We start from the raw sequence: 72089 nt of genomic DNA, 5'->3' as shown, positions 1-72089 counted from the left end.
CCATTGGCGGAGGATCGAGAACCAGAGGACACAGATTTAAGGTGATTGGCAAAAGAATCAAAGGCGACGTAAGAAAAAACTTTTTACACAGCGAGTGGTTAAGATCTGGAATGCACTGCCTGAAAGGGTGGTGGAGGCAGACTCAATTTTATCTTTCAAAAGGGAGTTGGATAAGTATCTGAAGGAAAAAAAATTGCAGGGCTATTGCAAAAGGGCGGGGGAGTGGGACTAGCTGAGAGCCGGCACGGGCTCAACGGGCCAAATGGCCTTCTTCTGTGCTGTAGCCATTCTATGATTCTATGAAACTGGATTCCCTTCAAGTACTTATGATTAGCTCAGTGATTGTAATTAAACTCTGATGTTCTAAAACATTCTGATCTACAACTGTATGCTTATTTTGCTTGCAGCTACCAAATATTTATTCAAACTGGAGGTCAAATCCAGCAGTTATGACTAGGGCTAATAAACATCAATACTGTTACATAGAAGTCCAGCAACTCCTCTCTAAGTGTTGTCTGAAGGCTGCAGTGGTTAAGAAAAGCTAGACATTTTCTTTGGTGAAGGAATCAATGTAGTATACATATTTTAAGGCTTTTGTACACACTTGACAGTTCAATTTAATAATTGGGAACTGGTGAGTTAATTCACTTCACACATGACCTGAGCCTATTGACTGCTGAGCAAGAATCCAACTATCAATATTACTACTTCCTTATAGACAGCAAAATGAAGAATTTTATTTAGCTCCATATTAATAGACAAAGGAATATAAAATGGAGCCATTTGATAAGCTTATCAAAGCCCAAAAAGCAAGGAAATACCATCTTGGATTGGCATGATTTGATTATATTTATACTTGCTCCTGATCTGGACGTGTTGAGGTCTGTGCTCTGATTTTCCGTGGCCCTGCGACTGATTTAAAGCCTCGTTGGAGGTGGGCAAAGGTTGCACAATTGGCTCCTGACCTCATGCGTCTCATTCTGCTGTGCGGTCTGGCATTCTTTTCATTTAGTGGGCTTATTTATTTTATTATTTTTGGTTGCTGCTGCCATTTAAATAGCACCATACAAAATAATGAGGGTGGAAATTCCTTTGGAGCTTCCCAAAGCACTTTATGATTTACATTAGGAATTAGTTCATGAGGGGCCAAACAATACAGGTGTAATGACACATGAGTTAGTTTTGTATACCCTGGAACTCATGTTAAAAAGAAAGACTTGCATTTATATGGCGCCTTTCACGACCTCAGGACATCCAAAGTGCTTTACAGCCAATGAAGTACTTTTGAAGTGTTGTATTGTAGGAAATGCAACAACCAATTGCACACAGCAAGCTCCCACAAACAGCAATATAATAATGACCAGATAACCTGATTTTGGTATGTTGATTGCAGGATAAATATTGGCCTGGGCACCAGGGATAACTCCCCTTCACTTAAATAGTGCCATGGGATCTTTTACATCCACCTGAGAGAACAGGGCCTCATCTGAGAGGAGGCACCTCTGACAGTGCCACACTCCCTCAAGCTCTGCACTAGAATATCAGTCTAGATTTTTGTGCTCAAGTTTCAGGAGTGGGACTTGAACACACACAACCTTCAGAGTCAGAGGCAAGAGTGCTACCCACTGAGCCATGGCTGACACACATGTTAGAGGATACCTGTTTTCACTGCCTCACTTTCACAAGACAGGCTATCACAAAGTTGTACCAGGGATGTGGAATATGTGGTGGGGGCTAGGGATGATGGTTTCAGTCATCCCAATGTTGAACGGGAGGAAATTGACGTTCATTTAAGACTGAATGTTGGACAAGCAGTCTGACAGCACACAGGGAGTGAACGGGTCAAGAGGGGTGGAGAGGTAAAATTGGTTGTCTTCAGCGTATATATGGAAGTTGATCCCTATGTCTACGAAAGATGTCCCCAAGAGGCAGCATGTAGATAAGGAAGAGGAGAGAGCCAAGGATAAATCTTTGGGGGTCTCCAGAGATAACAGCGCAGAGGCAGGAAGAGAATACATTACTGGAGCAGCTCTTATAATGATTGGATAGGTAAGAGTGGCACCAAGCAATGGCAATTCCATTGAGCTGGACAACAGAGGAGAGGCTTTGGAGGATGGTGTGGTCAACTGTGGCAAAGGGTGAGGAGGGTGATGAGGAAAAATGCACCAGAGTCAACGTCAGTCACAGAGGATGTCATTTGTGACTTTGATTAGGGCCACTTCAGTGCTGCGGCAGGGGAAGAAACCTGATTGGAGAGACTCAAACATCAGGCAGTTTACTGTGCGAATGCTATCATTACAAGGGACATCTTCATTATTTTCCTGTGGAAGAAGGTATCAGCTGGACAGAGTGCAGAGCTTTCGTTGGGTGGCATGGTTCCCGCCAGTGCAATGTGGCAAAAATGACCCAGTGGGTGACCATCCTAAATGCAGCGTTCACTTGTGATTTTAGTGGAGTGTGGCCATTTATGGCCAATTTCCTGCAGCAGGACCACCAACTCTTCGACATCAAAGGGAGTAATGTTGCTCACATGTCTTTGCTGCGCCAATGTGAACAATCCCTCCACTCTTCTGTCCCCACTACAACTTTCCTTGTAATGGCAATCTGCAGCCCTTTCGGAGTTGCTGCCTTTCCTGAATCTTTGCTACGGCCAAGCTCTATAGGCAAGCTTGCCATGCACCACTAGGCTATTCAAATTAGGGGAAGAAGTATTGGAAGATTTAGTGCAACCTGCCCTCTTAGTTGTCACAGTCACTGGCTAGCTTCGTTCTATTTCTGCCATTTTCAGAAAAGTCGGGTTGTCCAATAATTTTAGGATTTAGCAATGGGCCTTATATTGCTTTAATAAGAAAACAACATTTCAATGAGCTTTCATAACAGCGTATAAATTATAGGTAAAAGGAAAATGAATCAAATTTATGAAGAAATCATTCTTTCATTCACATTACTCACCTTCCTCGCTCAGTTTAATTATTGAGAATATTTCTCATTCCTGTGGTTAAGGCACAGGTCAGAGATCCAAATGGCTGACACCCAGCCTCTCTCTCTCCTGCTGTATCTAGCTCTGACCAGAGGAGTAGGAAACTGCTGATGAATAGAGTAATGGAAATAAAGAGCAAGTTTTTAAACAAATAGGCCAACCTCACCACCAGGTTTAATTTGTTTTAAAAAAAATATTGCAGCTTTTTCAATACAAAGAATGCATTTTCCCGATCCAATATTTCCTGAATCTTGACCTTTTTTTATTTTTGAACAATTGTTTGTGTAGGATATCCTGATTAAGCTTGAAACCTTGTTTGAAATGGATCCTTGCCCAAGGACTTATAAACAGACACAACACAATACAGGAGACAAATTACAGAATAAATCAACAAGATGACAGCAGCAGATGCTGTTTGAGTTATAGCTGTACGAACACAACCAATAATTTAGAAAAAATGCAATAAAAATACATTTCCGACTACTACAACATAATGCAGGAAAAAACAATGAACATCAGCGCAAGATAATTATCCAACAGCAACTGTAATAATTTTGAAGGGATTTCTTTCACCACTGACTATGAGGTGATTAATAATTCAAAAATTATAGCACACAAAAATCATGGGGTTGGATTAAGTATAATTGTGTGTGACCTTTACATTTCATTTACTCAACTGGAGAAAAACAATATCTGAACAGAAGTGAAGACAAACCTTTCCACTCCCACCAATCTTTTCTGACCGCTATATTATTTCATCGCATTCACATGTAATCAGTAGGAAAATTCACCTGAAAATAGATATCTCTTCCTCTGGAAAGACGCTCTGAGGTGGCTCACCGTGAAAAGCAGTGTGATGTTGTTGCTATGGTGCTTTTCATGCTACGTTGCTCATAATGGAAGATGAACGTATATAAAAGGATGAGACTGCAAGTGCAATTAATACAAAACCTCTGAATAAATCTATATTTAGAAAAGTGCTGACGGAAGGGTAGAAAAGAAGAAAAGGGCATATAAATCATAGGTCATTTTAAATAGGAGATGAAGGGAGCTAAATTGGATAGCCCCAAAAACGGGCGCGGGGAATCATGATGTGCGATTAACCCGTGCCCGTTGATTGAAATGCAGACAGGAAGCTAACATTGTGCTGCCTGCCCATTAGAATGATTTCTGCATGCAGCCAGCGCTGACCACACTGTTCATTGGCTGCACCACTTAAGGCTAGCCTGTACTGTTTAAAGCTAGCCTGCACCTCTTAAAGGGAAGGTGAATTGTGGCTAGAGCAGGTGTTGGGAGTCATGCAGGAAGTGAATCTGTCCTGGGAAACAGTGACGAATGGCACAACATGGGAGAGAGTGGGCTCCAAGGTTTTTGGATGCTGCACTGGAGGTCCTGGTGGAGGAGGTGGAAAGGAGCAGAGATGTCCTGTATTCACAGGGGGCCAGGAGGCCCTCTAGACACATGGTGAAAAGACAGTGGGAGCAGATAGCCGTGGAGGTCAATGCCAGGAGCCAAGCCCCGAGTACCTGAATGCAGTTCCACAAAAACTTCAATGACCTCACATGTGTGGTCAAGGTAAGTGAATGCATCTTCAAATGCCATATCCTACCAACTGCACCACTAGTCTCAGCCACTGCTCAATGCAACACACCCCAATCACTCACCTACCAACAATCACTATCAATCAAGACTCATACCTAGCATTCATATGCTTCACCTCACCCTCACACACTTAGCACTGCTGTAAGCCTCACACCCACATCTCACAGCTTGCATGCACTGCCAACTATTCAACCATGACAGCCACATCACCCAAACAGATTGCACAAGACTCACTGACACACTTCCCTCTCTCTTGCAGGACAAGGTGGCGCATAACTGGAGGCAGCAGGAGCTAAGTGGAGGGAGACAGGCGTAACTGCAAGTCCTAACCCCCATGGAGGAGACGGTGCTGGCCATTGTTGGAACTGCTATTGCTGAGGCTGTTGCCAGTGGCTGGGCTGAAACCATCGAAGATGACGGTATCCTCATACCTAATCCTCCTTCTCACATCCCAATTCCCCTTCATCAACAATCTCTTCTGACTTACAAGCTGCAGGTGGTGTAAGCATGTACCTCTTATTTTACCCCCCTCTCCTCACCACAACCTTAGCCTTGTGCGTTTTTCCTTTCAGATACCCAAGAGGTGCAACCTGCAAGGCAGTGGAGGAACACAAAGAAGACAGTGATGATGAAGACACAGCACCATCACTTGATTTCACTCTTGCAGTCACCAGCTCAGATAATGACACTGCGTGTATCTTAGGGGATAGATTAGAGGCGGAATCTGCACGTAGTGAGACACCGGGCACAAGTACACTGCAGCCAGGGCAGGGGGCAAGGATAGCGCAGCTGCCAGCTTGCCAGAGGTTGAGGTCACTCACGGGTTCCGCTGCAGAGAACTCAGATGAGGACTTCGATGGGGCAGCCTACAGAAGAAGGCTGATGGGTGTGCATAACAAAATACTTGGTGCATTTGGAAACCTGCCAGAAAGCCTGCATTGAATGTGAAGGAGCATGGAGGAGTCCAGCACCAACTTGGCACAGGGCTTTGCGAAGAGCTTGGAGCCCATCCTTTCCAGCATGGAAGTGGTGGGCAACTCCATTGAGGATGTAACTGGTAAAATAGATAAGGGAGAACCAGTGGATGTGGTGTATCTGGACTTTCAGAAGGCCTTCGATAAGGTCCCGCATAAGAGATTAGCGTGTAAAGTTAAGGCACATGGGATTGGGGGCAAGGTATTGACTTGGATAGAGAACTGGTTGGCAGACAGATAACAAAGAGTTGGAATCAACGGGTCTTTTTCCGAATGGCAGGCAGTGACTAGTGGGGTACCGCAGGGATCGGTCCTTGGACCCCAGCTATTCACAATATATATAAATGATCTGGACAAGGGAACTAGATGTAATATCTCCAAATTTGCAGACAACACAAAGCTGGGTGGGCGTGTGTGCTGTGAGGAGGATGTCGAGAAACTCCAGGATGATTTGGACATGTTGGGTGATTGGGCAGAAACATGGCAGATGCAATATAACATGGATAAATGCGAGGTTATCCACTTTGGTGGCAAAAACAGGAAGGCAGATTATTATCTAAATGGCAATAGATTGGGAGAAGGGGAAGTGCAACGAGACCTGGGTGTCCTTGTGCACCAGTCGCTGAAGGTAAGCATGCAGGTGCAGCAGGCGGTTAAGAAGGCAAATGGTATGTTGGCCTTCGTAGCGAGAGGGTTTGAGTACAGGAACAAGGATGTCTTGCTGCAGTTGTACAGGGCCTTGGTGAGACCACATCTTGAGTATTGTGTGCAGTTTTGGTCGCCTTATCTGAGGAAGGATGTTCTTGCCATGGAAGGAGTTCAGCGAAGATTCACCAGGCTGATACCTGGGATGGCAGGAATGACGTATGAGGAGAGATTGGGTCGATCGGACTTGTACTCGCTGGAGTATAGAAGAATGAGAAGTGATCTCATTGAAACTTATAAAATTCAAACAGGACTGGACAGACTAGATGCAGGAAGGATGTTCCCGATGGTCGGTGAGTCCAGAACCAGAGGACACAGTCTAAGGATGAAGGATAGACCATTTAGGACAGAAATTAGGAGGAATTTCTTCACCCAGAGAGTGGTGAACCTGTGGAATTCTCTGCCACAGAAGGCAGTGGAGGCCAATTCATTAAATATATTCAAGAAGGAGTTGGATATATTTCTTAAGGCTAAAGGGATCAAGGGTTATGGGGAGAAAGCAGGGACTGGGTACTGAATTTGGATGATCAGCCATGATCGCATTGAATGGCAGAGCAGGCTCGAGGGGCCGAATGGCCTACTCCTGCTCCTATCTTCTATGTTTCTATGTTTCTATGTTTCCATTCACCCACTTGTGGACCCAACCATGAGGCAGCATCTGATGGCCAATGTTGCAACTTCCATTGCAGATCAAGCCGCAGCGTTTCAGTGCTGCAGTGGAAGCTCAGACTGCTGTCATCATGGCTGTGGATTACAGTGTTCAAAGGGACTTGCAGGGTGTCACAGCGGTCGAGCAATCTGTCCACCAACAGATTACTAAGATTGCTGAGGCGCCGCCACGGGGAGTGACAGTGGCTCCATGGAGTACGAACCTGTTGTCCTCTCTCAAGAGGACAGCATTTGTCCTCCCACCACTGCCACTACGGCAGTGTCCTTGCTGTTGCCTGTCAGCCAGCCAACCCAGACTGCTGCCATCCATGCCGAGATGGTGCAGCCTGAAGCTGGGCCTTCTAGGCCCAGAGCTGCTTGAGGTCATCCTCTGAGGCCATTTGCAGTCTCCTCCACTGAAAGTCAGCAGCCTTTCACCAGCTATGCTGTAGCCACTGGGGTAGCACTGCGTAGGAGCACTGAGACAGGCAAAGGCACACGGAAGACAGGCACTAAGGGGATACACAAGTGTAATTGATTTACATTTGTATGCAATATGGCCTAATTTCGTTTGTAAATTTGGTTTAGAATGTTTGTTTTGTGGTGGCTTTTATTTTTGCATTGTGGCCACTGTGATGGTCAGTGTCAGAGGGAATGTAAGGTGTGGGACTGTTGGTGGATGGGGAATTGGGGTTGCTGTTACTGGTATCGCACTCAAATTAGTTCTTCATGGACAGCGTGGCCAGAAAGGGGCTGTCTAGCTTGACTCCTCCCTTCCTCTTCCTCCTCTTTGTCTTATTCCTCTTCCTCCTCCTCCTCCTCATGCTCCTGCTACTCAGCTGCTCGCCATATAGCTGGTGGCAAGGGCTGTCCCCTCATGATGGCGAGTTGGTGCAGCATGCAGCAGGCCACCACGAATCTTGACACCCGCTCTGCCGAGTACTGCAAGGCTCCTCCAGACCGGTCCAGGCAGCGGAAGCATTATTTCAACGTGCCAATAGTCTGCTCTATCACATTTTGTGTGGCACCTTGGTTTTCATTGTATGCACGCAGCCCATGTGTGCATGGGTTGCACATCAGGATTATTAGCCATGTCATCAGTGGATAGCCCTTGTCGCTCAGTAGCCACCCTTTGGTTTCCGTGGTGGCTCAAATGCAGATGGCACAGCGGACTGCTGTAGAATGAAGGCATTATGACTGCTGCCAGGATATCGGGCATTGACCTGCATGACTCTCTGCCTATGCTCGCACACCAGCTGGACGTTGAGGGAGTGGAATCCCTTTCGGTTCCGGTATATGCAGACTTGACATGTGGCGCCTGCAAAGCCATGTGCATGCAGTTAATGGCACCCTGCACCATGGAGAAGCCTGCAATCCCAGCAAAGCCACGTGCTTGCTTTGTCTGCTGGTTTCTGGTAAGAGAGAATGAAATGTAGTTAGCTCTCTTTGAATAGAGAGCCTCAGTGACCTCCCTGTGGATGGCAAACTGCAAGATATTGCAAATATCTCCAGCTCCAACCTGGATGGAGTCAGACGCATAAAAGTTAATGGCCACGGTCACCTTCACAGTCACTGACAATGCGGTCCTTGCCCTGCTCTGAAGTTGCAGCAGGTAGACGTCCTTATTAAAGCACAGACGTCTCACACATTGTTCGTCACTGAGGTTCAGGTAGCAGAATTGCCTGAATACCCTGGGCAGATATGGGGGTCACCATTGACCAGAAACTTAACTGGGCCAGCCACATAAAGAGAAATTCAGAGGCCAGGTATTTTGCGGCGAGTGTCTCACCTCCTGACTCCCCAAAGCCTTTCCACCATCTACAAGCCACAAGTCAGGAGTGTGATGGAATACTCTCCACTTGCCTGGATGAGTGCAGCTCCAACAACACTCAAGAAGCTTGTCACCATCCTGGACAAAACAGCCCACTTGATTGGCAGCCCATCCACCACCTTGAACATTCACTCCCTCCACCACCAGCACACTGTGGCTGCAGTGTGTACCATCTACAAGATGCACTGCAGCAACTCACCAAGGCTTCTTCGACAGCACCTCACAAACCTGCAACCTCTACCACCTAGAAGGACAAGTTCCCCTCCAAGTCACACATCATATTTACTTGGAAATATATCGCCATTCCTTCATCGTCGCTGGGTCAAAATCCTGGAACTCCCTCCCTAACAGCACTATGGGAGTACCTTCACCACATGGACTGCAGTGGTTCAATAATGCAGCTCAGCACCACCTTCTGAAGGGCAATCAGGGTTGGGCAATAAATGCTGGCCTCGCCAGTGATGCCTACATTCCGTAATGAATTTTTAAAAATTGGTCACTTCCAAAAGCTTTAAGAATGAATGACTGGGGTCACATGTAAGCTTCCTTTTCTGAAGGACATTAGTGATCTGGTTGAATTTTTATGACAACTTTGATGGTAATTGTTTCAGCTGCCAGTTCACAAATTACCAGCTTAATTGAATATAATTCCACAAATTGCCGTAGTGGAATTTGAGCTCATGACCTCTGGATTACTCCTCTAGGATTATAGCCCGACATTACTGTACGCTTTTGGAAAACAACATAACTACTGATGAATCTCTTCCCATTGTTTTCTGACGTATCTATGTTGCTCTATTTTAGTTTATCTCTTACTCCTTTTCTTTTGACTCTTGCCCTCTTCCATTACAAACCCAGTCTGAGGCATGTGGTGAAACACAACCCAAAGATTTGTAGCATTGTGTAGCCAGTGAAATGCTTGCAGGAGTGAGTTATATTTTCTAAGGAATGGGTGGGAAGAGCAGGATAATAACAGTTTGCATTTCTAGAGTTCCTGAACTCAAGCAAGCGTCCCAAGGCATTTCATAAATAGCTGTAAGGAAAAATTGACGCTGAGCCAGAGGGAGAGGTTAGGAGAGGGGACTGAAAGATTGGTGAAAACAGATATATCTTGAGGAGATTTTTAGAAGGTAGAGAGAGAGAGGTGAGGTGAGGAGGTTGAGGTATGGAGTTTCAGAGTAGAACCAAGCTGTCTAAATATTTTGGCACAAATGATGGTGAAAAGGAAGGGAGGATACACAAAAATCTGCGTGAGAGGAAGGAATCATTCAGCAGGAGATGTGGGGCTAGAGAAGATTGCCGAGATAGGGTTGGACAATGGCGTGGAGATGTAGGTAAATCAAATAGCAATGGTCAGATTGTAACATTTGCATATCGAATTATCATTGGCCCGCAGGCATCTGTAAGGAATACCTATTATATCCACATATGATCACATGCTGAGTTGTCATTGGCCTGCAGGCATCTGTAAGGGCTGCTATTGTTTTGGAGGACCCAGGGTCCTGACTCCATCTTGTCCACACGGTGCTGTACTGTTGTGAGAAAGCTTACAGACCTGATGCTTCATTAAAAGAGTTTAAACTGTAATACTCCGTTGTCCTGCAATTTATTATTTTTGTACAAAGTGTGCAAAACAAGACACAGATAACGCCACGCTCAAATTTTAAAATCCTGCAGATTGTCAGAGGAGGTGAAGAATAACAGTCGTTCCATTTTTTGAGGTGCTGGAAAAATTGAGTTAGAGTAGAGTAGGGCAGCACGGTGGCATAGTGGTTAGCACTGTTGCCTCACAGCGCCAGGGACCCGGGTTCGAATCCGGCCTCGGGCGACTGTCTGTGTGGAGTTTGCACATTCTCCCCGTGTTTGCGTGGGTTTACTCCGGGTGCTCCGGTTTCCTCCCACAGTCCAAAGATGTGCAGGTTAGGTTGATTGGCTATGATAAATTGACCCTTAGTGTTAGGGGGATTAAATACGTGGGGTTACGGGGATAGGGTGGGATATGTGTTGGTGTAGGGGTTATGGGGATTGGGTGGGATATGTGTCGGTGCAGGCTCGATGGGCCGAAATGGCCTCTATCTGCACTGTGGGGTTTCTGTGATTCTGTGAACACAGCGAGGAGGAACAAGAAAGTTCAAAAGCCCTGAACACAGTGAGGCTGGAGGCTTGGACTTGAGATGGGAAAAGATGCAGTGATAATGTTAAGCTTTGTGTAATTTTTGCAGATTAGTATACTAGAATTTCAGTAAGGAAAATAAAATGAATGCTATAAATATAAGGTAAACACATCTGTTTCACTTCACTTTGATGGTTCCAGAATTCTAATACAGGTAGTAATCATTCCTGAATAATAACTTAATTCTTACCATTGCTTTCAGATTTTCCATAATAAGTTATTCATTGATATCCCTCAACTTAACGCACCATGTGCACTTGTTTCAGGGCCATTTAGAAGAGAAAAAAGGGATGGAGCCCTAATACTCCACGTCTGTAACTCCTTTGCGCCTGACATGCATTTCCTGGGGAATCCCAAGCGTTGCTGCCCCTTAAAATTGGAGGGTTTGCAAAAGGCAGCCAGAGGCCTCATGACCTCCAGGAAAGTAAGTTTCTACATTTTTTCACTGCAGCAGTGCTTCATTGTGTGGGTGGTGGGAGGGGGAGGGGGAAGAACTCTGCTACTGAAGAAAACAGCTGCCACTGTGTAAAAGGGAGTCCTGTCTTTACACCTTGGTTTTGAGCAAGGGAGGGCAATTCTGCCCGGAGCTTGCCCAAATATCGGAAGTAGCTGAATCCGGGAAAATGGCTACGGTCAGCACAAGCGATTACATAAAGCATACCACCTGACTTATAGGTGTCAGCTGTGGCTCAGTGATAGCACTCGTATCTCTGGGTCAGAAGGTCATGGGTTCAAGTCCCACTTCAGAGAATTGAGCACGTAATTCAGGCTGACACTTCAGTGGAGGGCTGCACTGCCGGAGGTGCCGCCTTTTGGATGAGACATTAAACCGAAGCCCCGTCTGCTCTCTCAGGTGGACGTAAAAGATTCCATTGCACTATTTCAAAGAAGAGCAGAGGAGTTCTCCCCGGTGCCCTGGCCAATATTTATCCCTCAACCCACACCTAAAAGCAGATTATCTGGTCATTATCCCATTGCTGTTTGTGGAACCTTGCTGTGCGCAAATTGGCTGCCGCGTTTCTTGCATCACAACAGTGACTACACTTCAAAAGTACTTCATTGGCTGTAAAGTGCTCTGAGGTTGTGAAAGGCGCTATATAAATGCAAGTCTTTTTTTCTTTGGTGCGAGTGATGGGAGGAGGTGGAAATCAGTCACAGAGCTCCAAGACCTGATAAATGACTGCTACATTCCAAATAGTAAACAAGAGACACCATTCAGCTGTGGTGAGGGTACGGCATTTGTCCCCAGCTTCCCTGGGCTAAGGAGAGGGGGAAACAAAATCACACAGGGCTCCCATTTCCAATTGCTATACAGTGAGCCCTGCTGAAAAGTGTAAATGTGCAGGCATCTAGTGAGACAGTATCAGGGCATCTAGTGAGACAGCTCGAGGAACAGCACCTCATCTTCCGATTAGGCACTTTACAGCCTTCCGGACTCAATATCGAGTTCAACAATTTCAGATCATAACCTCGGCCCCTAGCATATTTTTATATATTTTTTATCCACCCTTTTGGTTTGTGCCTTTTCCTTTTTCTCTCTCCCACATGGCAGCTGTCTCTCACTCTGCCAGCGCATTTCACACTTCATCTAGAGCCATCCTTTGTCTCTTTACCTGTCCTATTACCATCTCGTCTCGCCTTGAATATCTCTTGATGTCTCTTCACCTCTCACAGACCTTCCCTTTTGTTCTTTCATCCCCTCCCCCATTTCCCAGCCCCCAAACTTGCTTTTTCATCCATTTCATTTCCTGCTTTTTTCTCAGTTCTGACGAAGGGTCTTTGACCTGAAATGTTGACTCTATTTCTCTCTCCACGGATGTTGCCTGGCCTGCTGAGTTTTTCCAGCGTTTTCTGTTGTTATTTTGGATTTCCAGCATCCGCAGTATTTTGCTAATTATCAGGATTAGCTGTGATTGGTCTCACGTGTGAAGAATGACAACTTGAGTGGGATACTGAAGGGCTCCCAGCACCCGTAAAATCATACTCATGAGTCATTGCCTTTAACAGTGGAAGGTAAAGAAATGGGAAGAGAATTGAAACAAAACACCACCTTTGACTGTCGCTGAGTAAGACTGACCTGTTGCAGCTTGCATCTTGAGTGTGTGATCGTATTACTTCAATAAAACCCTGTGCTACAAATCAATAACACCACCATCGTCCTTGTTGAAATCAAACCAATTCATTTCAAGTGACAAACGCAGTATGTTAAACATTTTCTTTTTATTTATCAAGTTAGATGTTTATATATATGGCCTGGAATTTGCGGTCGGGATGATGGTGAACTGGCAGCATTCACCGTCATTCCGCCTTTGAAACCGACCGCGACTTCGGGGCATGCTGAAGTTGCAGTCTGTCATTCCCCTCTCCCCCATGGAGCCGGCAATCTGTGTAATCACTTATGTCAGGGAAGCTGGCGAAAACTTCGTCTCTTCTGCAGTAATTATGGTGTTAAATTCCCCAGTAAAAGTTAGATCCAAGGGGATTAGGTGTAACTGGGATTTTAACAGCCTATTGCCTGCTAAACAAAGGTTAAGGGCCTGAAAAACTAACTTTAATTTTGCGCACTGCGAAATTTATCCATTTTAATTAAAAAAAATAAGGGGGCTAAATTCGGTTGATTTGCGCCTCCCATTAGCGCCCTATAACAGGGCGCAAATCAACTAGCACCTGGGAAATTCGGCGGGAGGTTAGCGGCGGAGCTAATCGTTAGCGCCACACGATGCTGCGGCAATGACGTCATCGCCGTGTGCAGCGCCCCGCTCGCGCCCCGGCTGTAACATTGGGTGGCGCCCCCCGACTTACCACTGGACGCTATGTCCGCCGGGCTCAGGGGGGCCTACCTGCGGCCAGGGCGGCGGTAGTTAAAGGGGAGGAGGCAGGTGGCCATTTTTGTTGCTGGCAGCCTGCCAGCACCTGCCCCCTGATGTCCCCGGCCCCCGTGAAGCCCCGCGGGGTGCTGGCTGCACTCCATGAGCTCAGCACTCCTCTTGAGTGCTGGGCTCATTTGCTGGCACTCCCGATTCCTGGTGGCCCAGCTGGGCGCCGAGACGCGCTGCGCCAGGCCCCTTCGCTTTAATAAGGGGAGGAAGGCCTGCAATACCGTGGTGTGACGTGCCGCAGTGCGTGGCGCTGTGGCACATTGCACCACGATATTGGCTCGCAGCGCCCCAAGAGGGACGCGGGACACTTCCAGTAGCGCTCCTCCTCCCTCTCGGGGTGCTACCTGGGAGAAGATTGGGGAATGCAGATGCTCAAAGGGACCTGGGTGTCCTTGTACATGAGTCACTGAAACTGAGTGTGCAGGTGCAACAAGCCATTAGGAAGGCAAATGGTATGCTGGCCTTCATTACAAGAAGTTTGAGTATAGGAATAAAGAAGTCTTACTCCAATTATATAGGGCCTTGGTGAGACCACACCTGGAGTACTGTGTACAATTTTGGTCTCCTTACCTAAGGAAGGATATACTTGCCATAGAGGGAGTGCAATGAAGGTTCACGAGATTGATTCCTGGGATGGCAGGACTGTTGTATGAGAAGAGTTTGAATAAACTAGGCCTGTGTTCTCTTGAATTCAGAAGAATGAGAGGGGATCTAATTGAAGCATACAAAATTATTACATGGCTTGATAGGGTGGAGGCTGGGAGAATGTTTCCCTTGGCTGGGGAGTCTAGAACCAGGGGCCACAGCCTCAGGATAAAGGGTAGGCCATTCAGGACTGAGATGAGAAGAAATTTCTTCACACAGAGGGTGGTGAATCTTTGGAATTCTCTACCCCAGAGGGCTGTGGAGGCTCAGTCATTAGATATATTCAAAACAGAAGTCGATAGATTTCTGACTAGTAAGGGCATCAAGGGATATGGCGATAAGGCCGGTGAATGGAGTTGAGGCAGAAGATCAGCCATGATCTCACTGAATGGCGGAGCAGGCTCGAAGGGCCGAATGGCCAACTCCTGCTCCGATTTCTTATGTTCTTATGCAGCTCAATTTTTACCCCTAAAATCTTTAGGAACTTTTTTTTAAAGTTTCTTCATCTTTATTTCAGGTTTGCCTTTTCCCCATGTGAGAGCCCCAATCCTTATTTTGTTCTCTCTAACATTTTTATAAAGTTAGAATTTTAAGAGCTTACTCACTCCTTGTTCGCTGTCTGTGAGAATTCTGCATTTTGATTGGCTGCTTAGACAGCCTGTTGACATCGCAGCAGCTTGCACAAGGGGATCCCCACTAACCTCTGTTGATTTGAATTAAACATCGAAAACCTGAAATTTTCGACACAGAGATCGCGAGTTCCTTCTGTGAAGCTTATTCAGGGCCAGCGGTGAATGCCTTCGCTTTGTCGCTGACCGCAAATTCCGGGCCAATGATTTTCCTCTCAGACGCTTAGGGCAGGATTTTCATTGGGCCATGGATTTGGGATTGGAGGCGTGTGGGGGGTTAAAATCCCGAAATCGGGGGGCACGAACCCATCCACCCCCAACCCGCCTCCATGCCTCCATGCCAGTTTCAAAGGAGTAGTTAACAGGCAGTTTTTAGCCTAATCCCTATTTTCATTGTTGAAATGTGGGATTCCCAATGGCTCCAAACCACGCCAAGTTAGCGAGGCGGGCCGTCGGGATGAAGGGCTTGGAGGAGTCGAGTGATGGGTGCATGAGTTCAGAGGTAAGTGTGTTTGGTGTGTTTAAAGTGTTTAAAGAAGTTTTACTTACCTTTACAGCCTTCCTTCCTTCAGGTCTCGGGAGTCCCTCATCTCACCGGCACAGAAAGCAGAATGGCCGCGATCTGTCAAAATCTGCAGCATTCAGCTTTCTGTTCCAGGGAGGTCTCTAAATCATCCTGAGAGGAATGAATTAAACTTGGGTACAGATTATCAGTGTTTGACAGCTTCAAACAGCTGTGAAACGCTGATATTTCATCTGTCAAAAGGTCTTGACAGATGAAATATCAATCTGTGACGTCACCTGTTGCCGGGTGGCCCTTAATTGGTCTGCTGAGCCTGCTGGGCGGGCTCAACAAGGTCAATCAAGTCAAAATCACGTGGGTTGGCTAGAACTCGTTGGAGGCGGGACTACAACCCCGAAAGTTGTAGTCCCGCCTCCTACCTGCCTCTTCAATGAAAATCCAGCCCTTACAGTCAGAACATATTAATACAATTGCAAATGCTTTAGTCCCATATGTGTCCTGTCTATAGATTTTTTAAGTACCAATATATAAACATTGGCCCAAATCTCGCTGGAGTGGGGCATCTCGCGGAGTGCGCCATTAGTTAGACTTTTCCCTGCACCCTTCAGTTCAAAATGTTTTTGCCCTGTAAGTTGCTAGAAGTGTGATTTAATAACGGTATGGCAAGGGCAATGAGGCATATGGGACGTTAGTGAATGACGGGAGCAAAAGTCTATCTCCTTAACCAATGAGATTGAAGGATTGAGAAAGAAACGGGACTGACAGAGAAGGAGGGTGAATTAGCGTCAAATCAGATACAGAAAGAAAAATAAAGAGAGGGAAAGAAATATTGGATTAAGAGAAAAAAGAGATAGAAAGGAAAGAGATAGAGAGACCAAAAGGGTCGGAAGGCCAGAGCGGGGAGGTCAGAAGGCCGGAGGGGGAAGGTCTGTAGGCCGAAGGGGGAGGGTCCATAGGCTGGAGGGGGGATCGGGGCCGGAGGGTGGAGCTTGGAATGTCGAAGGGAGATCACAGGCTGGAAGGGGGAGGTCGAAGGCCGGAGGGGGATCGGGGGCTGGAAGGGGGTGGTCGGAAGGCTGGGGGTGGGGGGAAGGGGGGCCGAGGATCAAAGGCCGGAGGGGGGATCGGAGATCGGTGGCCTCGTGTGGGGGCGTTGTTGGAGGGGGTGGGTTGGGTCAGAGGCCTCGGTGGAGAGGTTGGAGAGAGATCGGAAGTGTCGGGGAGTGTCTGATCATGTGGGGTTGGTGAGGCAGGAACGCTGGATCCAACAGGTAAGTGGAAAGGCACTTAGCCCTGGATCCAGCAGTCCTTGCCTCCGTTTAGCTAGTGGGTTCCCCGAGGCCTGGGAATCCCGTCTGCCCACAGTTAAATTTAAAATGGTGGATCACCATGAGGCACGGAGCTTCATTATAATATTTAAAGCGCCAACCCTCCTCCTGCAAGCCGGTTGGCTGCCCGCCCCCCGTCCCACCTCCGTTAAAACCAAATGTGGGTGGGTTGGAGGCGGGTTGGGGTCGGGTTTCCCGACCCTGACCTACCAGTTTTTTGGGCTTAAAATTCCTCCCATTGTGACAAAAATACTGTTATGATTTTTTGTGTTTAGTGCTTGCATGCTTAAATATACTAAAATACTAAAACTGCTATATATTAGTTTGTAACTGATAACTTATCAAAACCCCTGTTCATTTCTGTTTCTTTCTATGTTGTTTTTTTCACTGAATGAATGATGAGAAGATAGATTTCTTTTACCAGTACTGCAATAATGTCCAGGCTATTAAAGGTAATTCAACATACTTCTCCTAAAATGGGAATATGAAGTCTATCACATGATTGGATAACTGTACTAGAACAACAGTGCTTGTATATAGCTAACTGCAGAAACACTACAGGTCTGTTATTAAAAATCTCCTTAAATGGAAACAGTTTAAACAGTAGCCTATTACACAATGAAATGTGCTGAGTAACAGGGATTTCCTGTATTCCAAAAAACACTTAGGTGGATGAGAATCACTCCAAATTACAAATAATTTAACCCATTGCGCTCGCTGCACATATTATTTCCTAAATTGATTTTGAAATCTGGAACCTATGGGGGAGATTGTTGCTGTGTTGGGAAGGGGAAGAGCCCAAAAGAGACAATGGGGGAGAAATGGGCCTGTGTCACGTCCAATTTCTCAGTGCTAAACGAGTGTTCGGTAGATGAATTTCGGGTGGCGTTATCTCGACCTGAGCCCCCCCTCCCTCGCCCCCAGAAGGGTGCCAGCTGCCATTGGAATTGGAAGCTGCGACTTCCGAGTGTCCAGGGTGCTTGCCTGAAACGGGCCTTAGCCCCATTGAATATGCTGATCAAGGGCCTAGCGTGTGCTTTAGGGCCTGCTCAAAAATTTGGCAGAGACTGGGAGTCGTACGCTTTGCTCAGTTTTTCTGGGTTGACTGCGGCCTAACCATAAAAGGAGCGCTGGGGGCCGCGGACGATAAGGTAAGCCGTTTTTTCTAAAAATATAGAGCCCGGAGGATCACTCTTGCCCCTCCTGGCTCCACAACAGTACTGCAGGTCGCTGCTGGCACGGGCTTGCCCCCCTCCTGTTCGCCCCCTCCCCCCAGGAACTACCAGCAGGCTCGGTGTCTAAGCACCGAAGGCCCTGACTGGCGAGCTGCATCGGGATGGCCAAATGACATCTGTAGCTCGCTGGCTTTATGAAAATGAGACCAGATTCCCAATTTGAAGAGAACCTCAGGCTGACACCTTCGGGCATGTGTTCCTGATAGTTTAACGTTTCGAGTGTGACTCTTAATTACAACCCCGGTGTCCTCTTCAACCCTCAGCTGAGCTTCCGACCCCATATCCTCTACACCATAAAGACCGCTTACTTCCACCTCCGTAACACTGCCCGACCCTGTCCCCGCCCCTGCCTCAGCCCATCTGCTGAACCCCTCATACTTTTGTTATCTCCAGACGTGATTATTCCTGTGCCCCCCCCCCCCGGCCAGCCTCCCATCTTTCACCCTCCATAAACTTCAGCTCATCCAAAACTCTGCTGCCCATATCCTTTTCCCGTATCAAGTCCCGTTCACCCATCACCCTTGTGCTTGCTGACCTACATTAACTCCCGATCGACCAACACCTCAAATTTAAAATTCTCATCCTCATGTTCAAATCCCTCCATAGCCTCGCCTCTATCTCTGTAGCCTCCTCCAACCCTACAACGATCTCCAACTCTGGCCTCTTGTGCAGCCTCTCTCCCAGAGGGAGAGGGTGGAAAGCCTGAATTCTCTCTGGGACAGCCTGAGGAATTTGGGCTGGGATCCCGTTATGCCAGGATACCACCCCATTTCCCTCAGCAATTTAAATTCCAGTATGGAGAGCAGTGGGCTTTTCTGCCCACCCACTCCCCCCTTCCCTACCTCCCCCGCCCCGGTGGGGCCATGTTTGTACTTGTTCACAGTCCGAGTTAAACAGTACGCTTACATCTACATTATCAATGGATCTGATGAAGGGTCGCACTTGAAAAGTTAACACATTTTCTTCAGACGTTAACCTATTTTCTCTTTCAGATGTTGGCTGACGTGTTCCGCATTTGCATAATTTTCTGTTTTCAGTTCATATTTTCCAGCACTTCTATCTGTCTCTTGAGCAGGCATATAACTCTTAGAATACATATTTTTTTAATTCTCTGAACAGACACTCTGTCCTACAGCTCCTCAATAACGTCTCACGTGATTGGTGTTCCGTGTAGGCAGATAACAAAACTAGTCCAGCTGGTCATGTTCTTCATGATCCGATCGTTATTAATCAAGCACGTTCAAGCAGGGGGCACAGTGACATGACTTTGTCAGTTCCTTTCCCTGGTGGAACGCTCTGCTTAATTGTTTAGCTGCGCCTGGCTGAAAACTGACAAAAGTCATCAGCAAAGGTGAAGGGATTCGATTGTTAGTCTGCACTGAAATGTAAACCAACAGCTATAGGCATACTGGGTTCCTCAAGTATTTCAAGCCCTTACTGAGTGGGATTCAGTCATTATAATTTATAACACTGGGAATTGCAATGACAGACTATTAAAAGGAAGCATGAAGATAGATGACAAACAAAATATATAATCAAATCGAATTAGTCTAGTTGTCAGTTGCATTGTAGTATACTGTATAAAATTATCTAGTGGTAATACAGGTGCAGTACTATAAATCTGATGTCTTGTTTACAGTGAGGCTCCGTGCCACAATCCGATCTCAATTTGGATGGCAGATGGCTACACCCTTTATAATGCTGGCTTCCAACGAGCAAGTCAATGGATAACGTTTTAAAGGAAATAAATTTTGATTTATATACACAACAACAACAACTTTTTATAGTGCCTTTAACATAGTAAAATGTCCCAAGGCACTTCACTGGAGCGTTATCAAACATAATTTGACACCGAGCCACATAAGGAGAAATTAGAGTAGATGAGGTAGGTTTTAAGGAGCATCTTAAAGGAGGAGAGAGAAGTAGAGAGGCGGAAAGGTGTAGGGAGGGAATTCCAGAGCTTAGGGCCTTGGCAGCTGAAGGCACGGCCACCAATGGTTGAGCGATTAAAATCAGGGATGCTCAAGTGACCAGAATTAGAGGAGTGCAGATATCTCGGGGGTGGGGGGGGGGGGGTGGTTTGTGGAGCTGGAGGTGGTTACAGAGATAGGGAGGGGCGAGGCCGTGGAGGGATTTCAAAACAAGGCTGAGCTTTTTAAAATCAAGGCGTTGCTTAACCGGGAGCCAATGTAGGTCAGCGAGCACAGGGGTGATGAGTGAACGGGACTTGGTGCAGCTGGGTTTTTGGATGACCTCATGTTTATGTAGGATAGAACGTGGGAGGCCGGCCAGGAGTGCGTTGGAATAATCAAGTCTAGAGGTAACAGAGGCATGGATGAGGATTTCAGCAGCGGATGAGCTGAGGCAGGGGTGGAGTCGGGAGATGTTGTGGAGGTGGAAATAGGCGGTCTTAGTTACGGCACGGATATCTGGTCACAGTCACAGTATACATTAAGATTCTGTGTCAAATGCAGAATCCCAGATGCTGCACAGACTGGAGACACTGTACATTTTTGTCCTTGTTTTAATTTAAAAAGTGTCCCGAACAGACAGCATGTAAAATTGAGTGGATGTAGCAAGGGAGATAGTGGAGGTGGGGTGTAATGTAGGTGAGCAGAATGAAAGGAGCAGATTTGGTTGCAATTCTGCCAATTCTGCCTCCAGTTTATAGATGTAGGACGTCACACAACACCAGGTTATAGTCCAACAGTTTTATTTCAAATCACAAGCTTTCGGAGCGCTGCTCCTTCATCAGGTGAAGTGGAGAGATGCATGAAGACACAGCTTATATAGTCAGTTTATAGGTTTTAGAGATACTGAAAATAATAACAGATATATTTCTGTGTATATATGTCAGTGGATTTTATTGTCTAAGGCAATTAGTTATATTTCTAAGCAGTATTTTATTTAAAATGTGAGATGCATGTTTTGTTCATGAGCCAAAATTCTGTGGTAACTGTATAAAATGTAGGGGAAAAGGTGTGTCCTGTTCACGCACTGCAGACAGTCAATGGAGTGGGTGTTACAAGTGGGATTTCTACATACGCAACACTGCCTCGTTTAGAATAAGAATATTTGTAAATATTTTTCGAAAGTCTCTGATTCTTTTAATTGTTGCTGTAAACCATTCCAAAATGTCAGTGCACAGAGTTAAACTCGGCAGTGAGCCAACAGTAGAAGATTCAGCACAATGCCTTTCAAACAAAGCTTCCTGCCTGTATTAGCATGCCAGTAAAATCCATCCAAAGCAAAATTACAGGCAGGTGCCTGGTAAATTCCCCAGCTGTTTCCTCCGCTCATATAGCATTTCCTCAGCATTTCTACTGCGCTGAAATAAGCGATTATCTGGGGCAACATCAGCACAAAGAAAATGGCCGGGCTACATCTCAGGTTCATCTTGGGAGTACAATATGAGCTGTGTGAGCTTATTTTCGGGATGTAAGATTATATTTTGGGATAGAGTGAGATATGAATCACAGTGTGTGTTGTGTGGGTGGGGAGGAGTCACTGCACCATATGTGCTTATTGTTTCCTTTGGGATGCTTGACACAGTTACCATTTCCTTGGTCATTATGAACATTCCCAAGGTCCCTAGCACTACAGGGAAGGCCAGGGGAAGGTCCTTACTGCAAAAACCATTCAGCTAGTCAAGTTCCTCCACTGCTGGTCCTTTGGGCAGCCAGCACTGTCAGTGTGGTGTTCTAACCTCTACAACATTACAGTCAATCGTTCATCTCCTCTCCACAACAGACATCCAGATTTTGGTCTCCTTATTTAAGGAAGGATATACTTGCCTTGGAGGCAGTTCAGAGAAGGTTCACGAGGTTGATTCCGGAAATGAAGGGGTTGTCTTATAAAGAAAGGTTGAGCAGGTTGGGCCTATACGCATTGGAGTTTAGAAGAATGAGAGGGGATCTTATTGAAACATATAAGATTCTGAAGGGGCTCGACAGGGTAGATGCAGAGAGGATGTTTCCCCTCGTGGGGGAATCTAGAACTAGGGGCATAGTTTCAGGATAAGGGGGCACCCTTTTAAAATGGAAATTAATTTCTTCCCTCAGAGGGTCATGAATCTTTGGAATTCTCTTCCCCAGAGAGCTGTGGAGGCTGGGGTCATTGAATATATTTAAGGCGGAGATAGACAGATTTTTGAACGATAAGGGAGTCAAGGGTTACGGGGAGCGGGCAGGGAAGTGGAGTTGAGGCCAAGATCAGATCAGCCATGATCTTATTGAATGGCGGAGCAGACTCGAGGGGCCGAATGACCGACTCCTGCTCCTATGTCTTACTAACAGTTGCAAAATACAGCAAAAATCATAGTCATAACAGATGAAATTATAACATCATGCAGCATGTTTATGAATTTATCCACCTATCCCGTGAAGGTGAAGGCGGATGGAAATAATTCACACTTTTAAAATGTGTGATTTCCAATATTAAAGGCACAGTTTATTCGAAAAACGTTTGACCAAGCTTCTCGGTTTGTTTGTCCAGCACTTGCACAGCATGAACCAATTTGCCTCATTGTATCATGAAAATATCACTTTGTTCATCTTCACAGAAAATAATTCAAGAATGCTCTCCCTCCTCAACCGTGTCTTTTTTAAATTGAGGTTTTACTGTTATCCAAAAGATGATCTGTTTACAGTGAGGATGGTCTAATTATTCACTCCTCTCCCCCCCCCCCCCCCCCCCCGTCACCCTTTAATGGAATATTGTTAGTTGACACTGACAAAGCAACGTGCTGAGACTGTCACATCGCTTTAAAATAGTGCAACACCGCCACCTACTGGGAGAGAAAGTTGTAACACGAGGAAACATTAGAGTTTCTGGCCCCCTTTAAAAGTGAAGCTGTGCTACTGCTTCTCTCTTGAGCCACTGTGAAAATGTGAATCAAACTCTCCCCGAACTTCTCTGAGAAAGCCCATTTTAAGGTCAGCAATTTCCAGTGAGATTTAAAAAAAATAATTCTCTGAACATCAAATGCAGGAGAAACCACAGTACAGTCTCCATGATGCACCTGACACAGTGCCACCTGCAGTTTCTACATACGTCCATCTCCAGTGAGAGGAGAGACTTAGTTAAAAGCAGGGCAGCTGTGAACAACACAATTCTGCTGCAGTAACACTACTCATCATTTCCTTGCTACGGATAACATCTGCTAAAGAAGCTGTAATTACTTTCCAGAATTTTGAATCTGTCACATTTAATCCGTGGGTCATTTGTACACGTGCCCACCCAAATAAACAGAGATGGTAAATAGTTCAAACAAAGGAAATCAGGTGGTTTCAAAATGTGATGTATCTACTTCTTATTGGTTGATTACTTTAGTTGATGATGGGTGTCATCACCAATTAGGAGACAGCAAGTGCCCTTTTCTTAAAGGGGCATAACCAATAAAACTTTTAAAGGAACCTTAACAAAATTAAATTAAAATCTGGTTTCCGGGGGTGATGAAGCACTCCAGTCCCTTCGGTGCCTACCGGGTGCGGAAGGCCTCAAGCGTGCTCCATCGCCAGGAACACCCGGGCCTGAATGTAGCTGCGGAAGAGAGGCAGGCAGTCGGGCTGAATGACCCCCTCGACCGTCCGTTACCTGGACCTGTTAATGGCCACCTTAGCCAGGCCCAGGAGGAGTCCTATGAGGAGGTCCTCCAGCTTGCCCGCTCCCCTTCTCATTGGGTGGCCAAAGATCAGGAGCATGGGACTGAAGTGCAGTTTGATGTATCTAAGTGATTCCAGCATGAAGATGTGGGCCTGATCTTCAAACAAGGGATCAGTGGCAAATTGTGCTTGGTTAATGATCCCTGCTGCTGATGACTGATGAGTTTTTACTACCAGTTGTATCAGTTTCAAAGGGGGACTAAGGTCTTAGGGATGGCATCCACAGCTGCTTGCCTTTCAAGTAGAAAAGCATCCCAACAAGGTGCTTCACAGTGGAGGGAAAGGATCAGACACTGAGCCTAGTGGGAGGGGTAGGAGAGGTGACCAAAAAAACCTGGTCTAAGAAATTGGTCAAAGAAAAAGGAGGTGGTGAAGTGAAGGGGTTTAGAAAGAAAAGAAAGACTTGCATTTATATAGTGCCTTTCACGCCCACTGGATGTCTCAAAACTCTTTACAGCCAATGAAGTACTTTTGAAGCGTAGTCACTGCTGTAATGTAGGAAACGCGGCAGCCAATCTGCACACAGCAAGCTCCCACAAACAGCATTGTGCTAATGACCAGATAATCTATTTTTGTTCTGTTGATTGAGGGATAAATATTGGCCAGGACACCAGGGTAACTTCAAAATAGCGCCATGGGATCTTTTACATCCACTTGAGAGAGCAGACAGGGCCTCGGTTTAACGTCTCATCCGAACAATGGCACCTCTGACAGTGCAGTACTCCCTCATTACTGCACTGGAGTGCCAGCCTAAATGTTTGTGCTCAAGTCTCTGGCGGGGGAGTTGAACCCACAACCTTCTGACTCAGACAGGAGAGGGCTGCCGTCTGAGCCACAGCTGACACTATAGGCACGGAATTTTGCCAGCGCTCAGGGGGCGGGTTTGGAGGCGGGACATCTGGCAAAATCGCAAAGATTGACAGCGGGTCGGAAACCCGCTGTCAACCCGCCTTCAAACAATCTTCTCAGGTGTCGGGTCCCCGATTTGCGCATGGGCCCGACACCTAGCGGTGGGAAGAGGATTATAGGCATTTAACTGCTTGTTAACAGGTTGTTAACAGGCAGTTAAGAGGCTTTTTGCAACTTTGACAGGTCTACTGCGGGCTTCCCAACATCCGGACACCACGCCAGGTAAGTGTGGTGTGCTGTGGGTCTACTGTAATGTTTCTGCACTGATGACAGCTGCAGAAGTGGTGTGAAGGATCCAATGGTACACTGGTGAGTTTCAGAGTTAAGAAAATGTTGGGAAAATAATTTTTAATGCATTTACACTTTTCTGTAGGTGACAAGTTTTGGACTGTTTGTGGAGTCCCACCTCATTGGGAGAACCTCTCTCACCAGTGACAGATCATTTCTGTAACCTCACCTGCAGCTGCCATCTGTTCTAGCCTAAGGAGGGAGTCACTGGAGAGCCTGGGGTCAAGGGCTCACCTTTGTACAGTGATTGTTAGTGTTTGCAGCACCTCAATGCTGTCAAACACTGAAAAATCAGCTGTCAAAAAAAATTGACAGCTTAAGAAAACCAGCAGATGACGCATCATCAATTGATGTAATCTGACACTGGCTTCCTCTTAATTGGCCAGCAAGCCAGCAGGACGGGGCTTAATAAGGCCAATTGACGCAAAATCGCGTCTGTGCATCTGATGTAGTTGGGGGCGGGACTGGAACCCGGAAGGCAACTGTCACGCTCCCACGCCGCATCGATAGGAAAAATCGCAGCCTTAGAGCGTGAGTTCCAGAGAGTAGGACTGCGACACCTGAAGGTTTTGCCCCAGTAGAGCTGCGGAGGATGGAGGCTGAATGGTAGGCCCGAATCAGAGCACTGGAGGAGATGTAAGGTGATGAAGGTAGGAGGGAGCAAGACTGTAAAGAGATATGTAGATGAGGATATGGATTTTAAATCCAATGCGTTGGGGACAGGAAGCCAGAGTATATTAGCGATGATAGGGGTGATGAGCGGGACACTTTGCGTGGCAGAGATTTGTACAATTTGGAGATTATGTAGGGTGGAGGAAGCGAGGTGCCAAGCAAGTCGATAGAGAAACTATGGGCCAGATTTTACTCTCAAAATAACGGTGAGGCTAATGGGGCTCACTGTTATTTATGGTACCGCCACTTCGGGCGAGGGCCAACTGCGCAGTTAAACGCGGATATTCAAAAGCTGCTCTCCAAGTTAAACCGCTCTGCCATTAGCTTTGTGAAAACAGCATCTCGCTGCCTGTCTCACCATTGAAATGCATTGAATGGCGTGAAGTTGCTGTATTTGCGCGGTAGATACGAACTAAACTCACCACAAAAAGTTAATTATTGTCATTTCACATCTATGTACTCTTTTAATGATGTGATAAGTGTTAATTACTGCTAATCAACCTCTCTGGTGCTGAAAATTAACTATTACAAGTGTGGTGTCTCATTCCTTCAGGGTTTAATTGTTGTTGGAGATTTTAAAAATGTAATTTTTTTCTCTCTCTTAATCCAATCTTTCTTTCCCTCTCTTTATTTCTCTTTCTGGACCTGATTTGACATTGAATTCACCCACTCTAATTTACACTTCCTTCTCAATCCTTCAATCTGATTGGTTAAGGGGTACCCTGTTGCTTGTCCTGTTCACTCAGGCCCCAGATGCCTGGTTTCCCTCGCTGCGACATTATCAGCTCGCACTTTCAGCACCTTGCCATGCAAAAGATTAAAAAACCTAAACATGTCAGGGCAAGTCTAACTAATAGTAAACCCTGCCACAACAAATACTGGCTCTATGTCTAGAGATAAATGGATAAGGGTTTTAGCAGGAGGGAGGGAAGAGAACAATGTTGGCAAGTGAAAATAAACAGTCTTGATGATGGATGGAAATGGGGTTTGAAGTTCAGCTCTGAGGATTTTAACAACCTTTAATACATCATTATTATAACACAACACAATGGCTGGGAATTTCCTCAGAGCTGCTCCCGCTCTGCTGGCGCAACTTTGCCAGAAGTGTGGCACAAACTCCATTCACGGTTGTAATGAGATTTCCGCTGCACTTCCGGCAAAGTTCCGACGACAGAGCGCGAGAAGCTCGAGGAAATTCCCGGCCGGACCCACAGATAAAACTGCAATTCCTGACAAAACCACTGCCCTCTTGTGGCGTTGAGGTGATAATACAACTTCTAACACGTTAACACTTTAAAGGCCCATTGTCATTGTTTTTTGGGGGCGAATACACATCGACTGTCAAGAATCAGAGAAAAGTGATTTGTGATATTTTCAGTATAAATAGTGTGGGCTTGTCACATTGATGTGCAGCTGGCAGACTTGAGTTATACTGTCAGCGACACTTTGTCTTGGATTTTGTCAATGGGGCGCATTGGAGGCGGGACTGCTGCTTGTCGGGTTTCAGTCCCGCCTCCATCGACTTGTGGCCAACCCACGCTATTTTCCCTTGATTGACCTTGTTAAGCCCGCCCAGTGGGCTTAGCAGGTCAATTAAGGGGAAGCCGGTTACAGAGAACGTCAACGTATGATGTTTTATCTGTCAAAAATGTTTTGACAGGTGTATTGTCATCGTTTGACAGCTCTGTGAAGCTGTCAAACACTGACATTCTCTGTTGTTTGATGAGTTCTTATATTCAAGACTCAACAAACCTCTTTTGTGAGCAGAAATTAGATGGTTGTTGCATCAGAGAATGCAGCAGCCATTTTGTCATCTCTGCTGGTGAGATGCGAGAGCCTCCGGATCCCCAACTGTTGGAGCCTGCAGGAAGAAACAAAGGTAAGTAAACATTTTCTATCACTTTTAATTCATCTCACATACTTACCTCTCCACACTTGTACCCATCACTTACCTCCACAGCGCACTTTTGCACCCCGCAGACCCACTGCTCGCCTCGGTGACCCTGGCGGGGTTTCCCAATGTCAGGAAGCCTGTGCCTCTGGTAGAAAAATGGGGATAATCCTCTTAACTGTCTGTTAACTACCTGTTAACTGGCAGTTAAGTGGCTGTAATCCCCTTCCCGCCTCCAGGAGACGGGACCCGGCGTGGGTCGGCTACCCGCCTCCTGGGAAGATGGCACTGAGGCAGGTTGGGGGCAGGATGGGTACCCGCCCCCAAATTCTGCCATTTTCCTGGCAGTCCCGCCTCCCCAGGGCTGGCAAAATCCAGCCCTTTGTTGCAGATATTACAGACCTCAGCAACAAAGTAGCACAGCGCATGGAAGCTTGGCACAGAGCTTTACTTCCCAGGCAGCTAATTTTTAATGTTATGTGAGAGTGGCAGGAGTGTTACTTCTCTCATTCTCACAAGCGTCAAAAGTAAGTTTCTAAAATTTCAAGAGCATCTAATGGGCACTTTAAAAAGGAGACTTTGCACATGGCTGGAATTATACTACAATGAAGGCTAAGGCCAAACAACATGATTGTTTCTTTCATTCAATCTCACAATGTGGGTGTCACTGCCAATGCCAGCATTTATTGCCCATGAACTGGGAGGGCAGTTAAGAGTCAACCACATTGCTGTGTGTCTGGAGTCACATATAGGCCAGGCCAGGTAAAGACGACAGATTTCCTTCCCTAAAGGACATTAGTGAACCAGATGGGCATCACATAGAACATAGAAGATAGGAGCAGGAGTAGGCCATTCGGCCCCTCGAGTCTGCTCCGCCATTCAATGAGATCATGGCTGATCATCCACACTCAGTAGCCTGTCCCTGCCTTCTCCCCATATCCCCTTGATCCCTTTAGCCTTAAGAAATATATCTAACTCCTTCTTGAATATATTTAATGAATTGGCCTCTACTGCCTTCTGTGGTAGAGAATTCCACAGGTTCACCACTCTCTGGGTGAAGAAATTCCTCCGCATCTCTGTCCTAAATGGCTTACCCCTTATCCTTAGAATGTGACCCCTGGTTCTGGACTCCCCGGCCATTGGGAACATTACTGACATTAGCTTTTTAATTCCAGATTTATTTAATTAATTGAATTTAAATTTGAAGTCGGTGCCGAGGTCAATCTGTCTGGTTTTATTCTTATTTCATGTAAAACTGAATGGCTGGGCCATTTCAGAGGGCAATTAAGAGTTAATCATATGCTGTGGGTCTGGAGTCACATATAGGCCAGACCAGCAGATGAGTTTCTTCTAAAGGACATTAGTGAACCAGATGGGTTTACATGACAATCCAATAGTATGGTCACCATTACTGATACTAGCTTTTTATGCCAGTTTTATTGAATTAACTGAATTTAAATTCTCCAGTTGCCCTGGTGGGATTATGAACTTTGGATCATTAGGTCTGATCTTCTGGATTAACTAATCTAGTAACATAACCACTATGCTACTGTACCACTGAATCAAAGTAACCTCACAACCTCTACTTCAGAGCACTCAGGAGTCCAATTGATGACCTAACTGATCAATTATACTGTCACTTACACCGCGATGCGAGAATGATGGAATGATGCCAGTCTCAGAAGACAGCAACACTCAGCACATCACTTGCATTAGAAAGGGCACAGGAAAGAGCAGCAGGGCTGATCCTCAGGGTAAAGAAGATGAGCTATGAGAAAGATTAGAGAAGCTTAAGCTTATCAGTACGGTAAACTCAGAACATCATTTCAAAGCAAGCTAAGAAAATAGGATCAGAGGATATAAATGGAAATTAGTGCAAGGTGAACTTAAGACAGATATGAGACAACAATTCTTTACTCAGGGTGATGAGTGGGATTAGTGATTTACAGAAACTAAACCAATGTGTAATTACTAACCCTCTGGGCTCCATACAGCTTTGGTACATTTTTTAAAACAAAGGTGACCTCAAAAAAGTGGGTGGAAACGGAGGCGACATAAAGACAACACAAGAGCATAAATAGGAGGGAACAGCGGCCACATTGCTGAGTGAGTTACTGCACTGATGGTGAGAGGAGGTGGATGCATATGAAAGGTTCAGCAGATTCCATGGTTACTCATTCTATTGTATTTAACCATTTCAAACTTACATCAACTTTACAAAGCAGGGAAATAACAGCCCTGCAATTTTTATATAGAGGACACTATGGCCGCGATTTTGCCGGCGCTCAGGGGGCGAGTTTGGAGGCGGGCCAGGAGTTAAATCCAAAATGATTGACAGCGGGTTGCGAACCCACTTCCATGTGACTTTCCAAAGTGTTGGGTCTGCGACTCCAGATCCGACCTGATACCAAGCGGCGGGAGAGGCAGTTAAGGTACAGGAAACTTTCTGGTATCCGGCACTGACGGGACCGAGCTGGTGCCGGTCGATCAACACTGCCGGAGAAATGAGCGCTATAGTTAAAACATACGGAGCTCAGAGCTCCTTCTAAAGCAACAAACCCAGCTTCAAAACAGTCGGCGCAGCTTGCAAGCGTCTCTGTAGCTAAGCAACAGCTTCAGCTACATGCTTGCACAGCCACAAATGGAGAAAAAAAGCAACTAAAAGTAAAAAAAGTTATCTGAACCGACTCCTGAATTTTGCCGGTGGATAGAGCGTTCCGGATATTTAACCTCCATTTAAACGAAAGTTTCCTGTAGTTAACAGCTTGTTAATTACCTGTTAAATGCTACTTTGAGAGGGTTTTTCAATTTTACCACATTTTCACCGGGTTGCATGTCATTCGATAAACCAGCTGAGTGTGTTGGGTCTTCCAACAAGCTGAATATTTCACAGCTGCAACTGTAGCATAAAAGCTGACCTGCCACATCAGTTCAATTTCAAATGGCAGAACTTTCTGATTTCAGGATTTGGAAGACATATTTCAGGTGTATTGAGGTTTTAGGTGTGTGTTGTGAGATCTATATGCGCTGAGACCTCTTTGGAATAACCTCCCTCCACATTGACTAAGCGCTTGTAACATCCCATCCTCAAGTGACATATATACCAGAATAATGGGAACCATTTATACCCTCTCATCCTGGTCCTCAGACTTGGAGGACAAGCAGCCGCGGCAGCAGCAGAACCAGGCACACCAGCAGCACCAACAACAGGAGCGCCAACCTTCTCCTCAGCCATCTGATGCTGCACAGGGCAGAGGCCGTCAGCGCAGGGCTGCACCGAGTCGCAGGAGACACCCCCAACACCGGGTTTACAGGCAGAGGATGAGCTTCCTCAACATGACTGAACAGCAGTGCCAAAGGAGGCTGAGACTTTCGTGAGACAGATATCTGCAAAATGCTGCACCAAGACCTGCAGCCCAGAGGAGCGGGTGGCCACTCCTTACCAGTGGCTGTCAAAGTCACCACCGCACTCAACTTCTTTGCTTCAGGGTCCTCCCAGGGATCAGCAGCAGACATCAGCGGCATCTCCTAGTCGGCCACACACATATGCATAACCGTGAAGGTTACCGATGCCCTGTTTGTCAAGTCGGCCAATTACATCCACTTCTCAACAGATGAAGCAAGTGTTACCGCGCAGGCGGTTGGGTTTGCCAATATGGCAGGCTTCCCAAGAGTGCAGGGTGTCATCGACTGCACACATGTGGCCATCAGGGCACCCCATCATAACCCGGCAGTATTTGTGAACCACAGGAAGAACATTATGCATGTGTGCGCAAAGTTCCCTGGCAGCTGCCATGACTTGTACATCCTGCGGCAGTCCCCTGTGCTTCAGCTCTTCAATCCGCCAACCTAACTTTCTGTATGGCTACTTGGAGACAAGGGCTATCCCCTAAAGATGTGGCTAATGACATTGATGAGGAGGCCATCAAATAAAGCTGAGGAGCGTTACAATGAGAGCCACATTTCCACCAGAAGCATCATAGAGCAAACCATCAGCTTGCTCAAAATGCGCTTCAGATGCCTGGACAGATCTGGTGGAGCCCTACAGTACGTATCAGCCAGGGTGTCCAGAAGCATTGTGGTCTGCTGTGCCCTGCACAACATCGCACTGCAGCGTGGCTTACTGTTGCCTGATGAACAAGTGGCTCAGCGTACAGCCTCCTCAGAGGAGAAGGAGGAAGAGCTGAATGAGGCTGCAGATGAGGAACACCTGGTGGAGGTGGCTGTCCCAGTGCTACCAGCACGCAAGCAAATTTCTGGCCGTTTGGCAAGGGATGGACTAATCCATGCCAGATTCGCGTATCTTTACACAGCACAGACATGTGGCTGGCACATGCACATGAGGGTTGGCAGGACCTCCATTCCACACCATACAACATCTGTACAATGAACTGTGCATTCCCACCACTCTCCCCACCATCACTGCAGATGAAAGGTGCCCTCACCCCTCACTGTGCCACTTCAAATTCTGAGCACACATAGGGCAACGCATTGAATCATTGACATCGCATTACTTTAATACAATAGAAATAAAGATCACAAACGTAGCTTTGGATTATATGAAAACACCCAAGTGGCTACCCTTGTGACTATTTGTGTTTTAGCTTTTTCTTGCGGGTGCTCCTACATGGTGCTTCCCCTGTGGCTTCAGCAGATGTAGAGGCAGCGTGCTCACTTCCCTGCTGCATCTGCTTAGACGCCTTTGGCGGTCGTCCTCTGGGTTTGGGAGCCTTGGAGGGCACCGCCAAAGTCTGCTCCTCCTGCGGCTGTGCAGGGGCAGAGACGGCCATCTCTGTTGGGTGAGGCATCTGGGGCTCTGACCGAGGGCTCAGCACTGACATGGGAGTGTGAGCGCTTGGAGAGGAGCCCCCACTTCCTTGTTCTCGACCACCACCATCCCTCTCATGGGTCACCCACACTTCACTGCTAGCAAGTAGCTGCACATCAGTGGGGCCATGTGGACCCATCTCTGTACTGACAGTCCTCATAACAGTGACGTCCATGTACCTCTGGTTCTTCTCCACAATGGATGCCCATCTATCCTCCATAGCTGACCATCTAGAAGAGTCACCATGTTGGTTTGAGTCTGGCGATTTATGTCCTCCATGGAAGTTGCCATCCTTTCCATGGCAGTACCTACATTCGCCATTGCGTGCACCACCGCATTGCTCATGTTTGAGATGGACTCCTCCATTCTCTGCACACTCAGTTACCGTGGTTGCAAACCCAGTCAAAGCCTCCTGCACTTGTTCCTGAAGCTCCAGCACTGCTCTCTTTCTGGATGGCCCCAGAGGCTCAGCGTCTACATGCAGCTGAGCAGAGCTAGGAGCACCCTGCGGCCCCCGACGAGGACTCTTCACTTCTGTTCTTGTCTCCACCATCTGCTCCTGCTCACTTGTGAACTGTGATACACCAGGTGACAACACTACTCTATCTCGCAAACGACCCACCGAGGTGTGCGTCTCTGTGCTGGGACTGGGTGCGCTGATTGCTGCTGATGCTGCTCCCTCAGAGGCTGGAGGTTCCTCTGAGGAGTCGTCCGGCTCTTCCTCCTGGACAATGGGGAGGGGGGCTCTCAATGGACCTGTGGGGGAGTAAAGGCATGAGTTAGACATGTGATATGTAGGTTGCAGACACATCCCATCATGCAGATGATCTGAACTCAATTTCTATGAACATTAGATCCCATATCAGTCACTCATGAATGCAAAATCAAAGGGTTGGAACTCAATTTTGTCACCAGCTTGCTCTCCATCCCCCACTTCCAGCTCCTCTGCACCTCCAACGATCTCCAGAGCTGCCTTCTCAGCATTCGTCAGATGCACCATGGATGGTGGGCCTCCTCCTGTCCTCCCCGTCTCCCTCTTATTGTGGGCTCTCTTTTCCTGCAATGAGGGACGCAAGTGGAGTTTCAGAGAGATTGATGGAGTGAGTGTAAAGAATGGATAACATAGATGTTTAGAGGGAGACAATGATGGAGTGAGGTGCCAATACCAAGGTCACTCCCTGTGCATTGTTAGTTGTTGTCATTGCATAACAGTGATAGTGAGTGTGAGGGGTGCATAGTAGGATGGTGAAGTAATTCTGTACATAGAGAGAGAGGGATTGGTGAGGGTGCAAGGGATGTTAGGGTGAGTTGGGATGTGCAGGAGTAGGTTGCCAATGCAGAGTGATGGGGATGAGAAGAGATGGGGAACAGGTTGAAGGTAAGTGTGATGTTATACTCACTTTTGCTGAGCGTAGCAGGTCATTGAACCTTTTCCTGGACTGAACCCAGGTGCGTGTGCACACCGACCTTTGTTTTTATTCGTTCATGGGATCTGGGCATCGCTGACAAGGCCAGCATTTAATGCCCATCCTTAGTTGCCCTTAAGAAGGTGGTGGTGAGCCGCTTTCTTGAACTGCTGCAGTCCGTGTGGTGAAGGTACTCCCACAGTGCTGGATTTTGACCCAGCGATGATGAAGGATCGGCGATATACTTCTAAGTCAGGATGGTGTGTAACTTGGAGGTGGTGGTGTTCCCATGCACCTGCTGCCCTTGTCTTTCTAGGTGGTAGAGGTCGCAGGTTTGGGAGGTGCTGCCGAAGAAGCCTTGGTGAGTTGCTGCAGTGCATCTTGTAGAGGGTACACACTGCAGTCACGGTATGGGGGTGGTGGAGGGAGTGAATGTTTAAGATGGTGAATGGGGTGCCAATCAAGTGGGCTGCTTTGTCCTGGATGGTGTCGAGCTTCTTGAGTGTTGTTGCAGCTGCACTCATCCAGGCAAGTGGAGAGTATTCCATCACACTCCTTACTTGTGCCTTGTAGATGGTGGAAAGGCTTTGGGGAGTCAGGAGGTGAGACACTTGCCGCAGAATACCCAGCCTCTGACCTGCTCTTGTTACCACAGTATTTATGTGGCTGGTCCAGTTAAGTTTCTGGTCAATGGTGACCCCCAGGATATTGATGGCGGGGGATTCGGCGATGGTAATGCCGTTGAATGTCATGGGGAGGTGGTTAGACTCTCGCTTGTTGGAGATAGTCATTGCCTGGTACTTCTGTGGCACGAATGTTACCTGCCACTTATCAGCCCAAGCCTGAACGTCGTCCAGGTCTTGTTGCATGCTGGCATGGACTGCTTCATTATCTGAGGTGTTGTGAATGGTGCTGAACACTGTGCAGTCATCAGCGAACATCCCCATTTCTGACCTTATGTTGGAGGGAAGGTCATTGATGAAGCAGCTGAAGATGGTTGGGCCTAGGACACTGCCCTGAAGAACTCCTGCAGCGATGCCCTGGGGCTGTGATGATTGACCTTCAATCACCAGAACCATCTTCCTGGCACTGACCTCCTCAGCAATTTGCAGCCAGGCTGCCTGTGTCTGCTGAGGAGGCCTCCTCCTTCCATCTGAAGGGAAGAGGACCTCCTAGCGTTCTCTTACTCCCTCCACAAGAGCATTGAGGAAGTCCTCATCAAACTGGGGAGCAGCCTTGGTTCGTGCGTTGCTATGCCTACAGCAACCAGCATTCGGGAGCAGAAAAAAATGAAGTAATAATCAAAGGGGTTGATGTAATAAAACTCACTACGCACTTGGTTTGAGCATAAAGCAAGGCTTTAATCAACTTGTTTCCGAACATGGAAGTCTAGTTGTACTTCACTAGCTCCTTGTCTTTACAAAATGTCCCTGGCAAACTGGGGCCAATGCCCGAGTATTTATACTCCTTGGACGGCGCCACCAGCTGGCCGTCCAGTGTTATTTCATAGGTAGTTTCTCGATGATGAGATTTATGACAGGGGTCATGGCCCCGTTAAATATAGAGGCTCCCAGCGCGTCATCAAGCGCGATCAGCTGACCTGCACCCACCAATTGGGCCGGGTAGCGCGCACGGCGGCCTTAATGAGGCCAATCTGGGGAAAATCATTATTGCAGGGCGGCTGCAACCAGCAGCGGGACTGGAACCCACCAAACAGCGGACCCGCCACCGTCCCGCCTCCGGGCGGAAAATCCAGCCCGACATTTGTGGCATTCATCATTTTACTGTTACAAACATAATACAAGAGATGAAATTTGAAGGGGTTATTATGAAAACGCGTTCGCTTTAGATAGAAAAAATGGGTAATATAAAATAAAAGCTCAGTCATTTCTGGACCAGTGCCACACTCTGACTGAGGGCTGCATTTTCCACATGTTTTATGTGCCAAGTGCCTTTTCCCCATTGATTTTAACACTTCCGACCAAAATTGTGAGGGCACATGAGTTTGTTAGTTGTCCACTCACCCCACTTAACTGGAGTAAGTCATTTAATGTGTAAAAAAATACAGAAACAGCACAGTGAAATATTCGGAAAACCCATTTCATTGATTGGGCCTTGCAGGTCCAATTAGCCATCATTTTTGAGCAGCTTTTTGGCTGGGAAGGGTTGGGGGGGAAAGAATCCACAAACATGCACTGGGGAAAACCAGCAGGGCAACATGTCACTGACTCAAGATCTGTTACTATGAGGACCTGGGAGAAGGATTAGAAGACGTATCACAATGTGATAAAGAGCACCAAAGTAAGGAATGAATATCAACTTGTCTTGACATGGATAATGAAGTGAAATCCTTGGGACATTGTTGCGTGCTGCATGACCCACAACTTTACTCTGCAAGTAGCTCTAACATGGAGGAAGAAATGCAGAATTTGGAAGGTATGTCAGCACAGGAGGGAGGCAGTGAGAGTAGCTCATGAAATCCATTGAAAGACTGGTGTGCCAGGTGCTAATACAAGATACATTTAGATAAGCACTTGACACTGTTCCTTTAAATAATTCACCTCTCCATATTGACCAAATAAACCAGGCCAAACATGATCCTTAGCACGTGCTGTATTACTTTGCACTAAAATATTCTCATCACAGTGTACAAACAAGTGTATTAACTTTATTGAATACATTGTGCAGTATGAGAATGATATCAGTGTGTTTTGTTAGAGTTCTTTCTCTTTGTTCTGATGTTGAGCTGTATATGGAGGTAGGTTTAATGGGCCGAATAAGATTTATTCCGAAGCTTTCAGGCCATTTCTGCCCTGACTTTCTTTTCTTTCTCTCTGTTTCCGCCTAGGCTTACAAGACCCTACATAATAATTGCTCAGCTGCTTCCTCTCGATCTCCATTCGCGCCACTCAGGGGCTCCACACAGGGAATTACCCATCTCGGTATTTTTGGAGGGAGAAGAGGATCAACTGAGGGAAGCCAGACAGGCCACTGAACCGGGGGTGTTCTGTGTCCACTGCCAGTAGATGACCACCAACAGACATGCACATACAACAACAATGTGCATTTACATAGCACCTTTAACGTAGTAAACCATCCCAAGGCGTTTCACAAGTGCCATTATCAAACAAAATTGGACACTAAAAGAGATATTAGGACAGGTGATCTCTTGGTCAAAGAGGTAGGTTTTAAGAAGGGTCCTAAAGGAGGAGAGAGAGGTAGAGAGGCGGAGAGGTTTAGGGAGGGAATTCCAGAGCTTAGGGCCTAGGCAGCTGAAGGCACGGCCACCAATGGTGGAGCGATGAAAATCGGGGATGTGCAAGAGGCCAGCATTGGAGGAGCGCAGCGAGCTCGGAGAGTTGTAGCTCGCTCTGGCAGATGAACAGTGTATGCGGAGCATCCTATTCACAAATGGAAACCAGAAATATAAACTGAATGGCACAAATAAGATGTGTAAATGCCTGAGTAAGTTTTCCTGACACTTCCTTGAAGACATCCTATCACATATATCGGCCCAGAACCTGGTGTCGGGGGCTTGCCGCGCGTGCAAGACCCCGATGTGCACTTACCCGGCGCGCCGACATCTGAAACCTGGCCCGCAGTGGATTTCCTGTCACTGGCCCGGTTCAGATGTCGGCGCACAGTGCTTACCTGATCCAATGGCGTACTTAGTGCGATGTGCTGGCTGGGATCAGGTGAGCACTCTGCAGCCAATCAGGGGAGGGGAAACTCATTCATGAGTTTGATAGTAAAGACTGTCAAACTCATGAAAACTACGGGGGCCCAAAACACTAGTTAAACTTTAAATAAAATTTTAAAAAACATCCCACTGATTATAATAACTATAAATAAGTTTTTAAAAATGTTTTAAACAATTAATCAATTTTTTGAAAAAAATAAATTTTTTAAAAATAGGGTCTAAAACTAAACTTACCATCCTGTAAATTCTTTAAAAATAACAAACCTGTGGAAAAAAATTTCTACATTGTACTAAAAGTCCACTTACCTGAAAAACTAAATACAGGAAACTTTGTGCTATCCGGCACCCACGGGACCGAGCTGCTGCCGTTGCCTCAAAACTGCCGTACTCTCCAGAGTTAATGTTGAGAGATACGGAGATTCTTATCTCTGTATTTGACAACAAACACTGTTGCTTAGCAACAGCTTCTAAACACTCGGGTGTGGCCCTAAAGCTCTGTAGCTGAAGCTGTTGCTATAGCTACAGACCTTGCACAGCTTGACTGTTCAAACAAAGCAAAAAAAACAAACAAAAAGAATAAAAAACGGCTGCTGATTTTTGCCGGTGGCTCCAGATTGCCGGATAGCTCACCTCCGGATAGCACAAAGTTTCCTGTACTTACGTCTTGTTTTTCCACGCGTAAAGACCAGAGGCCTTTACATGCGCGCAACTCTGAAAAAAAAAGGAATTTTACTGCGCACGCGCTGCCTGTGCAGTCGCGCGCGTTCTGCCTCTGAACCCCTTCGTTCAGAGGACAGGAAATGCCGGTTTTCCCCGCATGCGCTGTGCATGCTGAAAACCGGCATTTTCTCCAGCCAGATGCGTGAGTACCCTGACCGTACTCACGCGTTTGGAAAGGAATTACTGGGCCATCATGTTATCAGTGGTGTTGAGTAGAAGAAGGCAAGCCAGGGTAATGAACATCCAACATGCTCTGATTGAACATGCCCACCAAGGTGCCACCAATCATTTTTGCAGGCATTGCCACACCTACCTGGCAACAAGTGTAAGAAACTGTCTTCACAAGGATTGGGTCAATCGAGAGCCAGATACAAATCTGTGCCATCAGTTGCAATGGCGCCAGCTACTAACATACATCATAAGGCTGGCACAGCCAGTGATAATACCAGTCAGCTGTGGTGTCATGCTTGCCTCTACCTCCTTGCAGGCAAGATGCAATGCTGACTTATGGGGATAATAATATCAAACAGGGGGATTGGTGCTGCTCCAGACTCATGCCTGTCCCTTCATCTTTCCCTGTCACTTCTTAGCCCTCTCCCTATTCTGCCTTGGCAAAGACTGCCAATTGGTTGAGATACCTTTAAGTTTGCCCAAAGACAGTAATAATTTATTCCCACCTATTGTGCCACTTGCCTTTAAGTTTCACATACATGCCATTTTCTGCTCCCACCAGTAGTGTGCACCCTGGATCTGTCTAAATCATCACCTAAACTGTGAATTGACTGTTATTATGATATGAACATTGTGGTGAGATTTGTACGAGTTAACTATTTTGAACTGACTTACACCATTAGATAAAAATCAACCCCAATGAATAAAATTAGTGCATCTTATAAAACAACCCTGTAAAAGAGAAATTCTTAGGGCAATATCCTTCGAATCCAGGATGATTTCTGCCTTTCTACGAGATATGTAGGTAAGACATTTGAAGAAATTACATTTAATTGCTGAATTTAGGATTGATCCACAAATAAGGGAAACCAAACTGTGTGTATCTCCTTACATGTGGGATGAACATTTCTAGCAATAGATAAATAAATATGCAGCCATAGGTTTTTTATGTTGCTACAGTATGATTTGATATACTCTCTGAGGTGACATTCATTGCTCCAAGGGTGCAAAGCTGCCATGTTTGAAATCTCCTGAGAGGCAACAACGTTATAACTTGGGCTACTATGGCCCTCAAAAAATCATTGGGTGGAAATTACTGTTGGCAACAGCAGCAGATGAACACTTAACACATTCTCTGTCTGCTATTTTAATGGCGGTGTTATTCCATTTAAAATGAATGGCTCACACGTCTGTTAAAATAGCAGACAAAGGAACATCAAGCCTTTGCCCGCTAATACTAACACTTAGATATTATTAAATATTATTAAATATTTGAATAATTTAGCAAAAACCTGGTTCGACTTTTAACCTTTAAGCCATATTTCAGCCTGTAACTAAAGACGTGTCTCCTGCTTTACTGGTGATTGGCAAAGGTGCGGTTGATATTTTCAAAAATAAAAAGTTTAGAAGTAGAAGTTCTAAGTAACTCCATGATTTAAATAAACTATTTTGGAGCAACGGCAGATTCTATCGTAACTGATCAAAGGTAGAATTGGCGGTCGATTCTAACTGCTTGCCTGGTGGAAACTGGATAGGTGGGCTGTTAAAAACGAGGCTAACCACTCGCTCGAATCGCGACCTTTTCCCGTTGTCTCCGATATTAACCTGCGGGCTATTGAGGCACCCATTTAAAGCAGGCGGATTTTGCAAATCACGGTCCAGTGCAGTACCGAGGGAGTGCTGTACTGTCGGAGGTGAAATTTTTCGGATGAGACGTTAAACCGAGGCCCCATCTGCCCTCCCAGGTGGATGTAAAAGATCCCAATGGCACTAAGAAGAGCAGGGGAGTTCTCCCCGGTGTCCTGGCCAATATTTATCCCTTAAACATCACTAAAAAAAAATCAGATTAGCTGGTCATGATCACATTGCTGTTTGTGGGAGCTTGCTGTGCACAAATTAGCTGCCACTTTTCCTACATTACAACAGTGACTGCACTTCAATAGTACTTAAAGCTCTTTGTGATGTCCTGAGGTCATGAAAGGCGCTATATAAATCCAAGTCTTTCTTTTCTTTTATGCTCCTATTATGGCAATAGGACCATGCTGGCATTTTAACTGTGGCCTGAGCGGGGAAATGGCTGCCTCCCTCTTCTGACCCCTTCTGTGCTGTAAATTCTATGGGGGAAAAATTCAGTTGGCCCGCAGATCGTGACGTCATGCAAGCGTGCAACGCCCTGGTAGCACCAAGGACCGGAAATTGATTCGCGCCCCCTGCCTTAGCGCCTGCCGCTAGGAATGACAGGTAGAGGGGAACGTTTTGAAGTCGGGAAGGGGCTGGGGGAGTGAAATTTAAAGGCGTGCGTTTCCTGCTTTTTCCTGTCAGCAAAATTTTTGGTATACGCAGGTTGAGAGGGAGAGAGGCGTCTGGAGAGATTTAACACTGTCCTAAGGAGTTTTGGTCCTCAGCACCATTTTTCAGGTTCCTTTTTATCTGAGCTTCATATTTAGCACATTTAGAAGATTTTATGGGGGCTGTACTAACTCGGGGCGTCGTCCTCCAGCTTCACCTTCAGAGGCAGCAGAGGCGCAGAGAGAGAGTCGCAAACATGGCCAGAGGGAGGAGGGCCAACAGGCCTCTCCACAGGAGACCTTACCCTCCCAGGGTATTCCGGGAGCAATTCTCCTACATTCATTTGTCTGAGGAGCAGTGTTTCAGAAGGCTGCGCTTCAGCAAGGAGGTGGTCATGGAGCTTTGCCACCTCCTGTAACCAGATCTGCAGCCTCAGCTCAAGACCAGGACGTCTCTGTCAGTGGCAGTGAAGGTGACGGTGGCTCAGAATTTCTATGCCAGCGGCTTCTTCCAGGCTTCAACTGGCGACATAGCGAATATCTCCCAGTTTGCTGTCCATTGCTGCATCCAGGAGGTGACAAATGCTCTGTACAAAAGGAGAAGGCAGTACATCTCTTTCCCCATGACCCAGGACAAAACAGCGTGAACACACCTGTGGCTTCGCTAGGATAGCGGGCTTCCCCATGGTTCAGGACACCATGTTGCATTGCGGGCACCGCATGAGAATGCAGAGGTGTTCCGAAACCGCAAGGGCTTCCACTCTCTGAATGCCCAGCTGGTGTATGACCACAGACAGTGCATCCTCGCCGTCAATGCCTACTATCCTGGAAGCAGTCACGACGCTTTTATCCTGCACCAGACTGGTGTCCCAGACCTCTTCCAACCATCGCGTCAACCTAGTGAATGGCTCCTCAGGGACAAGGGTTATCCACACTGTACCTGGCTGATGATACCGCTCCATAACCCCAACACTCCTGCTGAGCTCCAATACAATGAGAGCCATAGCGCCACCAGGAACCTCATTGAGCAGACGATCGGCATCTTGGAGCAACGGTTCCGGTGTCTTGACCACTCTGGAGGAGCCCTGCAGTACCCTCCCGAACGAGTCACACTTTTCTTTATTGTGTGCGGCATGCTTCACAACCTCGCAATTATGAGGGCCCAGCCATTGCCACCAGGGACTGGTGCATCACTTCAGGAGGAGGAGGAGGAGAAGGAGGAGGAGGCAGAGGAGGAGGATGAAGAGGAGGATCAGCAGCAACATGGGAGGGAGGCACACAATGTTGCCTCTGCAAGGGCCATCCATGAACGCCTGATAAGACACCGCTTCTAACGAATGACAAAGAAGATGGCTTCTGGGATGAAGAAGCACATCATCGCAAGCATCCCACAGCCCCTGCTGCCGGGTAAAGCTCCAATGAATCAAATCAGCAAAGTTGTAAAGTAACAATAAAATGTTTTATTTCTGTTACAAACTCTGTCTTATTTATTGAGGACAAACAATTAGAACCAAACCCAACAATTCATAAACTCATTCTCACAACATTGAGATAAGGCAAAACAGTAAACAAATATATTAAGATGAACACCAAACTTTCCCATGAACATTCCCCCCATTTATTAATAATTTCTACTTTTTGGCCTTCGAGGGTGATCTCCATTCCCTGCGCACTTCCCCCCCTTCCCACCCTACTGCTCCTCCGTAATGTGGTCCCAGTGGCTGCAGCAAGGCTGGTGGAAGGCTGCTGAATGTTGGATCCAGAGACTGCAGATGGCCTTGAAGGACGCCCTCGACCAGCTCTGGGCCTGGAGGGCCCGGCTACAAACTGCACCAACTCTGCATAGGCGACAGCAGTCTGGGCTGGCTGTGTTACAGGCTGTGGCAAGTGCAATGGGGAAGTGGCAGTGGTGGCAGCAGGAATGCTGTCATCCTGAGAGAGGACAGCACCTTCCTGCTCGACCGACACACTGCCACTCCCATGGGGCAGTACCTCAGCATCCAAAACAATCTGCTCGAGCACAGATTGCTGGCCTGCTGCGGTACCGTGAGATCCCCAGTGGACTGTGGGTGACCCAGCGATGATGGCAGCAGTCAGCGCTTGCATGACATCAATCTGAGACTGCATGAGAGCAGTCTGAGACTGGATGGCACCAGCCAATGACTTGATTGCAGCACTAAGCCGTTGCGTTGCGTCGGCCTGTGCTGCAATAGATCCTGCCACCTCACCCATTACACGCGGCATGGGCTCTGGATCCCCACGGTCTCCCTGCAATTCAAACATCCTCTGCAACAAGGCAAGGATGGGTTCAAGTGTTTGCACACAGATGACAGCTGTGGGAGTGGCAGATGCCTCCATGCTCCTAGTCAGTGCACCCATGCTGTCGGTCTCCCTTGCCATTGCACCCATGAGCTCAGCGTGCATGCTCATTGCCTGAGTATTCATGGCCACGATATCGAGCTCCTCATCCGAGTCCTGCGCAGCAGAACTCGTGCGCCTACTCACCCTCCGAGGAGATGGCCCCCGAGCTTCCCTTTCCCCATGGCGTTACTGCAGCCCGCTGGGTCCAGGAGTTTCACCCACATCAGATCCTAACCCCCTGCTCCCCTCCAGGAAACGCGTGGCCCTAGTGTCCGAAGTGTCACCCTTGGCAGGCGGTGAGGCTCCGGCTTCCTCTTCCTCCTCCTCTGGTGCTTCGCTGCCACTGGCAGGCTGAGGGACAGGCTGGTCAGCTGGTGGTTCACTATCTGAAAGCAGGGAGGCACAAGAGTGGCTTTAGCATGAGGGCAGTGGGGCAGGAAGGGAGCAAGGACTGGAGACAATTAGCTAGCGCCTTGAGAAGTGTGTAGCACCTGATTTAGCGCTAAAATCACCTCCAGAGGCGATGGTGGCGAATTTTGCGGTCGGAAGTGATAATTAGCGTCGGATGCTAAACTTTGCGCCCGGCCGATATTAGCGCCCCAAAATGGGCGATACCCAATTTTCCCCCCTATGAATCTAGGGATGATGTAAAGTGATGGCACATCGAAAAATATTCATTTACTTCACTGTTTGAATCGCCTCATTGGCAGTATAGGTAATTAAAGTCAATAAAATATAAAGCACCAAAAAAGTACAAGGAATAAAAACACTGGACATTGAGTAGACATTAATAAATCCTTCAGACATTTGTACTATCTACACCAGGAGGCATCACTGTCATGTTATAAAGCACCTCCTGTACCTGGAGTCGATCCGCAGGGTTATTCTATCAAAGTATGAAACATAAATATTGATTAACTTTATGCAGCTCTCTATATCCAGTGCTATTTACACGGTAAAAAATACTGAGGTAAAAGTCAGTCACTTTTGGCAGGAAACTGATAATACTTCCTGATTTTAATACTTCCTGATTTTAATACTTCCTGCCCATCAGGCATAGGCACGGGCAGGTGGGGTTAGAGTGTTGTCCAGGCAGAAGCCGCTGTGTTGCTGCAGCATTTCCGCACCTCCTCCAGTTTAATGGCTGGGATTCTGGCAGCGTGGAGGCCTCCTGCCTCATTAAAATGTGAACGCCGTGGCCCCATGACATCATCGGAGCTGTGCTGGGATTTCACCTTAAAATCGCACGCCACCAAACCTGCCGGCAAAGCCTAGTGGGTGGCAGCAGAGTGGCCGGAGGAGGCAAATTGTTGATACTTGGAAGGTATGAACATATCCATTCATTGGCCTGCAAGATCGAAGTCACCACATCGAATCAAGCCAACTATATAACTAATGCCACAGATCTAGGCCTAGAAATTAGGTATAGCCCCGCCAGGTCTTTAGCGCCCGAAATTTAGCACTCGGCCGGATTCCCGTAGCGCCCGCCTGAAATTCAGTTGCGCCGCCCCAACACGGAGGCGGGCGCTATTGGAGGGTTTGGCCGCCTCGTTTGGGGTGAAGAATGTCAGTTTCAGGCGTCCAGCTGCCGCTGCGGCACCCGATGCGGTGCGGCAGGCTGGAGTACTGCAGGCCTCCTCCTTCTCTTAAGGAGGAGCTGCCTGCAGCCGTGAGATCGCCGCTGGATTCCCCCAGCAAATGAGCCCGGCACCACGGAGAAGTGCCGGGCTTGCGGGAGTGACACACCAATGCTGCGGGGGGGTGGTGCAGGAGTCCGGGGAGGGAGGTGCGGCCAGGCGGCCGCCGGGAAAGCGGCCGGCCGCCCCTCCACCTTTATGCGCCGGCCTCTCGGAGCTGCAAGGCACCGTTTTGCAAACGCTGTTTGCGGCCGCCACGGGAGAGGCGGCCGCAACTGAATTTGGCGGTTGGACCGGAATTGCATTGGAACCGGGGCGCTGCGCACACCGATGACGTCATCGGTGCCGGCGCAGCGCTACCGGCTAACGTCGATGTTACGGACCAACTGAACTTCCGGCGCAAACCACTCTATAGCCCATAAGTGGGCGCAAACGCGACTGAATTTCTAGGCCCTAGTATCTATAGGTGTAGAATGCCATTTACAGCTAGCAGTGCCGAGTTTATATTGTGGCTTCAGATCATACTCTGGGCAGTGAGAGAGCACTGCTCATATGGTAAACTTCAAACATTTCTAGAACACAGCTGAGACTGCCTGTTTTTGCCAAACATTAAAAGCATGAATAAAGACTCTGCTGAAGTCAATAAAGTGCCCACAAGGGCAAACAGAGCCTCTGAACGCTTTTAAGCCTGCTTGACATTGCACTTAAATTCATACATTGTCAAGCCAGGCAGTATGAGACAGCCCCACAGAGGAAATCTTAGCTCAATATATTCCTGGGTCAGATTTGAATCTGATACTGAAGTCGCACTATCACTTTTTACCATTGCAAGGAAGGAGCAAATTCGCGGCAGCATACGAGTGACAGTATAACTGGGCCCAACCTTTTTGTTGCCGTTCAGATACAGCCAGAAGAGTGGATCCTCCTCAGACTAGACTAAAGTAGAATACCGAGGAATGTCATACAGATGGGCTAAAATTTCCCATTATCTATCAAAACACGAACCCTTTTGATATCCCAGGTTTTCCATCCTTCTCCGCAGGAAGTGTCTGGTCTTGGCCTTGTGCCTCCTCCTAATTACATGGTGAAGGCTAAGAATGTGCAGGTGTGAAGCTACATCCTGTTTGCTTTTCTGTGCTGCAGTACACAATACTGTCCAGAGAGGGAGGGTTTCTTATATTTTCAACCTTAAACAAATTGGCCATTGCTGTGGAGGATGGTGGTATATAACGCCTCTTATCCGTCCTGCTCCACTATATCCTCACCAACCTCCACTGGCCACCATCCCCCAATCATATTAATTCAAAATCCTTGTCCTCATGAACAAATTCTTCCATGAACGATCCTATCCCTATGCCTGCAATCGCTTCCAGCCCTACATACCAGCACAAGATGAAAAAAAGATCATGGCCTCCTCACACCTGACGCTAGAGATGGTGACAGGGTGAAGAGAAAGGAAGTCAGAGAAGGCAGCTTGTTATCGAAAGGAGGAGTTTAGGATTGTCTTTATTCTCCAGGATGATCCTGGAGCAGTAGAAGGATTAAAGCAAACTTCAATAACATAGGTCTAAAGATTCATCAGCTACAGTGACGTTGTTTTAAATACAAAGAAAATATGTTGTGGTCGGTTATTTACCAATCTAACTTTGTGGAAGTGGTTACTGTGTCATTAAAAATATTCCACTGTTGAGATGATGCAGCTGCAACAAAACTTGGTCATTTTACTGTAACAAAGAATATCTATTTCCAGCAGAAGGAAAATCAGATTTGGTCCAGCATCACAAGATTAAATCACAAGGCTTTGAAAAACCGCAGACTTTCTGGCACACTCCAGCAGGGGTGAGCAATTCCGGATGAAAATTAGCTGGGGACCAATGTTCCCTCTAATTTTTTTTGTACTCAGCGGGCCACAAACTCCTTTGAGAGCGAATCTTTTTGTCCGTGAGCAAATTTTAAAACATCAACAACAACTTTTACAACACCAACCACTTAAAAGTATATATACAGTAATGCTATATTGCCACCCCACCGTCTGAAATCATGAGACAATCAGACAAGTTTCTATACAAGTTTAATATAACTTCTCTGCTTTTGAGTTCTATTCCTCCAGAAATGAGCCCCAGTGCTTTATTTGCACGTTTATGGATTTTTTAACCTGTGTTGTTACTTTTAATGATTTGTGAATCTATACCCCGAGATCCCTTTGCTCCTCTACCCCATTTAGACTCTTGTTTTCCAAGGAGTAGGTCGCCTCCTTATTCCTCCGACCAAAGTGCACCACCTCACCCTTATCTATATTGGAATTCATTTGTCATTTACACACCCATTCTGCAAGTTTGTTTCCGGTAGAATTAATTAAAAGCTTTTAGTTTGTCGTGTACAAACTCGATTTAATAAAAAATCACTTGGCAGAAATGACTGGGATATAAAAGAACTGCCTAATAATGCATTAACACTTCAGAAATGTCACGCAGTTACACGGTTATGCATCGACAAACAATCCAAAAGCCCAAGGTGAGCTGAAAGAGGCATATCTATTCGTGCAATTTGTATTAATTTAAAGTTTTCAATGTATTAGCCCATCCCTCATGTCACTATAGTAGTGGCTGCACAAGCAGCAGGAGCAGCGACTTTCCTGTGGCGCTGATGTGCTGTACGTCCACATAAGTAATTAGAATATTAATCACAATGCAACCAGACAACCAACAAATAAGTGCTGTAGTTCTTTCGTTCACAGTACTAAAAAGAATTGAAGAAAAATGGGTATCAGTATTTCCAACTTCAATCACTTCCATTAATAAATGATTTCTTGTTGAACCAGCACCGCCCCCGCCCAGAAATGGCCCACTTATTCACAAGTGCAGAAAAACACATACACAATTTGCACCACCGAATTAAAAACAAAATTCTATAGACTCTGGAATAGTTCCCATGGATTGGAGGGTAGCTAATGTAACCCCACTATTTAAAAAAGGTGGTAGAAAGAAAACGGGGAATTATAGACCGGTAAGCCTGACATCGATAGTGGGGAAAATGCTAGAGTCCATTATAAAAGATGTAATAGCAGAGCACTTGGAAAACAGTGACAGGATCGGACAAAGTCAACATGGATTTACAAAAGGTGAATCATGCTTGACTAATCTACTGGAATTTTTTGAGGATGTAACTGGTAGAATAGATAAGGGAGAACCAGTGGATATGGGGTATTTAGACTTTCAGAAGGCTTTCGATAAGGTCCCGCATAAGAGATTAGCATGTAAAGTTAAGGCACATGTGATTGGGGGTAAGGTACTGACTTGGATAGAGAACTGGTTGGCAGACAGGAAGCAAAGAGTTGCAATAAACAGGTCTTTTTCTGAGTTGGCAGGCAGTGACTAGTGGGGTATCACAGGGATCAGTGCTAGGACCCCAGCTATTCACAATATATATTAATGATCTAGATGAGGGAACTAGATGTAATATCTCCAAGTTTGCAGATGACACAAAGCTGGGTGGGCGTGTGTGCTGTGAGGAGGATGCTGAGAAACTCCAGTATGATTTGGACAGGTTGGGTGATTGGGCAGATGCATGGCAGATGCACTTTCATGGCAAAAACAGGAAGGCAAATTATTATCTGAATGGCAATAGATTGGGAAAAGGGGAAGTGCAATGAGACCTGGGTGCCCATGTGCACCAGTCACTGAAGGTAAGCATGCAGGTGCAGCAGGCGGTTAAGAAGGCAAATGTTATGTTGGCCTTTGTAGCGAGAGGATTTGAATACAGGAGCAAGGATGTCTTGCTGCAGTTGTACAGGGCCTTGGTGAGATCACACCTTGAGTATTGTGTGCAGTTTTGGTTGCCTTATCTGAGGAAGCATGTTCTTGCCATGGAGGGAGTGCAGTAAAGATTCACCAGACTGATACCTGGGATGGCAGGAATGACGTATGAGGAGAGATTGGGTCGATTAGGCTTATATTCACTAGAGTTTAGAAGAATGAGAGGGGATCTCATTGAAAATTCTAAAATTCTAACAGGACTAGACAGAATAGATGCAGGAAGGATGTTCCCAATGGCGGGGGAGTCCAGAACCAGGGGTCACAGTCTAAGGATAAGGGGTAAGCCACTTAGGACTGAGATGAGCAGGAATTTCTTCACCCAGAGAGTGGTGAACCTGTGGAATTCTCTACCACAGAAGGCAGTTGAGGCCAACTTATTAAATATATTCAAGAAGGAGTTAGATATATTTCTTAAGGCTAAAGGGATCAAGGGATATGGGGAGAAAGCAGGGACAGGGTACTGAATTTGGATGATCAGCCATGATCTCATTAAATGGCGGAACAGGCTCGAGGGGCCGAATGGCCTACTCCTGCTCCTACCTTCTATGTTTCTATGTTTCTAAAAAGCAGGAAAAGCTTTGATTTAACAGAAATAAACATTCATCTTTCTTCCTGGATAGGAGAACCAATCAGACTGACTTGGAAATGTTTACTAATATATTGACATATAAAGATGTTGGCCCAGATATTCTGATCGCAGGCCTCCCGCGGGCGGAGGACTGCGATCTGGAAAAATCTGCGCCCTTACCTCAGGGCTCCCGGGAGGCGCACAATTCCACTGCTGGGCCTTTCCAAACTGCCGGTGCGCAGGGCCCACGTATCCCAGAGGCGCAGGTAGTTCGCAGCGTCCCTGGGATCACATGGGCCATGGGAGCTAATCACAGAAGGGAATCCCCCTTCATACATTTGTCAGGAAGACCTGTCAAATATATGAATGGAGATCACCCCCCAAAACATAGTAAAACTTTAAACAAATTTTTAAAAAAATCACATTTTTAAAATGACTTGGAAGTTCAATAAATTAAGTATTTTAAACTAAACTTTAAATTTTTGAATAAAGTTTTTTATGGGGCTAAAAATAAACTTACCTTTTTTTAAAGTATTTTTAAATGATACATCAGTGGAATTTTTTTTTTTTTACTTTTTTCAACTCTTATCCTGGTAAAAGCAGGCCTTACGCCTTTTACCAGGCGCAAGAATTGTAAGAGTTTTCTGTGGGCGAAGGGTCTCCAGAAAGCGGAACTCTCCCCCCGCAGAGGCCCTTCTCCCGGGCAGCCGGAGGATCTTGACAGATCGGATATGCCAGTTTCCAGTGCATGCGTAGTGCATGCCTAATACCGGCATTTCCGATGTCCCTACGGGTGAGTACACAGCTCGTACACACCTGTAGGGATCGGAATATCCGGCCCGTAAATTTACCAATTTCGCTTCTAATGTTTTTCTCTCAAATATTCTCCACAATATTGTGGCCCAGAAATTCGGGTCCCAACGCGTGAGTACGGACGGAGTACTCACGCGTGGACCCGATGGAAGTGTCGGTTTCTTGCATGTACTACGCATGCGCGGGAAACCGGCATTTCCGATCCTCTGAACCAAGGGGTTCAGAGGTCGAACGCGTGCGCGCGGGAGTCTGTGTGTGCGCGTTGAACTTCCTCTTTTTTTACAGGTTTGCCCGTGCGTGAAGGCCTCTACTTTTTGCACATTTAAAAACCTGACGTAAGGACTTCATTTTATAAGGTAAGTGGTCAATTAATTAAAATTAGAACATTTTTTCCACAGGTTTATTATTTTTAAATACTTTACAGTAAGGTAAGTGTATTTTTAGCCCCGATTTTTTATAAAATTACTTTTTTCAAAAATTTAAATTATTGTTTAAAATAGTTATTTAATGTTATTTATAGTTGATTTAAATAGTGTGATTTTTTTTCAAATTTATTTTACGGTTAAGTACTGTTTTGGGCGCCCAGAGTTTTCATGAGTTTGACAGTTCTTTCTGTCAAACTCATGAATGGACTTTTCCCTCCTCCGATTGGTTGCCCAGTGCTCACGTGATCCCAGCCGACGCATCGCACTAACTACGCCACTGGATCACGCAAGCACAGCGCGCCGGGAGCTGGACCGGGCCACAGACAGGAAATCCACGCAGGCCCAGACCTCAACTGCCGGCGCGCTAGGTAAGTGAAGGTCGGGGGCTTGCACCTGCGGGAAGCCCCCGACACGAATTTCTGGGCCATTAATTCCTGCTCTTATCATGATAAGTGTTGAATTATTTCAGGTACTTCCCAATTAAATAGTGGGAAACAAATTTCATTGTACTGTCAATTTTGAATCTCCTATTTCAAACATTCATACCAAATCAAAATTGTACATTATCAGTTTAATCGAAGTATTTTCTGTGTCTTTCTCAATAAACAAGTAGTAGTTTCTTCTAAAGAAGCTTCCTGCAATTTTTATATCTCATTACAGAACTAGTGTTTCTATTAACTCCACTAAATGTTTAAGAGGAAATCTATTTTTACATTATTCCTGGGACTTGTTAGGACTATAGAATGACAGACAAAATAAAATGGTTTGTGTTTTTCCCCTTTTTTGGTTCTCTTCCTAAACGTCTTAATGATACTTTTAAAAAAGTCCATAAAAAATAATATGCAACTCCTACAAAACCTCCTGCCCTCCCCCTCCTCAACAGCATGGTTGCATGTTTTTGTAAAGTTACTCACTTCAGTCAATCATTCAAAATCAAATATTGAGAAATTTCAATTTCAAAATGTTTTAAGCATTTCAGAGCCTCTTTAAAAGCATTTGGACTTCAAGACATGGTTGAAACTTGTTTAGATGAGGGGCAAATTGATTTTTGTTTCTGTTTCTTCCAAAATCATATTCGAAACTTAGGGAGGAAAAAAGGTGTTTTTAAAATTCATTTTTTGTGAAAAGTTCATTAAAAATCTTTAAATTCTTTCAAGTTTCGTTGCAGCTTTGACAGAAGTTGCTCCAAGTTCCTCTTTCTCTCTTCAACGCTGTCGTTAAACATACAACAAAAAATAATAAAATAAACTCTAATTCCAAACAGAACTCAAATAAGAAAGTGAATAAAGTGGTTAAACTTCCTAAGAAGGCGGTGAGGTTATCTATCCTCAGCCTTAGTGATGAGTTGGGATCAGTTTTGGAGAAGTTGTTTCCTCTTTTTCTGCTGCCGTTCCCTCCGTCTCTCACAGAATCTGAGGTACAAACAGGGGCACAAACTTTTCCCCCTCTCCCATAACATGATTTAAATAACCCTGATAGATTCTTTCAAAAAGGGGACAGCACCTGGTAAAATTTAACTGGAACTTATTGCGAGACATTCAACATAATTTTCCCGTATTTTTTTCCGGCTTTAAACAATTTTCTGAATTTAAAAAAAAATTCATTTTTGTTCCACTGGGGGCCTAAAGCTTGTTTGCTTTAGCCTCCTTCCAGCGGCCATTGTACATGTGCTGTGCCTCCACCTGTGTTGTTCCAAAGTGTGTCCGCCGTTCAGTCCCCGAGAATGGACTCCACGCGTCTGGACCCTCACCCCTCATTCTGTCCCTCTCTCTCTCTCCATTCCTCTCCCTCGCTTTCTCCCTCCATCCCCCTCTCCCTCTCTCTCCGTCCCCCTCTCCCTTTCTCCATTCCCCTCTCCCTCTCTCTCCATCCCTCTCCCTCTCTCCCTCCATCCCCCTCTCCCTCTCTCTCCGTCCCCCTCTCCCTTTCTCCATTCCCCTCTCCCTCTCTCTCCATCCCTCTCCCTCTCTCCCTCCATCCCCCTCTCCCTCTCTCTCCGTCCCCCTCTCCCTTTCTCCATTCCCCTCTCCCTCTCTCTCCATCCCTCTCCCTCTCTCCCTCCATCCCCCTCTCCCCCTCTCTCCGTCCCTCTCTCCCTTTCTCTCCGTCCCTCTCTCCCTTTCTCTTCATCCCCCTCTCCCCCTCTCTCCGTCTCCCTCTCCCTCTCTCCCTCCATCCCCCTCTCCCCCCTCTCTCTGTCTCCCTCTCCCTCTCTCTCTGTCGCCCTCTCCCTTTCTCTTCATCCCCCTCTCCCCCTCTCTCCGTCTCCCTCTCCCTCTCTCTCCGTCCCCCTCTCCCTCTCTCTCCATCACCCTCTCCCTCTCTCTCCATCACCTTCTCCCTCTCTATCTGTCCCCCTCTCTCTCCGACCCAGTTATGCCCTGTCTTGGCCACACATTGGGATTTCCACAGGAGGGGGCAGGGCTCGATGCTCCCACATACCCGGCCTCTGAGTTGGTGGGAGCAGGATTGCTGGTTAGACTAGGTGTCCCAGGCCGCCTAAGGCCACATGTGGGCCCTACCTGGGGATCCAGGCTAGAATTGTGGATTTTACTCCTGAAGAACAAGCAAGTTATTTCATTATTGTTATTTAAATACAGCCCCCTTATAAATGGGGCCTCTGGGGCAATCTATACTTCTTTGGAGCGGTCTGACAAACCCCTCCCAACTAGCCAACAATGCACTTCCATTTTGTGGTCTCTTCAGAATCCAGATGTCCGAGATGTGCCCCATGTAATATGGGCACCCATCAATGGTTGGCTAATTAAAGGACCTCGCCCTGACCTCGCAAAATTTAGCAGGGTCAGCAGCAAACGTGGGTGCATCCTGGCACGTACATCAGGATGTGGCCTCTCACAGATATTTGACCTTGAAATGCAATGCGTAAGATTTATTGTATTACAATGGGGCCTATCGCTTTCATTTTCAAAGTCTGAGGCAAAAGAGTAACACAAGTAAGAAATTACAGTAAAAAGGTTTCAAATGTGTTTTTTTCAAGGGAACATTTAAAATCACTAAAAATTGGATTCTGCCAATTAGACTGCCAGCTATCAGATGGATGTTTACCAGGTCTTCCCTCTCTGGAATGCCCAGACCATATGAGAGTGCAGATACATATTTGCATGCCCACCACGAGATCTTCACAATCTGATCCCACTCATCAGACTGTCAGCAATCGGATGGCGAGATGCCTGGATCATATTTAAATACAGACACTAGCTATTGGGATCAGATCTCCCCACACTAGACTGCCACGGATCAGAGTCATTCTACCAAGAATCAGATGGATGGCAACCACCTCCAAATTCTGAGAACATATCAACCACAAGACCGTCCAACACCGTTAGATTGCTATCCAAGGAAAATTGCTGGCTGAAATGATAGCAGAGGCTGGGTCTCCTGAGTGTAGTTCTTATCTACATTGTGCACTGAGCTGATTCAAAATTTTCTGTCGCTTTCTGGCATTAATGAACTTATGACCTAACACTGTTAAATGTAAAAGCAAAATTATCCAGAAGTGATTGCACTTCTATCACATGCTACTTGCAAGTGGAATATGGGCCAGACTGACATCAATCGTGAATAGCACAAAGTGATAAATATATGCCATTTTCACCAGAGCAAGTCACAAATTGCAGTAACAGGCAAAAGATAGCTACTTAAGTGAAATGAAAATGGGACTGAGAAATCTAAATGTGCTATAACACACTGCAGCTTGTCCATATGCCTCAATTGGCATCTGATTATTTTTTGTAGTGGGCTCTTTTGTTCGAATTTGAACCCTCGCAGTCTGATGCTGCTGATCTCAATCACTTTGTGCTATTCATGTTTGATGTCTGTCTGGCCTATATTCCACTTGTAGGTATGCACCAAGAGACAATCTGTTTTACTTTATTCCCGAAGCACGTGATAGAAGTGCGATCACTTCTGGATAATTTAATCACAAATTCTAACATACTAATCAAACACCTCTGCCCACCAATAAAGAGATTAAATGAGAACTCTCCTGAATGTAATTAAATATAAACAGGGATTGAAAGGTAACTTGCATTTAAATTTTCTGATAACTGATGAATGTTCAAGATTGAGGATTGGATTACATTGCAGTAATTTTAGTTCCATTTTGTATTAATTTGTTATAAACTTAGAAGAACCATATTTGCAGATATTAATATGAAAGATGTAAACTTAGCGAATGCTGATAAAGATTTTGAGTAATAAAGGACTAACAACAGTATTTGCTTGATATGAAAAGTGCCGACTTTGAATAACCATAACAAAAATAGATATTTGTCTGTGTTGAGATTTTAACTTATCTTATTACTAGTACACACAGGATCAGTCACAGGTAGATATTTTCTGCAAGCTGGAGACAATTTACATTGGCATTTCACAAGCAAAAGGGTCACTTCAGATGCATTGGCCTGGATATTAATGGGGAGGTGAGGCGTTGTGGGGGAGACTGAAAACGACTGAAGAGCCCAGCAAAGCTGGGGACGTGAAGGCCCCGCCAATTTTAACGGCAGCGGCAGGAGGCCACAGCTGGGGACGCTTAAGGACAACCCCCGGCACTGGGAAGGAAGCTCCGGTTGGCAAACGGGGGGAGGCTGGTGATCGGGGCTGGGGGGGTGCGTGGCTGACAATTGGGGCTGGGGGAGTCCGAAGGCTTCCTTGAGGATCCTGGGGGAGCACTCGTGTTCCTCCTGGCCCACAAAGAATGCTGAAAGAGCCTCTTGCCTTGGTCCAGCTGCCAGGAATCCCACAGCTCGGACATCCCCCTCACTTTCTATTAAATTTAAATCATGGCGCCGACGATGTCATCAGGCCACGACTTTGGTCTGTTAATTAGGACCCCACCTGCCTTTTGTGGGAGCCTTGGCTATGGCCTGATTCCTGCACTTTAACATTTAAAAGGGCGGGAATGGGGGTTGGGTTGGGGTCCGGTTCCCTGATCCTGATATTTCAACTCCCCCCTCCCGACCCTCTCCCACCCAGTGAATGCCAGGGGGGTGATGTGGGGGGGGGGATGGAAAGAGCGGGATTAAAATTGAGGCCATTATTTCTCAGGAGCAGTTTGTGAAACTTTGCTGTCTAGTACTTCATTCAAAATTTGGTTACAGTCAGGCTACAAGATGTCTCCGCAGTCTACTTAAGGTACTGATTATATCTTAGTAGACAAACATTTCATGTAATTGGTAGCCTATGAATGGTTATTAATGTAATATAATTACAAGATACAGTTGTCAATGGCCTTTTGTTTCAATATAACTTCGAAGGAGTTGCCATCCTTTTTGTGTGGGTAAGCCTACCTAAGATGGCAGGCTACAATAAGTGTTAGCATTGCAGCCAGCAGCCATAGCGTTCTGTGTTTTAAGCTTTGTGTCTTGCCAGCAAAGAAGCTAGGATAGATTGAAGGGACAGCAAGTAAACCTCTGACAGAAAGTGAGTCGTGCCTTTGTTGTTTTATGTATCGAGGGCAATAGTGGTGTATAATAAAAAGAGAAAATGCTGGAAATACTCAGCAGGTCAGGCAGCATCTGTAGAGAGAGAAACAGAGTTAACATTTCAGGTCGATGACCCTTCATCAGAACTGGAAAAAGCTGGAGATGGAACAGGTTTTTAAGCAAGTGTAGGGGCAGGGAAAGGGGGGAGGGGAGGAAAGAACAAAAGGGAAAGTCTGTGATAGGATGGAAGGCAGGAGAGATTAAGAGACAAAAGGGATGATGGTGCAAGGCAAAAGGAGATGGTAATGGGACAAGTTAAGAAACAAAAGATGGCTCTAGATGAAGTGTAAATGGCAATGGCAGAATGATCGACAGATGCCATGTGAGAGAGAGAAGAAAAAAATATGATGGGGCAGAGGTTATGGTCTGAAATTGTTGAACTTGATGTTGAGTCCAGAAGGCTGTAAAGTGCCTAATCGAAAGATGAGGTGCTCTTCCTCGAGCTTACGTTGAGCTTCATTGGAACAGTGTAAGAGGCCGAGGACAGAGAGATCAGAGTGGGAGTGCAGCGGAGAATTAAAGTGACAGGTGACCGGAAGCTCAGGGTCACCCTTACGGACTGAACAGAGGTGTTCCACAAAGCAGTCACCCAATCTGCGTTTGGTTTCCCCAATGTAGAGGAGACCGCATCGTGAGCAGCGAATACAATATACTAAATTGCAAGAAGTACAAGTAAATCGCTGTTTCACCTGGAAGGAGTGTTTGGGGCCCTGGACGGTGGGAAGCGAGGAGGTAAAAGGGCAGGTGTTGCATCTACTTCTTGCAATTTAGTATACTGTATTCGCTGCTCACGATGCGGTCTCCTCTACATTGGGGAGACCAAATGCAGATTGGGTGACCGCTTTGTGGAACACCTCAGGGCAGTCCGCAAGGGTGACCCCAAGCTTTGGTCACCTGTCACTTTAATTCTCCGCTCCACTCCCAATCTGACTTCTCTGTCCTCGGCCTCTTGCACTGTTCCAATGAAGCTCAACGTAAGCTCGAGGAACAGCACCTCATCTTTCGATTAGGCACTTTACAGCCTTCTGGACTCAACATCGAGTTCAACAATTTCAGACCTTAACCTCTGCCCCTATCATTTTTTTTCTCTCTCTCACATGGCAGCTATCGATCATTCTGCCATCGCCATTTACACTTCATCTAGAGTCATCTTCTGTTTCTTAACTTGTCCCATTACCATCTCCTTTTGCCTTGCACCAGCATCCCTTTTGTCTCTTAATCTCTCCTGCCTTCCATCCTATCACAGACCTTCCCTTTTGTTCTTTCCTCCCCTCCCCCTCTCCCTGCTCCTACACTTGCTTAAAAATCTGTTACATCTCCAGCTTTTTCCAGTTCTGACGAAGGGTCATTGACCTGAAACGTTGGGCTGCATTTTCATTGGGGAGCCGGGTAGGAGGCAGGACTACAACTTTTGGTTGTAGTCCCACCTCCATCGAGTTCTAGCCAACCCACACGATTTTGACTTGATTGACCTTGTTGAGCCCACCCAGCAGGCTCAGCAGGCCAATTACGGGCCACCCGGCAACAGGTGACGTCACAGATTGATATTTCATCTGTCAAGACCTTAACACAGATGAAATATTAGCGTTTCATAGCTGTTTGAAGCTGTGAAACACTGACAATCTGTACTCCAAGTTAATTCCTTCCTCTCAGGATGATTTAGAGATCTCCCTGGAACAGAAAGCTGAATGCTGCAATTTTTGACAGCTCGCAGCCATTCTGCTTTCTGTGCCGGTGAGATGAGGGACTCCCGAAACCTGAAGGAAGGAAGGCTGTAAAGGTAAGTAAAGGTATGTAAAACTTCTTTAAACACTTTACACACACCAAACACACTTACCTTTGCACTCATACACCCATCACTCACCTGAACACCAGACATTTCGACCCCTCCAAACCCTTCATCCCGACGGTCCACCTCCTCTAACTTGGCGTGGTTTGGAGCCATCAGGAATCCCACACTTCAAGATTAAAAATAGGGATTAGGCTAAAAACTGCCTGTTAACTACCTGTTAACAGGCAGTTAATTGGCACTAATCCCCTTCCTGCCTCGGGGAGGCGGGTCCCACTGCGAGTCGGGTACCCGCCTCCCTTGAACCTGGCATGGAGGCGGGTTGAGGGCGGGATGGGTTCGTGCCCCCCCGATTTCGGGATTTTAACCCCCCACACGCCTCCAATCCCGCCTCCACGGCCCAATGAAAATCCTGCCCCGTTAACTCTGTTTCTCTCTCTACAGATGCTGCCTGACCTGCTGAGTATTTCCAGCATTTTCTGTTTTTATTTCAGATTTCCAGCATCCGCAGTATTTTGCTTTTGTATTAGTGGTGTATAATATACTGTTTTACACCATGTACTGCTCATTCACCCGTTTAATTTAAATAAAGCCATTTGTTGGAGCCTGAGTCTTGAAAGAAAGAAAGAAAGAAAGACTTGCATTTATATAGCATCTTTCACGACCACCGGACATCTCAAAGTGCTTTACAGCCAATGAAGTACTTTTGAAGTGGAGTCACTGTTGTAATGTGGGAAATGCGGCAGCCAATCTGCACACAGCAAGGTCCCACAAACAGCAATGTGATAATAACTAGATAATCTGTTTTTTTTTGTTACGTTGATTGAGAGGTAAATATTGGCCAGGACACCGGGGATAACTCCCCTGCTCTTCTTCGAAATAGTGCCATGGGATCTTTTATGTCCACCTGAGAGAGCAGACATGGCCTCAGTTTAACGTCTCATCCGAAAGATGGATCACAGTCTGGTAAGAGTGTATATTTAGTTTGCTTTAGGAGGCGAGGAGAATCACATGGTTGTACATGATACATTTCAGTAGCCCATGCACAGAGCAAGGGTTCTCTGTTACGATCCCTAGGTCTCGTTATCACTTACCTAGCTATTAGGCAGATTTAGACATGTTCCAGATCATAGAGACCACAGTGCCACTTACAGGAATAATGGTGACTGTGTCAGGGAACCTAACAGAATATCTCGGGTAAAATCGCAAAACGTAGCAAACATTAAACAGAGGAAATCAGTGTTTCAATTGTTATATTGGGCCTGAAATAGCCCATTATTTAAGTGTAAAAAATCCAGCAATTTGTGGAACAAATGAGATATGCCTGGAGCTGTGAGCCTCTGTAATTTGCTGGATCATCTGTGCTGCTCCACCGATAGGCTCGCCTTAGCCTTTAACATTTATTTCATGCCACTCAGGCCACTGTTCAAGTCAATGGTGATCATGAATTTGCTGGAAGTACACCATTATTCTGCATTAATTGTGCCCCTACCACTTAAGGCTTGCAATTAATGGCATGGGTGACTTGGTAATGATGTGATTTATGGTCCTCATGTGACTCTCATCCTGGGAGACTAACAAAGCAACTATTGCAGCTGGTGTCGCCTCGCTCTCACAGTCTGGAAATTGTTCTTAGAGGTTTTAATTTTTTTTAATCGCTGTTTTGGCAGTCTTTTCTGGTCAATCTTGCCATCCAGCATCCTGTTAGCGTTGGAAGCCAATCATTTTCAGGAATCTCAGCTCTTTCTACACTCAAAAGAGGGTGAAAGTATTCCAATGACATATCCGCTAGACATTCCACTATTTTTGATGATATTGGATGACCTGGAAGAGGAGCACAGGGAGCATGCGCATCGAGTGAGGCACCATGGCTGGAGGGTGAGCAGATCACACTGGTATCCATCCTCCCCAAACCCCTCCCCACAAGTGTGTTCAGGCACTGTTGGAGGAGCTGTGCATGCACAAGCTGCGCTTCAGCAAGGAAACAATTGGTCACCTGTGCGATGCTCTCTGAAGACCTGAAGCCACGGTTTACCTCTTGCAGGGCCAGTGGCAATGAAGGTGATGATGACCCTCAATTACTACGGATGTGGTCCGTTCCAGGCAGGCACTGGAGACCTCTGTAACATTAGCCACAGAGCTGTGAGGACTTGCATTCAAAAGGTCACGGATGCCCTATTTCGCAAGGGATCCAACCTCATCAGGTACCACAAGACCCTGCACAGCAAAGAGACAGATCCTTCAACTTCTGCAGAATTGCTGGCTTTCCCAGGATGCAGCCGCCATCGGTGGGACCCGTGTGCCACTGAAAGCTCCACTTGATGAACCAGTCACCTTTTTCAACAGGAGAAGTTACAGTACCCTAAAAGTCTTAATTGTTTGCGATGCCCAAAGGAGGCTCCTGCTTGTTAACACAGAGCATCAGAGAAGTGCTCACGATGCCTTTGCTCTTCACCACTCCAACATCCGAGACTTATACACGGAAGGATGTAAATGCATTGGAAGCAGTTCAGAGAAGGTTTACTAGACTAATACCTGGAATGGGCAGGTTGTCTTATGAGGAAAGGTTGGACAGGCTAGGCTTGTATCTGCTGGAGTTTAGAAGAGTAAGAGGTGACTTGATTGAAACATATGGTGTGGAGAGGATGTTTCCTCTTGTGGGAGAATCGAGAACTAGGGGTCACTGTTTAAAAATAAGGGGTCGCCCATTTAAGACAGAGATGAGGAGAAATTTTTTCTCAGAGGTTCGTGAGTCTTTGGAACTCTCTTCCTCAGAGGGCGGTGGAAGCAGAGTCTTTGAATATTTTTAAGGCAGAGGGAGATAGATTCTTGATAAGCAAGGGGGTGAAAGGTTATCGGTGGTAGGTGGGAATGTGGAGTAATCGGATCAGCCATGATCTTATTGAATGATGGAGCAGGCTTGAGGGGCCGAGTGGCCTACTCCTGCTCCTAATTCATATGTTCGTATGTTCAACAGGGAGGGACAAGGAGCTGGCTGGATTGTAGGGGACAAGGCTTACCCACTAAAGCCATTTCTGATGACATCCTTTGGCGTCACCAACAACGCAGCACAGGAAAGGTACAACCGTACAGACATGTCAACCCGGCAAGTGGTGGAGAGGACAATCGGGGTGCTTAAATCGTGCTTCATGGTGCCTGGACAGGTTGGGGGGTGGTGTTCTATAGTATATCCATAGAAAAGTGGTAAAGATTGTAGTGGTCTGCTGTGCATTACACAACTTTGCCCTACAGGAAGGATGGCCTTTAACTTGTCAGACAAGATGTCCAACCCAGATGTCCCTGGGCCCATGGGTGGTGGCCTCCCGGAGGAAGGTTCAGTTGCAGCGACCAGACAGCAGCTGGTGGCTCAGGTGTTTGGACAATGGTTGGGTGGCTCCTGGCCAGGAGACAAAGCAAGAGGCTTTGACACTCACCTGGTGGCACCAATACAGCTCCAACCTTGGCAAGGCCCATGTTCGCTGCACCCTTGCAGCTGCAGGTACTCCCACAGTGTTGTTAGGTTGGGAGATCCAGGATTTTGACCCAGCGATGATGAATGAATGGCAATATATTTCCAAGTCAGGAAGGTGTGTATCTTGGAGGGGAACTTGGAGGTGGTGGTGTTCCCATGTGCCTGCTGCCCTTGTCCTCTAGGTGATAGAGATCATGGATTCTTGCCTTCTCTCCATCTCATCCAAGAGAGCCTACATGTCATCATCACCAAAGTTTTGCGCTTTTTTCTGGCATCATCTTGCAATGTTTCTGTGGAAAAGTGCATATGTAAGATACTGTAAATTACTTTTATAGGTTTTTAATTTTTTTAGAAAAGTTATTGGCCTAGAAATTCAGTGGGCTGCGCCACCAGTTAGCGCCCAAAGAGGGCACTTAGTGGGTTTTGCGCCACTGGCCACGCCTACCGCTAAATTTAGCAGGGCGCTAATGGCGGTGCTAGCCGTTAGCGCTGCGCTGCCACCGATGACATCATCGGTGTGCGCAGCACCCCGCTACCGCCCCGATCACCAAATTTGGTAGCGCCCCCTGCTTTAACGCCGGTCGCAATTTGCGACCGGTTCAGGAGGGCCTACCTGTGGCGGCAGAGGTGCGGGGTGGCCATTTTTTTTGCTGGCCGCCTGCCAGCACCTCTTCACGCCGCTGTCCCCGGCCTCCTGAGGCCCCCCCCCCGCGTTGTGCCGGCTGTGTCCCAAGAGCCCGGCACTTCTCCTCAGTGCTGGGCTCTTTTGCTGGCACTCACGATCTCTGATTGCGCTGCAGCAGGCCCCTCCCCTTTAAGAAGGGGAGGAAGGCCTGCAGTACACGCTGTGGCACGTTTTGCTGTGATTTTCAGTTGCAGCGCCCCAAGTAGCCTCGAGTAGTGCCGCGCTTCCATTTGGGGCGCTCAAACTGAATTTCCGGCAGGCGCTTGCGACTCCTTCCGGGGCGGTACTTCCGGCGCCATGGCGAGACTGGCGCCCCAAATGGGGCGCCACTGAATTTCTAGGCCATTAACTTTTTAAAGTTGATTTAAGGTAATTTCAGAAGTTGCAGGTCACCTCTCTGTGCCATGCCTCAATCTGAGTTAAGGTGTATGTTTTCAGCTTTTTATAGTGCCATTTAGTTGATCTGGGGGTTAGGCACGCAGTCCACAAAGTCCCCGATTCATCATTAACCTCACCGTGCTGTTAACGGATTAACGTTCCAGCAATTGGCGGCACAAACATAATGCGATGTTAACGGGAAGCTCAAATGGCAAATTAACAGTGTTCACCCCCAAACCTGCCATTGATGCAATTTCAGGCTCAATATTTTAATGCTTGAAAAACCCGTCACTGTCTTTGTTATTTCCAGTGGATCATTCCCTAAATGTTTGTTGGATTTAGATCCATCAACATATACTCTTGAGATAAAGCTAAATTTGGCAATTCTACTAACCAGGGCTTCACAGTTGTTTTGAATTTAGTGTGTTTTGTTTTTCTCAGTACTGAATGTTCTTCCTGTCTGAAGTAAATCAGCATTTAAACACTAAAAATAACTTCAGATTGGGTAAAACTAAATGGTGAATCATATACGTTAGAACCTCTTGCAAGATATTTCACAAGATTTTTAAATAGATGAAATCACAATGGTACATTCAGTGATGCAGAAGTAGGAGACAGAGTTGGAATAAAAGAGACATTCTTGGATTGACAATGAGTGACAAATGTGTCTCCCAGGGATCAGTGCTAGAGTACCAGCTATTCATTCTATATATAAATGACCAGCATTTGAAAATAGAAGGGATCAGATGAATATTTACCAGGTCCATACCATGTAAGAGTACTGAGACTTAACTACACAGCCACCATTTGACTTCAAGTTTACAGATAATACTAATCTCGAAGGTATAATGAATTGTGAAGAGCTTAAAATTGAAAAAGGACTCAAATAGATGAAATGAATGTGCGGGACAATCGCAGATGCAGTTTAATTAAACAAAATGAGAGGCGGTACACTTGGACGGCAAATGAGAATAACTGGGGAAGCATGATGAGGTTGTTGACCAAACGGGTTTGGGGAACGAGCTGATCAAAACTAGCCCACAGGTACAAAGAGCAATCAAAAAAGCCAATTGAATGTTGTTAGCTTCAGCAGATGAAATCAAAAATGTCAAAGCAAGGAAGTACTACTGCAGTTATACAGACTGCTGGCCAGATCTCATCTGCAATATTGTATACAGGCTTGCGTGCTCCACATTGGGAAGGACATAGTGGCCTTGCTGAAACTTCAGCAACAATTGAACAAGAAGCTACCTGGAATGAAGGGACTTAGCTATGATGAGAGACTGGGTAAACTTGAGTTATATGCCCTGGAGGTGAAGCTGTTACGAGGTGAACTTATTAAAATGCTTAAAATAGTGAAGGGCATTGACAAGATAGTTTGGGAACAACTCTTCTCTTTAGTAGGGGAATCGAGAACAAGAGAGCATAATCCTAAAATTAGAACTTAGCCACTTAAAAAATCTTCGCACAAAAGTTTATGAAAATATGGAATGTACCTTTCCCCAAAAAACATAGATACAGAATCAATTGAGTTATTTAAAAAGGATGTATATATTAAGTGAATGCATTAAGGAATTATGGAAACAAAGTGGGGAATTAAAATTAAAAAAATAAAAACCCCGAGCTCACAAAATGATGCAGCAGGCTGGATTGGCCAAATTATGTAGTCATTTAGTTCCTGATTTTTACAGGCAGAAGCGTTATTTAAATTTATATACGAACATACGAACAATGGCGGACAGGTAAAGACCCTCTGATTCATCGAGCCTGTCCCATGCAATTGTGATACCTTGTGTATCACAATAAATACACTGTCCACCCCACCCAAAACCATGTGATCTCCTGGGAGAGGCAAAAAAAACCAGAAAAAACCCAGGCCAATTTGGGGAAAAAAATCTGGGAAATTCCTCTCCGACCCATCTAGGTGATCGAAATTAGTCCAGGAGACCACTCTGGCCCGGAATTCCCTGCAGTACCTACCTTCTGTAAGAGGTGATCTCCGTCCCAGCCAGAAACAAGTCCAGCAAAGCAAAGTCTAACATTAAAAAGTGAAACTCTATGCTGTAATTTTTTTGTCCACTGACCAATATGGTGAATACTGAATGGAGTTTTTGGAACAAACTCTTCCTGGTTGTTCTAAGCACTGAGCTTACCCCAAAACTCCCCAGTGTGGTGTCAGGCCCCTGTCAGAGGTCATTTAGATTTTTCTGTTGTATTGATGGATGTGAATGTATTTCTTTCTATACAGATATGTCATTTTCTGCCTCTCGTGTAGTGCTTCTTCAGATATATCATTTATGTGTAGATATTAATTTTCTGCAGAGTTTGATTTCTGTTGTATGACCCTGGGTGTGTCAGACTCTGAAGAGATATTCTCTACCTACACATACATCACATTTCATTTACTCTACAAAGGATACAAGATGGTGGAATGCTTTTGCATGTGGTCTGTGTACCAATTGGACACTAATGGGGTGAAATTGCATTGTGTGCTAATAGTATACAAATACATTAACATATTCATATGAAATCCCTCTGACCACTATTTGACAACGGTGCAGGTCCATTTAAAATAGATCTTTGCTAAAATACTAGCCAAATAAATTTCATGTAAACTGTTTGCTACATTCTATTATTGTACAGCAGAGTTTCACCCGAGAGACATATTTTCCTTTGTATGTAAAATGCAGGGCAAGTTTTGTGAAAGGGTTTTAACAGTACATACAAATCAGAATACACCACTTCAAATCTACATGCTTCTCATTGAAAAAGGCAGTATTTCTTTTGCTGGAGCTGTATTACATTTTCCATGTTTGAAAGAATCGTCAAGGCTTAATTAAACAATCTTGATTACTTGCTTAGCCCAATTAAACCATTGCAATGCATACTTTATGGGGCTGTAAACATGGCAGTAACTTCTATGCTATTCAAGACTATTTTTGGCTATATGGGCAGCACGGTGGCATAGTGGTTAGCACTGTTGCCCCACAGCGCCAGGGACCCGGGTTCGAATCCGGCCTCGGGTGACTGTCTGTGTGGAGTTTGCACATTCTCCCCGTGTTTGCATGGGTTTTCTCCGGGTGCTCCGGTTTCCTCCCACAGTCCAAAGATGTGCGGGTTAGGATGATTGGCTATGATAAATTGACCCTTAGTGTTAGGGGGATTAAATACGTGGGGTTATGGGGATCAGGTGGGATATGTGTCGGTGCAGGCTCGATGGGCCGAAATGGCCTCTATCTGCACTGTGGGGTTTCTGTGATTCTGTGATATTTTCAATATGCATTCTTGTTTTAATTTAACATGGTCGTCACAGGGCCATGAAAGAGATGCTAACTCTTCAACCGTTGCCTGCTCCACACTGGGACAGGAATAGGGCTTTGCTGACATCACCTCCCTTGTTTCCTAGCTACCCACTCCATTTAATCCTGATGTCAGATGGGGAATTGTGTAGGTGTGCCATGCATTCCTGCATGGTTTGTTTTTCCAGAGACTGCTTTTTGTCTTTTACACATACTAAACCATATACAGGTAATGTAGTCTAAGGGGTGGACATCGAGTCATGTTAAATCCCCATAGAACCATAGAAACGTAGAAGATAGGAGCAGGAGTAGGCCATTCGGCCCTTCGAGCCTGCTCCGCCATTCAGTGAGATCATGGCTGATCATCCAAATTCAGTACCCGGTCCCTGCCTTCTCCCCATATCCCTTGATCCCTTTAGCCTTAAGAAATATATACAACTCTTTTTTGAATATATTTAATGAACTGGCCTCCACCGCCCTCTGTGGCAGAGAATTCCACAGGTTCACCACTCTCTGGGTGAAGAAATTCCTCCTCATTTCAGTCCTAAATGGCTTACCCCTTATCCTTAGACTATGACCCCTGGTTCTGGACTCCCCGGCCATCATAAACATCCTTCCTGCATCTAGTCTGTCCAGGCCTGACAGAATTTTATAGGTTTCGATGAGATCCCCTCTCAATCTTCTAAACTCCAGTGAGTATAAGCCCAATTGACACAATCTCTCCTCATACGTCATTCCTGCCATCCCAGGTATCAGCCTGGTGAATCTTTGCTGCACTCCTTCCATGGCAAGAACGTCCTTCCTCAGGTAAGGCGATCAAAACTGCACACAATACTCAAGGTGTGGTCTCACCAAGGCCCTGTACAACTGTAGCAAGACATCCTTGTTCCTGTACTCGAACCCTCTTGCTACGAAGGCCAACATACCATTTGCCTTCTTAACTGCCTGCTGCACCTGCATGCTTACCTTCAGCGACTGGTGCACAAGAACACCCAGGTCTCTTTGCACTTCCCCTTCTCCCAATCTATTGCCATTCAAATAATAATCTGCCTTCCTGTTTTTGCCACCAAAGTGGATAACCTCACATTTATCCACATTATAGTGCATTTGCCATGTTTCTGCCCAATCACCCAATCTGTCCAAATCGTATTGGAGTTTCACGACATCCTCCTCACAGCACACACGCCCACCCAACTTTGTGTCGTCTGCAAATTTGAAGATATTACATCCAATTCCCTCGTCCAGATCGTTAATATATATTGTGAACAGCTGGGGTCCTAGGACCGATCCTTGCGGTACCCCACTAGTCACTGCCTGCCACTCGGAAAACGACCCGTTTATTCCAACTCTTTGCTTTCTGTCCGCCAACCAGTTCTCTATCCAAGTCAATACCTTGCCCCCAATCCCATGTGCCTTAATTTTGCATGCTAATCTCTTATGTGGGACATTATCGAAAGCCTTCTGAAAGTCCAAATACACCACATCCACTGGTTCTCCCTTATCTATTTTACCAGTTACATCCTCAAAAAATTCCAGTAGATTAGTCAAGCATGATTTACCTTTTGTAAATCCATGTTGACTTTGTCCAATCCTGTCACTGCTTACCAAGTGCTCTGCTATTACATCTTTTATAATAGATTCTAGCATTTTCCCCACTACCGATGTCAGACTTACCAGTCTATAATTCCCCGTTTTTTCTCTACCACCTTTTTTGAATAGTGGGGTAACATTAGCTACCCTCCAATCCATGGGTACTGTTCCAGAGTCTATCGAGTTCTGGAAGATGACCAGCAATGCATCTACTATTTCTAGGGCCACTTCCTTAAGTACCCTGGGATGTAGATTATCAGGCCCTGGGGATTTATCGGCCTTCAGTCCCATCAATTTTCCTAACACCATTTCCCTACAAATCCTGGAGTCTGATCCCCTCCTGGAGTCTGATCCCCTCCTGGAGCCTGATCCCCTCCTGGAGCCTGATCCCCTCCTGGAGCCTGATCCCCTCCTGGAGCCTGATCCCCTCCTGGAGCCTGATCCCCTCCTGGAGCCTGATCCCCTCCTGGAGCCTGATCCCCTCCTGGTGCCTGATTCCCTCCTGGTGTCTGATCCCCTCCTGGTGCCTGATCCCCTCCTGGTGCCTGATTCCCTCCTGGTGCCTGATTCCCTCCTGGTGTCTGATCCCCTCCTGGTGCCTGATTCCCCTCCTGGTGCCTGATCCCCTCCTGGTGCCTGATCCCCTCCTGGTGCCTGATCCCCTCCTGGTGCCTGATCCCCTCCTGGTGCCTGATTTCCTCCTGGTGCCTGACCCCCTCCTGGTGCCTGACCCCCTCCTGGTGCCTGACCCCCTCCTGGTGCCTGACCCCCTCCTGGTGCCTGACCCCCTCCTGGTGCCTGACCCCCTCCTGGTGCCTGACCCCCTCCTGGTGCCTGACCCCCTCCTGGTGCCTGACCCCCTCCTGGTGCCTGACCCCCTCCTGGTGCCTGACCCCCTCCTGGTGCCTGACCCCCTCCTGGTGCCTGACCCCCTCCTGGTGCCTGACCCCCTCCTGGTGCCTGATCCCCTCCTGGTGCCTGATCCCCTCCTGGTGCCTGATCCCCTCCTGGTGCCTGATCCTCTCCTGGTGCCTGATCCCCTCCTGGTGCCTGATCCCCTCCTGGTGTCTGATCCCCTCCTGGTGTCTGATCCCCTCCTGGTGCCTGATCCCCTCCTGGTGCCTGATTCCCTCCTGGTGTCTGATCCCCTCCTGGTGCCTGATCCCCTCCTGGTGTCTGATCCCCTCCTGGTGCCTGATCCCCTCCTGGTGCCTGATCCCCTCCTGGTGTCTGATTCCCTCCTGGTGTCTGATCCCCTCCTGGTGTCTGATCCCCTCCTGGTGTCTGATCCCCTCCTGGTGTCTGATCCCCTCCTGGTGTCTGATCCCCTCCTGGTGTCTGATCCCCTCCTGGTGTCTGATCCCCTCCTGGTGTCTGATCCCCTCCTGGTGTCTGATCCCCTCCTGGTGTCTGATCCCCTCCTGGTGTCTGATCCCCTCCTGGTGTCTGATCCCCTCCTGGTGTCTGATCCCCTCCTGGTGCCTGATCCCCTCCTGGTGCCTGATCCCCTCCTGGTGCCTGATCCCCTCCTGGTGCCTGATCCCCTCCTGGTGCCTGATCCCCTCCTGGTGCCTGATCCCCTCCTGGTGCCTGATCCCCTCCTGGTGCCTGATCCCCTCCTGGTGCCTGATCCCCTCCTGGTGCCTGATCCCCTCCTGGTGCCTGATCCCCTCCTGGTGCCTGATCCCCTCCTGGTGCCTGATCCCCTCATAGAGTCATAGAGTCATAGGCCTAGAAATTCAGTGCCCTTAGCGCCGATTTTGCGGCGCTAGAGGGCCTAGCGATGCAATTGGCGCCGGTTCCTAAATTGCCTGGGGCCCTTCCGCGGCGGTAGACCGGTAGCGCTGCGCCGGCACCGATGACGTCATCGGTGTGCACAGCGTCCCGGTTGCCGTGGTAACCCGGCCCCAAGCCGAAATTCAGTTGCGCCCGCCTCGCCCGTGGCAGGCGCAACTAAGACTCTGGCAACAGAGTCTTCCCCCAGTGTGCGCCGGCGCATAAAGGTGGAGCGGCGGCCGGCCGCGTTCCCGGCGGCCGCCTGCCCGCACCTCCCTTCCCGGACTCCTGCATTCCCCCCCCGCAGCCCTGATCAGTGTCTCATGCGAGCCCGGCACTTCCCCGAGGTGCCGGGCTCAGATGTCGGGTCAATCCGCCGGACAGTTGTCGGCTGCAGGCAGCTCCTCCTTAACAGGAGGAGGAGGCCTGCAGTTCCCCCGCCTGCCGCACCGCATCGGGTGCCGCAGCGGGGGATTAGCGCCGGGAAACCCAAGTTCACGCCCGTTTTGAGGCGCTAAAGGAGGGTTTTAGCGCCCGCCGCCGTCTGGGCCCGGCGCACCCGAATTTTTGTCGGGCGCTGCCGCATTACCGCTGGCGCAAACTTTCTGGCGCTACAGCCCTGGCAAGACCAGAACCCAATTTCTAGGCCAGTGAGTTTTACAGCACAGAAAGAGGCCCTTCGGCCCATCGTGTCCGCGCCACCCATCCATCCCTGTCCAGTCTAATCCCATTTTCCAGCATTTGGTCCATAGCCTTGTATGCAATGGCATTTCAAGTGCTCATCCAAATGCTTCTTGAATGTTGTGAGGGTTCCTGCCTCTACCACCCTTTCAGGCATTGAGTTCCACATTCCAACCACCCTCTGGGTGAAAAAGTTCCTCCTCAAATCCCCTCTAAATCTCCTGCCCCTTACCCTGAATCTATGCCCCCTTGTTATTGACCCCCCTACTAAGGGGAAAAGTTCCTCTTTATCTACCCTATCTATGCCCCTCATCATTTTGTACACCTCAATCAGGTCCCCCCTCAGCCTTCTTTGCTCCAAGGAAAACAACCCCAGCCTGTCCAGCCTCTCTTCATAGCTGAGGCGCTCCATCCCAGGTAACATCCTGGTGAATCTTCTCTGCACCCTCTCCAAAGCAATCACATCCTTCCTATAGTGAGGCGACCAGAACTGCACACAGTACTCCAGCTGTGGCCTCACCAGCATTTTGTACAGCTCCATCATAACCTCCCTGCTCTTATATTCCATGCCTCGGCTAATGAAGGCAAGTATCCCATATGCCTTTTTAACCACCTTATCTACCTGTTCCGCTGCCTTCAGGGATCTATGTACATGTACACCAAGGTCCCTCTGACCCTCTGTACTTCCTAGGGTCCTACCACTCATTGTGTATTCCCTTACCTTATTTGTCCGTCCAAAATGCATCACCTCGCACTTTTCAGGGTTAAATTCCATTTGCCACTTTTCCGCCCATCTGACCAACCCGTTTATATCGTCCTGTAGCCTGAGGCTTTCCTCCTCGCAATTTACCACCCCACCAATTTTCGTGTCATCTGCGAACTTACTGATCATACCTTTTACATTCTCATCCAAGTCATTCATGTAGATCACAAACAACAAGGGACCCAGCACCGATCCCTGAGGTACCCCACTGGACACAGGCTTCCAGTCACAAAAGCAACCTTCGACCATCACCCTCTGCCTCCTGCCACTCAGCCAGTTTAGGATCCAACGCGCCAAGGCACCCTGGATCCCATGGGCTCTTACCTTCTTGACCAGTCTCCTATGCGGGACTTTGTCAAAAGCTTTACTAAAGTCCATGTAAACCACATCCACAGCATTTCCCTCATCCACCCCCCTAGTCACCCCCTCGAAAAATTCAATCAGATTTGTCAGACATGATTTACCCTTGACAAAGCCATGCTGACTATCCCCGATTAATCCTTGCCTCTCCAAGTGGAGACTAATTTTGTCCCTCAGAATTTTTTCCAATAATTTCCCTACCACAGATGTTAGGCTCACTGGCCTGTAATTCCCTGGTTTATCCCTGCTACCCTTCTTGAATAATGGTACTACGTTAGCTGTTCTCCAGTCCTCTGGCACCTCCCCTGTGGCCAGAGAGGTTCTGAAAATTTGTGTCAGAGCCCCTGCAATCTCCTCCTTTGCCTCCCACAGCAGCCTGGGATACATCTCGTCCAGGCCTGGGGATTTATCCACTTTTTGGCCTGCTAAAACCGCTAGCACCTCCTCCCTCTCGATGCTAATATGTTCAAGTATGTCACAGTCCCCTTGCCCGATTTCTATGTCTGCATCGTCTTTCTCCATAGTGAACACAGATGCAAAAAATTCATTTAAAACCCCGCCTACATCATCTGGCTCTACACACAGATTGCCACTTTGGTCCCTCATGGGCCCTCCTGGTGTCTGATCCCCTCCTGGTGTCTGATCCCCTCCTGGTATCTGATCCCCTCCTGGTGTCTGATCCCCTCCTGGTGCCTGATCCCCTCCTGGTGCCTGATCCCCTCCTGGAGCCTGATCCCCTCCTGGAGCCTGATCCCCTCCTGGAGCCTGATCCCCTCCTGGAGCCTGATCCCCTCCTGGTGCCTGATCCCCTCCTGGTGTCTGATCCCCTCCTGGTGTCTGATCCCCTCCTGGTGTCTGATCCCCTCCTGGTGCCTGATCCCCTCCTGGTGCCTGATCCCCTCCTGGAGCCTGATCCCCTCCTGGAGCCTGATCTCCCCTCCTGGTGTCTGATCCCCTCCTGGTGCCTGATCCCCTCCTGGTGTCTGATCCCCTCCTGGTGCCTGATCCCCTCCTGGAGTCTGATCCCCTCCTGGTGCCTGATCCCCTCCTGGTGCCTGATCCCCTCCTGGTGCCTGATCCCCTCCTGGTGCCTGATCCCCTCCTGGTGTCTGATCCCCTCCTGATATCAGCTCCCCTCCCGATGTCTAGTCTCCGGTCGTGGCCTGGAGCCTCAGGCCTAACCGCCCGACAGACAGACAGCCTTTCAATCTTTCTGGTTGCAGCCAGGAAACAGAATTTAAAAAAAAAATCAAGTCCTGCCATTAGATTCGGCAGGACCGCCGGGAAACCTGTATTTCCGGGTTTCTGGCTGCTAAATCTCTCCCCCGCTCCCTTCCCACCTCCCCATTATTATCATGGCCAATATAACTAACTTCACGAAAGGTCTTCACAGAACTAGGTACTTGCTCCAATCTTAGTTATCCTATAAGGTTCATTGACCCATTTACTGTTAAAAGTTTGGAGATCCTGCTCCAATTCAGTCCA

This window comes from Somniosus microcephalus, chromosome 18 (assembly GCF_052327205.1).
Source record: "Somniosus microcephalus isolate GS21.2 chromosome 18, FLI_Smic_1.0, whole genome shotgun sequence".
NCBI classification, from domain to species: Eukaryota; Metazoa; Chordata; class Chondrichthyes; order Squaliformes; family Somniosidae; genus Somniosus; species Somniosus microcephalus.
The sequence above is the reverse complement of the archived record's forward strand: the minus strand, read 5'-3'. Positions refer to the sequence as shown.